At 36.0% G+C, this 61827-nt stretch overlaps 1 protein-coding gene and 1 long non-coding RNA gene across 2 annotated transcripts; both read right to left on the reverse strand.

Moving 5' to 3' along the window:
• Window positions 1-11227: 11227 nt before the first annotated feature.
• LOC131145548 (uncharacterized) lies at window positions 11228-19851 on the reverse strand. The gene is made up of 2 exons (XR_009134162.1): window positions 19552-19851; window positions 11228-12404 (listed from the first exon to the last, which is right to left on the reverse strand). It is a non-coding gene; the product is annotated as an uncharacterized LOC131145548 (long non-coding RNA).
• Window positions 19852-43837: 23986 nt separating this feature from the next.
• On the reverse strand, window positions 43838-45495 carry LOC131145549 (uncharacterized). The gene is made up of 2 exons (XM_058094692.1): window positions 44544-45495; window positions 43838-44351 (listed from the first exon to the last, which is right to left on the reverse strand). The coding sequence occupies exons 1-2, from the start codon at window positions 45244-45246 to the stop codon at window positions 44269-44271; spliced, it is 786 nt and encodes a 261-aa protein (XP_057950675.1). The 5' UTR covers window positions 45247-45495; the 3' UTR covers window positions 43838-44268.
• Window positions 45496-61827: the final 16332 nt, after the last annotated feature.

Below are 61827 nucleotides of genomic sequence, written 5' to 3' on the forward strand. Positions count from 1 at the left end.
AAGAGCACAGCCACTATCCAGTGCAGAAATCAAAAAACATCTGAATACCCTTTAAAGTTGTAGAGGCTAAACAAGCAGCGCTTCAAATTGAGGAACTTAAAGCACCAACAGGTCCTGATGCCATATCCTAAGACTCCTGCTGGGACATTGTTGTACTTAGAACAGGTTTGATTAGGTCAAGAGGAAGGATTAGATGTAACTACATCTACTGGAGTAAGCACTCATTAAAATTTTCCCATGTTGTTTGTGCTAAGTGTCACCATTTATCGGGTGAGGATCACGCACGACTTGTTGAATTCATCTTTTGTTTCATTTTAGCTTTTCGAAGAGTTTGAAGAAAAATATCTATATTGGAGTTGGAGGTCTCCAACTCAAACTTCCGAAAGTGAATGTGAGACATGATCAACCAGTTGTGTAACCTACACCTATGTTTCCCGATGGATCTAAAAAAAAATCCCAACATTTAGCTGATGAGTTTATGTGTATGTTCATATTCAAAATATTGTATTATATCTCAAATAAAAAAAAAACATGCCTTCTCTTTTTGGTGTCATCTGCAAAGGAATCCATTAATTTGAAATTTGAGTACAATAAGTTGGAGTTTTTTTTTTCTGAATTTAATACGCTTATTGTTGAGTTAAATTTCATCTTCTTCCTTCCTCTCTATCTGCATTCGAAGAGTTGAGCCAAGAGCCAAGAGGGAGGGCAACGCGAAGTCAACAAAGAACGGCAGTGGGATTTTTCAGGTGATCATTGTGGTTCAGATTGTACAATCCGAACGTTTTGCCCACAAAGTACAAGCAAACGTTGTGGGAGCATTATATAAGGAACGAAAATGAGGTCTATTTTCCCACATTCAACATTGTTGAAAACCCTAACTTCTTGTAATCTTAAATTTGAGCTGAAATTCTTAATAATTTTGATTAGTTTGAATTAGAAATTGGTATTTTGTATCTTAAACTGACTTGCAGTGAAGTCAATTTAGTAATTTGAAGTATCATTGTGAAACTCATAGATTGAGGTTAGAGTTTTTTTCATGTTTGAATTTTTCACGTATAAATGATGAATGCATATTAAATTTGTCCATGGGCTCCTCCGATGCTAACACTAGTATCAGAGTCATGGTTCAACATTCTCCCCGGGATGCCAGGTACGTGGGGCCACCGATTTGGAACCCGATGTGTGAGGGTGAGATTGTTGGGGTTATTCCACATCAGTTGTGGAAGGGGTTGGTGGTCAGTTATTAAGTGTGAGGAAAAGCCTCACCCCATGAGCTAGCTTTTGGGGTTGAGAAGACCTAAGACCACCTAATAATTTGCTTGTATACATCATGAATGCATATTAAATTTTTTGAATGCATATGAAAATTTTCATTTTATGTAAATTTTATTATCCATTTGTATGCATATTAAATTTAGTTTTAATTTTGAAGTATGAAGGTTTGAATGGGAAGTTTTCATGTGAGTGTTTTTATTAAATTTCATGATTATTTGAATGTTTAATTAGTAACGTGTAAATTGTCGAGTTTAGAGTTGTATTTAATCTCATGTTTATTTGAATCTACAAATGATGAATGTGAAATTGTTATTATCAATTTGCTTTAATTTTTGAAGTCATATGGTTCATGTTGAAAATTTTTTACTGTTAGGGTTTTATTTAATTTTATAATTATATAAATATGTAATGAATTAGTGTGTAAATGTTTTTGGTTAGGGTTTTATTTCATCTTATGTTATTTAAACAAAATACAAAAAATGAAATAAAGAAATAGAGATTTACATATTTATGAGTTTAAGTAAAAGTAATTCGATAATATTCGTTATGCCGCATTTAAAAATTATTTTGAAGTATGAAAAGAGAGTATGATGTTAATTTGTATATTAAATATAAAAAAATATTGATATATTATTTAAATTTATTGCATGACTGAATCTATTTGATATAGTAGAATTAATTATTAAAAGTAAATTTATTTTAGTAAAATCATTAATTTTATTATTCTAATTATTCTAAAAATATTTAAATTCTTACCAACATATTAATTTTCAAAATATTGTTTTCATAGAAATCATCATGAAATTTATTATAATATATCTAATTAGATAAAATTATTGAGAAAATGGAGAAATGTTACTTTAGTCAAACTTTTAAATTTTCATCAAATTGCTTGTAATAAAATTTTTATGTGAAAATGTATTTTGAATTTATGACTGTCAAACAAATTTTCTATTGAACTTTAAAAAAAAAAAAAAATGTATTTACCTTATTTCCAATTTGAATGCTATATGTACTAAAGATGCAACCTCTTCTTATCCACCTCCACCTATCACCAAAACTCTTCCTAACCAATATATTGCCTAAGAAATTCCAACTAACATGACGACATACTCTCAAAACCAACTTAAAAGAGAACATTGTAATCCTTCCTATGCACATTCTCGACCACCTCATTAGCCACGAAAATAGAAGCAAACGTTTTTTATCACCCATAAAAAAGCAAATGTTTAAAATGAGAAATAGTACTTGAAAATCACATTCAACCTATAAATATTGACCTCGCAATGATCCTACACACACCATCACCAAGCTAATTAGGTATAAAATTGTTGACGTAAAATTGGGCTTATCTTAGGCTCCAACCTAACAAAAGTGGAATTAATGTTCTTTCCAATAACCGACAAAAATGAATTTGTGAACAAATTCATAACTTGCCTCTCATGGTCTCATCACATCCCAAAAATTTAAGAGAAAGACAATAAAGTTATCTGCATAAGAAGTTTTGTCCCTCACCATCTCAAATAGAGCTACCCTGAACTTTTCCTCAGAGGTTGTCATGAAATTGCCCTCCAAACCCTTAAATTCAATCAAAGAAGTAAAACAGTCTTCCTCCAAATAATGATTTTTTTAAAAAAAAACATGTACTATCCTTAATGATGAACTTACGATTTCTAATGACCTCACTCATAAACTAGAATCCAATCATGCCTTCTTTTATCTAGCAATTTAGCCAACCCATGAAAAATAGAATTGCAGTCACCTTTCCTAACACACTCATGTATGTCTATATCGTGAATATTGTGATTACCTTCATATGCAAGACGACTGATTATAATGAAGCGAATTTTGAAAGTTAGGGTTATGTGTTTCTTGTAGGTATTTATCATTTCGAGAGTACTGCTCTGAATGGCAAGAAGCTCAAGTAGTGTTTTGGTGACTGTCCTATTGTACATGAAGAGAAATGATCACAAGAGTGGATAGAGTTGGTTATAGTACTCAACCAGTTAGAGCAATTCAAATTGGCAAGAGGGCAAAATTAAACAAATTGTATGATAAGATATACAAATATATGCATATTGATCCAAACTAGTATGCGTTGTGGATTAGTGACAAGGAGACAGGATGTGAAGGGACAATGTTTAAAGGTTACAGTAAGAAAGGTGAGAAGGTCAAGAGAGAAGGAAAGAAGGAGAGAAGGGGATAGGGCTGAGGCTAGAAGAAGCTTCAAGGTGAGGCTTCGTGGGGAGGAACACAAAAAACGAGGGTCGAAAAATCAAAACGAAGGACATTGATGGTGAAAGAAGTGCCAGAAACAAAAGGTATTGTGATTATCGGATATAGGATGCACAGCGGAATAAGTTAAACACAACAAGTAAATAAAACACAACTAGAAAAATAAGAATCAACAAGTATCAAAACGAGGATTTACGTGGTTCGGCAAAGCTTACATCCACGGAAGCAATCGGCACAAAAATTTCACTAAGAAATTAGAAAGTACACAATACACTTCACAATGATCTTTTTCTCTAGTCTCAAAATATGCCCAGAACAACATATTTATCGACCCCTCGAAGGTTTCCCTCTGAATTCACAACCACCCCAACGTCCCAATTCAAAATTCAAATTCTTTCTCGCAACCCAGATGAGCTTGTCAATGAGAACAGGGCACTCGTCAACGAGCCAGAGAAGGACACTCGTCAACTAGTCAGCCCACTCGTCAACGAGTCTTTAAATCTGCTCTCGCTATCTCAGAATTCCTGAATTTTCCTTACTCTCGAAATTTACTCGTCAACGAGTCCCTGCTGTGCAGCACCTTTTAATCCATATGTTTTTCTTCTTCTTTTATTTATGACCCCTAAGTATAAGAGCCGCACATACAAATACAACAATCTCCACCTTGGCAATTATACGCCCCTTAGGAGAACCCGAAAACATGTCTGACTGCTCCACCTTGAACTTGGAACACTCGGTTGGATTTGTCTCCCTTCTATCACTTGGAGACATGGAGTAAGTTCAAGCAAAGCTTGAACTTTTCACTAGTGACTAGTTTCATCAAAATATCCACTGTGTTTTCAAACGTGTGAACCTTCTCTAATACAAGCTCACCCGAAGTAATCAACTCCCAAACCCTGTGGAACCTCACATCAATATGTTTGGTTCTAGCATAGTACACTTGATTCTTCGTTAAGTAAATAGCACTCTAACTATCACAATGCAGCACGACCCCTTCTTGTTGTAAGCCCAGCTCTTTGACCAAACCGGTAAGCCATAAGGCTTTCTTTGTAGCTTTGGCAACTGTCATATATTCAGTTTCAATTGTGGACAACGCAACCAGAGATTGAACCATGGATCTCCAACATATAGGTCCTCCTACAAAGGTAAAAACATAACTCATTGTAAACCTTTTGTCATCCATAGCCCCTACATAATCAGAATCAACGAACCCCATAACTGAAGGACAACCCTGCTGGTTGCCGAACATGATGTCATAATCGATGTACCCCGCAAGTATCTGAATATCCATTTGACGGCTTCTCAATGTTGTCTTCTTAGATTAGAGAGAAACTTACTTACCACGCTCATAGTATGTGCCAAGTCTAGCCTCGTACACACCATGGCATGCATTAAACTCCCCAAAGCGCTAGCATAGGGGACCTTTTGACATCTCCCGGATATCCTCGTCCGTACTTGGGCTATCTGCAGTAGACAACTTAAAATGACTAGCTAAAAGTGTACACACCGATTTTGCATCAGTCATGCTAAACATTTCCAACACCTTCTCCACATAACCGCCCTGAGATAACTATAACTTCCCTGCAGTTTTGTCCCGACGAATCTTCATGCCAAATATTTTCTTGGCTGAACCAAGATTCTTCATGTTAAACTCTTTATGTAATAGTTTCTTTAACTGATTCACCTCAATTAAATCTTTTGCAGCTATCAACATGTCATCGACATATAATAACAAGAAAATAAAAGAACCACCATCAAACTTGTTCACATGCACGCAGCAGTCATACTTACACCTTTTGTAGTCACTCTTGATCATATAGGAATCAAATCTTTTATACCATTTCCTTGGAAACTGTTTCAACTCGTAAAAAGATTTTTTCAACTTGCAAACTAAGTTTTCTTTTCCTGGTTCACTAAATCCCTCCGGTTGTATCGTATAAATCTGTTCCTCCAAGTCACTGTGAAGAAACGTCGTCTTCACATCCATTTTTTCCAAATGAAGATTATAATAAGCTACTAACCCCAACACTATCCTAATAGAAGTGTGTCGGACCACAGGTAAAAAAAATCTCATCATAGTCTATTCCCTTCTTCTATGAGTACCCTTTTGCTACCAATCGTGCCTTGAATTTTTCTCCTTCCTTTTCTAAAATTGTTTCCTTCTTCCTAAATATCTATTTGCAACCTATCGGTCTCTTCCCATCTGGAAGCTCCACCGAATCCCAAGTTTGATTCTTATGTAGTGTTTTCATCTCTTCAATCATTGCACCCATCATTTCTCCCAACCATGCACTGCCTCTTGAAATGTAATTGGATCATTACAACTGGTAAGAAAAGCATAAGAAACTAACTCTTCAAACTCATACCTTGGTGGTGGTTTGATAGTACGTCTAGATCTCCGTATAGGAAGATTGTCGACTTGCTGGTTTCCCGAGCTAGAGCTCCCTGCAACGATAGGACCATGATCATTGTCATTGCCCTGAGCTTCCAAATCCACCTGCACAACATGTTTATCTTTACCCCAGTTTTCTGGTGCTCCTATTTCTGTTCATCACAATTTTGAGTACGCTTCACCATAGTCTTCTCATCAAAAACTACATCCGTAGTAATCACCACCTTGTTTGTCACTGAATCCCACAGCTTGTATCCTTTCACACCCTTCTGATATCCCAAAAAGATGCAACGTCGAGATTTTGGGTCAAGCTTAGACCTCTCCTCACTAGACACGCGAACATAGGCTGGACACCCGAATACCTTCAATTCAGAGTAGTCTACTGCATTTCTTATCCATACCTCTTCTACCACTTTACCCTCTAGCGACGCCCTTGGTGATCGGTTTATCAAAAAACAAGTCATACTAACTGCCTCTCCCCATAAGTTCTTCGGTAGCTCTGCATTAAGTTTGAGACACCGAACTCTTTCAGTAAGAGTCTGATTCATCCTTTCAGTCACACCATTTTGCTGAGATGTCCGGTGAATGGTAAAGTGTCTCTTAATGTCCTAGTGCGCACAAAACTCCATGAACCGAGAATCAGTGTACTCGGTCCCATTGTTCAACCTTAGATATTTGATTCTCCTCCCCGTCTAGTTTTCCACTTCAGTTTTCCACAACTTGAATCTAACAAACGTATCAGACTTGTGCCGCATGAAGTATACCTAGACTTTCCGTAAATAATCATCAACAAAACTCACATAATACACATGTCCACCCCTTGATACTACTCTAACCAGTCCCCAAATATCGGAATGCACATAATCAAGATTACCCTTCATCTTGTGAACAGTTGATTTAAATTTTTCCCTATTTTGTTTTCTAAGAACACAAATCTTGCAAAAATCCAGCTGACATGATTTCATACCTTTCAAGAGTTTCCTCTTGTGTAGTTCCTTCATACCATGTTCCCCCCGATGCCCGAGACGCATATGCCACAAGACAGTTACATCAAATTCAGTATCTACGGTTGCAGCTCCACCTAAAACAGTAGCTCCCTACATTGTATAAATATTCCCATTTAACTTTTTCCCTTTTATCACCGTTAGATTTCCTTTCCATACTTTCATAACCCCACTTTCGGACTTGTAATTAAAACCATTACAATTCAAGGTGTCAAGTGATATCAAACTCTTCCTTAACTCCAGTATATGTCTTACATTGCTGAAGGTTCTCATAGCATCATCAAATATTTTTATCTTAACATTTCCTATGCCAATGATCTTATAAGAAACATCATTACCCATAAGAATTGAACGTGAATTCACTAACCTATAGGTGTTGAACCACTCCTTATTTGGAGTCATATGGTAAGAACATGCCGAGTCAAGTATCCATGAGTCCGTAAGGTTATCCGACCCCGACGAAACCGAAAGAACATCACCATCACTGCACACTGAACCTCCTTAAACCACATCCGCTGATTTCGAAATCCTCTCACACTTTTCAGCATTTCCTTTCTTCTAATCTGGACACTCCAGTTTAACATGCCTTTTTTTACCGCATTTATAACACCGAATATCCTTTTTCTTCTTGGATTAAGTACGAAATTTCTGACTTGACCCACTTTTAAACTTTCCTTTACCACACTCATTGTTACCTTTCACCACAAGTCTTTCTCCTTCATCACATATTTTTAGCCTTTGATGAAAATTCAGTAAGGCACTTGTCACCTCTTCTAAATCAAGAGTCTATTTTCCCCATGTAAGAGTGGTAACCAAATTTTCATAGGTATGAGTCGATGGCAAGGAGTTTAATAATATCAAAGTCTTATCGTCTTCATCAAACTTAACATCAACCCGCATCAAATCACTTATGATTTGATTAAAGGCATTGATATGTTGATCTAAGTTTGAACCTTCAACCATCTTAAGTCGATAAAGACGCTGCTTAAGAAAAAGTTTATTATTGAGTGATTTGAACATGTACCAGCTTTCTAACTTTCATTATATAGCCGTTAGAGAATCTTCCTCCATCACACGATAAAGCACTTTATCAGCCAAACACAAACGTATTGTAGAAGCGGCCTTTGTTTGCAATTCTCCCCAAGTTGCCTCATCCATTCCATCCGGTTGAACGCCAAGTAGAGCCTTAGTCATTCCTTATTGCACAAGTATATCCTTAACTCTCCTCTGCCACAAATCGAAATTTTCGGTTCCATCGAATTTGACAATGTCAAATCTTGCAGAAAATGATCCCGACGCCATGACAACAATCACTCTAATACCAATTTGTTGTGATTATCGGATATAGGATGCAAAGCGGAATAAGTTAAACACAAGTAAATGAAACACAACCAGAAAAATAAGAATCAACGAGAATCAACACGAGGATTTGCGTGGTTCGACAAAACCTACATCCACGAAAGCAATCGGCATAAGAATTTTACTAAGAAATTAGTAAGTACACAAGACACTTCACTATGATCTTTTTCTCTGGTCTCAAAATATGCCCAGAACAACATATTTATCAACCCCTCGAAAGTTTCACTCCGAATTCCCAACCACCCCAACGTTCCAATTCAAAATTCAAATTCTTTCTCACAGCCCAAATGCGCTCATCGACGAGAACAGGGCACTCATCGACAAGCTAGAGAAGGACACTCGTCGACTAGTCAGCCCACTCGTCGATTAGTCTTTAAATCTACTCACGGTATCTCAGAATCTCTTAATTTTCCTTGCTCTTGGGATTTACTCGTCAACGAGTCCCTACTATGCAACACCATTTAATCCATATGTTTTTCTTTGTCCCTTGTTTATGAGCCCGAAATATTAAAGTCACACATACAAATACAACAAGAGGTGACAATGAGATGAGAGTTGAAGCAAGGGAGAAACCTGCGAAGGTGGCCGGCTACGAAAGGAGACAACAAGAGGAGAATCGAAGTAAAGGAGGAAACGGCCAAGGGGGTCGGCGAGGGAAGTAGAAGCAAAAAAGGAGAAGTCAAGGACAACGAGGAGGGGAATTGAGAGAGGTTAAACCTGCTAGAGTAGGTTCACCATGGGAGAGACTGAGGACGAGGTTGAGTGGCAAGAAGAAGGTCATCATGAAGTGTGGACTGCATGCCACCAAATTTGCAAGCCTCAATAGTTTCTTTGACATGGTATTACAATAGCTCCTTAGATGGCAAATTAATTATTTAATTAGGGAACATTCTTATTAGAGGTCACAAGTTCACATTTTGAAAATGGGGAGGGGATTGGGATAGGGAATGGACTACTAATTGAGGAGTTCAGATGATTTTTAGTTCACCGAGCCTCTTAATAAGGGTTGTTTGATAATAATGGTCAACAACATGTTCATTCTTATGATTAAATTTTAACTAAGATGCCCATCAACTTCTCCTCATCGAAATGATTAAAGCTTAGGTACCAAGATTAGAGATTTTGCTCTCTTTTCTTGCAACATGTAAGAAAAGACATCTTCTATACACAAACTCACACGGGCTTAAGTCCATGCTATCATGTCCTAGGTATTGCAAGTTAACTAAATGACATGAGTGAATTTTTGTTTTCCAATAATAATTTATATGGCACACCTTGCAAGACATATTCACTGCTTGTATAGATACTACTTCCATGACTTTGGAATGGACTATGAGTTCTACTAAGGCACCCATAGGTCATGGAGGAACAGAGAGAAATCAGAACAATTGTAGGACAATCCAAGCATAATTGAGGATGATAGAAAGGAAACACACTGCTTGAGAGTAGTGATCAAGGAGAACCTATGGCTACACCCTACAACCCAAGTGCTTGTCCACGAGAATCCATTGAAGATGTCAAAGTAAATAGATTTGACATTTTGGCTAAAACAAAAGTATTTATCAATCCTTGGGCAATTGATAGGAACCCCAAATCATGGGTAGCAGTAGAGGAGTTTTAGGCCAAATAGGAACTTGAACAACCTTGCAAATTTTAGAGGACATAATTTTCAAATGATTTCATTTGGAGCTGGAAGAAAGGGTTGCCCTAGTGCTGCATATTCCATTACCATCATTGAGCTTGTGCTGGTCAATCTCTTACAAGGGTTTGATTGGGAATCGCCTGGAAAATCAAGCGGAGAGAATTTGGATGTGACTGAAGCTACTAGATTAACAAATAAACTAAAATTTCCTCTTATTGTTTCTCCTAAGCGTTGCTATTTAAAGATGTAGACCATGTCCAACTTTTTGTACGTATCATAACTTTATTTTGTTTAGTTTTCACATTTTTAGCAGACAGTAGCTGTTTGAAAGTAAGAAATTTATGTTGGAGGTCTGAAATTGTTGAGTTAGTCCAGCTCATGTGGGGGAGTCCCAAGTTATTCAAATGATAAACACAATAAAATAAAATAAAAATGGAAAGAAGTAGGATGTTTGGAAGTTGATCCTTGCATAGGGCATGAATGTTTGGTTGTCATGCCAAACTTGTTTTCAAGGCTAATTATTAGTCTTGGTAAGTGGAGGCATATTTTTCCAAGACATGCATGGTTGACAACTAGCTTGGTATTTTCTTCCTTGAAGACTCATTGTTTGATTTGTATGATTTAGCTTCCCAAGCATGCAAGTTTCAAAGTCATGTCTTGACTTTGGGTACAATTGTCTAGGTAATTGTAGCATGGTTAATTTTTGGGTGGTTGGACATTATATGCTATGCATGTAGGGTTCATATAAGGAGTGGAGTCTCATTGCCATGTGGGTAGAAAGTGGGTGTAAGTTCAAGCCATACAGAGTGAATTGTAAAAGGGGCTCACCTTGGGTTCATAGTCCTACACAAATTTCTTTTCTTGGGTTAGAAAAGGGTTGTGGGTTTTCAAAATTGTGAGGAACGGAGTGGTACTCTCTTGTTGTATTTTCTCTACATGTTGATAATAATTAAATTTTTGTCAGATTGTCTATGGATGTAGGTCTAGTGCTGAACCCCGTAAATTTCTTGTGTTTCTTTTAGTTCTTGCAATTTTTTTGTATCTTTATCAATTGCAGTGTGGGTGGTCCTTCTCGCCCAACAAAAACTCAAACCGTGAGATGAAATGGGATGTTGGGGATGGGCTATCCCCATTGTGTGGCCCAAGCCTAGTGCTTCCCAACCTTACAGCAATATATGTGTGAAGAAAAAAAAAATTCAGTTGGCATTTGCACAAAGAGCTGGCAATCCTATTCCAGCAGGGTGCTACCAAAGCAGAACCCAACTTTAAGTTGAAAAGTTTGTGTGAATGATCATATTCAAATGATATGATATATCAAATAGTGAAATGCTGAAAAATATCATTAGTACCTGCCATGAAGATAATCTGTTGAAAGTTGTTACATTCTCCGAAATTAAGTCAAGCTTTAGATAAGGTAGACCATTAGAACAGAATCATGAGGCATGGAACAGTTGGGGGAAGCTGGACAGAAGAGGCAGAGGAAATAAAGACGACCTATTTGACTTTCTTCAGACATCTTTATACCTCAGAAACAAATACTAATACGGCTATAGATTTTAGGCATGTGGACAGTGAACAAACTTCCATGGCCATTGTTGAGTGCAGATCTCAAAACCCATCAGAATGCTCCATTAACAGCCGAAGAAATTAAACCAGCAGCCTTTCAAAGTGGGGCACTTCAAAGCACTATGCAGTTCTATCCTTTCTCAGGTGTCATCAAATGAGTAACAATACTTTTTCTACACTTGACTACCATAATAGAAAGGCTACTCCTTTCAAGAATGCCGTCTGCTCTTGTCATAGGGCAGCACAAATTGAAGTAGCAGACAGAACCAGAGAACTTTGCAAGGGTTAGAAGTGCCTTGTGCATCACCAGAACAACGATGAGGGGCTTGCATTTCAGAGTTGGAAAAAGTATCCACTTTGTCACTTGTTTAGGAATCAGCAACATTCATATCATTCTCTCCAATTCTAATTTTATGCACCAGGTTCTGTCCCAGAGGGCAATCCATTTGACAGAATAAGTTTCTTCATTTTTTCACCCCCTATTTCTGTCTCATGGTTTGAAGTTTCCTGTCAGATTGTTCCTGTAAATTTGTCACGTTATCTTGAATGTGCATCAGATATCACCCTGATCCATGCAGTAAGTGCATGAACAATTTTGTTCAGTATTGGAAGATAGGGATAAGTACTGAATTGAGCTAATCCCCAACTACGGAAATAATACTGTAGTTTCTCAGTAATCATTTTTTCCCAAAATTTAATTCTTCTCTCTTTTGTCCTCTTTTTTGCTTTGGAAGGGGGAATTATTGGAGATTAGACCTTACTCTTTTGACAGGAAAAGTAAATCCATCTTGGCAGACAATGGAATTTCATAAGCTTTCTATGTACCCATGACATATGCTTAAACTGCTTCAGACGTGTAAACCACTTCATCAAATTTGTCCATGACCAGATATCAAGCCAGTGCCCAAGCTGAAACAGTTTCAGCAAGATCCTGCCAATAAAATGACATGGAGGAAGTGATTAATTATAATTATGCTTGGCACAACGAAGAAGAAGAAGAAGAAGATATCAAAATGGATACCAGGAATTCTTAGAAGAAAAAAAATTGTCTTTTCTTAATACTCCATATTAATGTTCTTTCAAGCAATTTAAGCCTAGAAGAAATATGAAAATGGATGTTCCAGTCCTATCAGCAACCAAAAGTTCATGGATAAAATGAACCAGATTTCAAGAGTTCAATTTTTAAACAATATTTTGGATATAGAATGAAACAAAACTAGATTCAAGAATTTATAAAATGCAGGTGAATAATAAACTGAAGGTAAAATAAAGAAAGAAAGAAAAAGAAATTCCAACCAAGATTTCATGGGGGTAACACTGATATATCTGTTAAATAGAGAAAGAAAGCCTAGCAGAGTCAGTCAATATTGTCCGTGCTTATTACAGAAAAATGATTAGTTTTTTCAGTTTATTTTTCGTCAGTTGGGTTGGTTGTTTTTTTTTTATTTTTCTGTTAGTTTCTGTTCTAGTTTTCTTCTTCTGTTTTTTCCTTCTTTCTTCTTCTTCCTCTGGTTATATATATCAGAGGTCTCAGTTGTACGTATAACATTGAATAAGAGAGAGAATTATTTTCTTGCTTAAGTTCTGAACTGCTGCTATACTCTGTTTCATGGTATCAGAGCGGAAAGTTGAGAAGTTCCACTGCAATGTCTACTTCATCCATTTCAATGAGCAATACGAATGAAGAAAGTAATCCATACCACTTACAGAGTGGTGATTCACCAGGTACAATGCTGGTTTTGAATGTCCTCACAGGGGAAAATTATCACACATGGAGTAGATCCATGATGATGGCTTTGAAGGCAAAGAACAAGATTGGGTTTGTAAATGGAACAATTGCCAGATCATCCTCAACAGATGCTTCGAATGCTATGTGGGAAAGATGCAATAATATGGTATCTTCTTGGATCATTAATTCAGTATCAAGAGAAATTGGGGCTAGCATTATTTGTTCTCACACTGCCAAGGATATGTGTCAAGATCTCAAGAACAAATTTACACAAGGAAATGAACCAAGGATTTTTCAACTTCAAAAGGATTTATCCATTCTAGTTCAAGAAAACATGTCAGTAAGAGATTACTATACGAAAATTAAATCTTTATGGGATGAATTGGCTGACTATAATTAGATTCCCACTTGTTCTTGTGGTGTTCTAAGAACATGCACTTGTGATGCTATTCGGGAATTCTTGAAATATCAAGATAAGCAACATGTCATTCAGTTCTTGACGGGGTTAAATGAAAGTTTTTCACATATTAGAGGGCAGATTCTGATGATGGATTCTCTACCAAAAATTAACAAATTTTTTTCTTTAATGGTTCAATAAGAGAAACAGCGAGAGATCTGCAAATCTGGTGTAATTGATATAGTTGCCTTTATGAGCAAAATACCATAATCAAATTTTTCAAGCCACAAAACTACTTCTGGAAATCAGCAACAGCAAAGGAAAGCAAAATTATTTTGCACTCATTGTGGATTGAATAATCATACTGTTGATAAATGCTACAAAATACATGGGTATCCTCCAGGTTATAAATTCACCAACTCTCGACAGAAGGGAAAGTCTTCATCAGCTAATCAAGTTACAAGTCATCCTATTGATGCAAACTTTGAACCTTATAACAAATTGCCTTTTTCTCAAGAAGACTGTCAGAAATTGTTAGCTTTAATCCACTCACAATCTAATGAAACCATTAATCATCAAGCAACTAATGTTGTTTCTAACATTCTTCCACAAAATACCCAAGGTATGATACTTTCAAGTTTTCCTTCAAGTTGTTCAATATCCTCATCAACATCCCAGCATCTTTGGATCGTAGACACTGGTGCTACAGATCATATTATTCATTCAACTGATACATAATCTTTAGATACTACTGTCATGCTTCCAAATGGATATACTGTTCCAGTCACTCATATTGGCACAATTCAATTGTTTGAAAGTTTAATTCTCAAAGATGTACTTTGTGTACCATCTTTCTCATATAATTTACTTTCAATTAGTAAACTTACTTCATCTTAAAAATGCAATTTTATTTTCTTACCTAATGTTTGTTTTATTCAGGAATTTACCCCATGGAGGATGATTGGGATTGCTAGAAAATCTGCTGTGTTATATATTTTGCAACAATCGGGTTCATGCTGTTAGTTCTTCGCCAAAATCAACCATTGTACATTCTGTCATAAACTCCAAAATCTGGCATAGCAGATTAGGGCATCCTTCCTTGTCTCGTTTGAATTTTCTTTCAAAAATGTATCAAACATTAGTTTCCTAGATAAACCAGATGATCATTGTACAGTTTGTCCTTTAGCAAACCAGAAAAGGCTTCCTTTAGAAATTCATTCATATAATAAAAGTTTTCCTTTTAATCTTGTTCATGCTAATATTTGGGGGCCATTTTCTATTCCAACTCATAATGGGTCTAGATACTTTCTTACCTTAGTGGATGATCACTCCAAATTTACATGGACCTACTTAATGAAACAGAAATCTGAAGTTACAAATTTTTTTACTGTTTTTTACAATATGGTTGAAACACAATTTGAGACAAAGATTAAATGTATACGATCTGACAATGGTTTAGAGTTTAAAATGATAAATTTTTTTAATTCAAAAGGAATTTTGCATCAAGTTTCATGTGTAGAAACACCTCAACAAAATTCTATAGTTGAAAGAAAACATCAATATTTATTAAATGTAGCAAGAGCTTTAAAATTTCAATCACACATTCCTTTAATTTTTTGGGGAGAATGTATACTTACTGCAACATATATTATCAATAGAATTCCATCATTGATTTTGCAAAACAGGTCCCCACACGAAGTTTTGTATAATTCAACTCCAGCATATAAACATTTAAAAGTCTTTGGTTGTTTATGCTATGCATCAACCCTTGTCCAAAACAGATCAAAATTTTCATCAAGAGCAAGAAAATGTATGTTTATAGGTTATCCATTTGGTATAAAGGGCTACAAGCTTTATGATTTGGAATAGAAAACATTTTTTGTTTCTAGAGATGTCATATTTCATGAATCCATATTTCCTTTTTCATTTGATTTCAATATGATTTCTACACATGAACATTCATTTTAGTCCATCACACCTTCAGAAAGTTCTATTACAGTTTTTCCCAATCCAGTTTCAGATTCTAATGAGAATATAATTTTCTCTGAAACATTGTCATCAGCACTTCCTACTCCAGTTTCTGTTGTTCCATCTAACAATAATTTACCCTTCTATGATGTAAATCAATTTGCACCCTTGAGAAAATCAACTCGACAACACAAACAGCCTGGTTACCTAAAAGCTTATCATTGCAACTTAGCTACTTCTAAGTCTCAATCATCTACCAGGGATCCTCTTACTATCTCAGGTAATAAACATAGCATTTCTGAAGTACTTTCTTACTCCAGATTATCTGAATCACACAAAGCATTCTCCATTGCCATTTCTTCTGATTTTGAACCTGTCTTTTATCATCAAGCTATTCAGCATGCTCCTTGGAGAGCTGCTATGTCTGCAGAATTGTCTGCACTTGAAATGAATAAAACCTGGGTTCTCACAACATTACCACCTAATAAAACTCCCATAGGTTGTAAGTGGGTATATAAAATCAAATACAATTCTGATGGTTCAATAGAAAGACATAAGGCAAGACTTGTTGCTAAAGGTTATACTCAAATGGAAGGCTTGGATTTTTTTGAGACTTTTTCACCTGTTGCAAAGATGGTTACTGTGAGGTGTATTTTATCACTTGCTACAATACATGATTGGCATCTCCATCATTTAGATATTAATAATGCATTTCTATAGGGGGAATTAGATGAGGAAGTTTATATGAAGCCTCCTCCAGGCTATCTTAGTAAGGGGGACAAAAGAGTATGTAAATTGCAAAGATCTTTATATGGTTTGAAGCAAGCTTCAAGACAATGGAATTCAAAATTCACATCCGTGTAGTTTTCAGTGGGTTTTTCTCAGTCCAAAGCTGATTATTCTTTGTTTACTAAGAAGGAAGGAGGTTCTTTTGTTGCCTTGTTATTGTATGTTGATGATATCCTCTTAGCTAGTAGTGATTTAGTTGTTCTTGAGAATGTTAAAAAATCAATAGCTGCTGAGTTTAAGTTGAAGGATTTGGGGCCTGCAAAATTCTTTCTTGGAATGGAGATAGCTCGATCGAAAAAAGTTATATCTTTATCTCAAAGAAAATATTGTTTGGAACTAATTTCAGATGCTGGATTACTTGCTGCTAAACTAGTCTCATTTCCCATGGATCCTCATACAAAATTATCCAAAGATGCTGGTGAACTAGTAGATGATGTTTCAGCTTACAGAAGACTTATTGGAAGATTATTGTATTTGACTCATACCAGACCTAACATTACATTTGTTGTACATCATCTTAGTCAATTTTTAGATATTCCTAGAATGCCTCATTTACAAGCTGCCATGAGAATTTTATGATATCTCAAATCTACTCCTGGACAAGGCTTATTTTTTCCATCTTCATCTAAGGTTCATCTCAAAGCTTTTTCAGATTCAGATTGGGCCAGCTGCCTGGATACTCGTAGATCCATAAGTGGTTCTTGCATTTTCATTGGGGATTCTCTTGTATCATGGAAATCTAAGAAGCAACACACCATATCACGGTCCTCAACAGAAGCTAAATATAGATCCATGGGTGTCACTGTTTGCGAAATTATCTAGCTTAAATCGTTACTTGCTGATCTGCATCAACATCATCCTCAATCAGCTTTTTTATTTTGTGATAACCAAGCTGCTCTTCATATAGCAGCCAATCCGGTTTATCATGAACATACTAAACACATTAAAATCGATTGTCATTTGGTTCGTGATAAATTACAAGAGGGTCTTACCACTTTACATGTATCTTCTGCTCATCAGCTTGCAGATTTAATGACTAAACCTTTAGGTTCTAAAGTTTTTGAAGTTCTTTTATCCAAAATGAATGTGCATAATATCTACACATCATCTTGAGGGGGACTATTACAAAAAAAATGATTAGTTTTTTCAGTTTATTTTTCGTCAGTTGGGTTGGTTGTTTTTTTTTTTCTTTTTCTGTTAGTTTCTGTTCTAATTTTCTTCTTCTGTTTTTTTCCTCCTTTCTTCTTCTTCCTCTGGTTATATATATCAGAGGTCTCAGCTGTACGTATAACATTGAATAAGAGAGAAAGAATTCTTTTCTTGCTTAAGTTCTCAACTGCTGCTATACTCTGTTTCAGTGCTTGTTAAAACAATGACTGTCGGTCATTTACATTGGGTTTGGTAACAATTTGAAAAACAAAAAGAAAGAATAAATTCTGAAATTTGAAAGAAACATCATTGTCCACTGTTCATACATCCAACACACCATGCAAGTGCCTGTCAAATAAATATTCAGACAAGCAATAGGTGAAGAGCTAGCTATTCACAGGATCAAATAAATATTTAACGGCATTGCCTCGAGCAGCTCTAAGTATCACGTATATAAGTTTTGCTACTAATCACTACCATTAATCATCATGTCATGTTATAAAAAGAACGGAAAATAAACTTTCTCAATAAAAAATATTACAATATTTTTCCATGAAAAAATATTTCAAAAGTGGAATATTAACCATGTTATGACAATCATTAGTATCGCAGAGCAACAGGAGTATTGTAATGCAACAGGAAATGAAATCTCAAAAAATTGATATGTATTACCAATTGAAGCATTTTTCTTGTCTGCCTTCTAACAATGATCGTAATTTCCCAAACCAATCCCAACAAACACTACATGCACTCAATTGGGGCCATATGAAAAAGTGAAGACTGACAATATGGGGGTTAGCCTGTTAGCTCAAGTGGTTTACTTCCTTGTGAGACCAAGGTTCAAATCCTCTTAAGGAAGATTTCCCCTGAATTTTAGATTGGGCCACAACTTTCAAGAAAGTCTCCAGTGAAGAAAAATTCTAAAGTAGATAAAGTTTTGTCCTAAGCAAACAAGGAAAAAAAATTACAATACCAATTTTATTCAAATTACTCTGGCAAGTGGAGGATTGGGAATAGCCAAGCATTAAGACGCAAGAGCATTGTTGTAGAGTATAAGCTTGCTAATTCATTTTAATCATCCTTTAATTATTTGATTCGGTTTTAAAGTCCACTATAACAAGAAAAGTAAGTAAGAATTTTATATTTAATTAAAATACTTTACATGAAGAGTTGCTTTATAAACCATTAGCTCAAATTGCCAGAAGAAGAAACAAGAGAGAAATAGAGATGGAATGCAACAAAAAAAAAATCTTAAAACAATCAGGACTCTTCACACTTAAAAAAAGGAAACAAAAATGCAAACTCTTGCCAAAGGGGAGTGGAAGGTTGATTGATAACCTATTTTTGCCCCCAACAAATTGGTGGAGATGACCTATAAGCATATTACAAGTCCAAGATGGTATGGAGCCATTTGACTACAAGACACATCTATTCATAGAACAAATTTAAAGAATAAAATTAATATAGTCATACAAACTTGAAAAGAATTTAATATTTTTAGGGCAAGAAACGAGCATTATTGCTAGAAGAAGAAAGACAAGACGAAGGAGAAAAAGGCCTTAACTTTGGATTTGTGTGAATTTAGACAGAGTGCCATACAAAATTGTATTTAAGTTTTGTCCAAATTCAAGCCCCAAAACCTATGACTTAAAGTAGTACAGGAATTCCCTTTCTATGAACTCTAGCCCCAGGATAGCCGTCAACAATAATGTGAGATAATATACTTAATTCTTCAAAAGTATGGGTCAATGATGATGATTTAGTATATTTGAATTGGCAGACACCCTTTCAATCATTAACCAAGCAAAGAACTTCGCTGCACAGAATGCCTACATGCATTAGAAGCTTTGCAATCTACATATTGTACATGAAATTTCAAAAAAAAAAAAAAAAATGAAAATACCCGTCACTGGATCCAACGGTTTCTGTACAATATTGCCATTTTTCCCCGAGATAACAAATTGACAACCCATGTTTCAGAAAACTAAAACATTACAAATTTCAATGAATAAACCGAGGTTGAGAAAGTTGTCAAAAGTGCTGCACCTGACTAGCCGAAGTGGAACACAGAGCCACTGTGGCTCGGGCTCGCGCCTCTCTCAGACAATTGCTTTTACTACCTCTGACGTAGTTTTCCAAGTTAGGAGGCATTGCAAGGAGCTGCTGCTGCCGCCGTCGCGCTGCGTCTCGCCCGCTGAAGCATGAACTGCTGCATCTTCGGGAAAGCCAAGATCCATATGATATTTGGGTACCATTGTCTTGAAATAAACCCGGCTGCCATGTTCCTAAACTAAAAGGAAAGGAGAGCAGATAAGAAAAAGACCTCTATGGTTTTTAAATAACTCCATCAATGTAGAAGAAATCTTTTATATATATATATATATATTTATATACTGAATCTATTTTGGTCATTTAATTTGTACATTAATTGTCTTCATGCAAAATACATTGACACACTAAATTCTAATTTAAAGATTTAAAAAGTTTGATCTCATAAGAGACCTTAAGGAAAGAATGCACATAAGAATTGCATGTTGAAGAGCTTCAAAAGAGTTCGATTCAAAATATACGAAAGTCAATTCTAGAGTCCAAATTAAATTCAGGGGTATCACCACCATATTAGTAACTACCCCAACTAAACTAGAAAAACTATCTACTCGTACCAAAGGGATCTCTATTAAGACCATCAATTCTAGTCGAGGATTGTCTTACAGCTACTGTCGATATTTATCTTCATCCAACCTGTATTAGGAGAATTCCATTTAAAGACCTCTAGGTTTGACAAAAAGATTATAGATATCTTAAATTTTTAAAATTTTTACCGAGGTCTTACAAAAAATAAATAAATAAAATTATTATTTATTAATTTACTTTTTGAAACACTACTATGTTAATTTATTATTGATTCCAAAGAAGGATAATTGTCTTAATAATTGAATATCAAATAAGATTAATAAAATTTTTGAAATTTCAAGGAAGCTTTGTGTTCTCTTATCAAATCTCAGAGAAGCTCGTGAAATTATTTAAATCTTAATGGAGTCCCACATCTTTTAGCCAATCGTGAGGAAAGATTAGTGTCTTTTGCCAATAAATAGTTAAACTGCCACTAGATTTTGTCATCATATTGCATGTACTTTCTTTTGTGCACGGTGCATAAAAATAATTCACCTCTAATTTTTAAGGCGTGTTTGGTACCATTTCTATTTCTAGTTTTTGTTGCTTAAAAATGAAAATACTTGACATGCCAATGTGTTTGTTTGTATTGCTAGTTTTCTACTTTTGTTATGAGTTTTTGCAAAAATTAAAAATTAGCTACTGCACTTTAACATCAAGAATTGAGTTTTATGAATTAAATCAATTTTAAGTTCTAACTAAAATACAATGACCATGTGAATTTAAAACATAAGTCAAATAAATATAACCTTAGAGTTTCTAAAAAAAATTGAAAAAAAAATAAAAATGCTCAAATTATTATTATTTTTTATAATCTCTTGGCTTACTAAAAATTGAATTTAACCATATAACAACAAAAAAAATTTATTCTATTTTTTGTAATATTTTAAAATTTATACTAATTTATATTTCATTATTTTAATCATATTTTTAACTATTATTAAGCCAAATTGGACTGGCTAGCCTAAGCTAGCATTAGCTCAGGGTGATTTAGATTCTACTATTAGCATTAAAAATTCCTTACATTTGTTTATAAAATGATTTGATTAAAGTGTAATCCTAAAAAATTAAAATTCTTTTGTGCTAGCATATCCAAAGAGGTGCAGAATGAGATTATGCAAATTTTACAATTCTCAAAGGGTAGCTATCAGTGAGATACCTAAGTTTACCTTCGGTAACTAAAAGAATTTCAAGTGTTTTGTCTTATGCAGAAAGATTACAACTAATCAAGTTTATATTTTAAAGTGTATATGGCTATTGAGCATTTGTGTATTGTTAGGACCAGAGGTGCCTATTGGTGTGCTTGATACACATGGGTGAACACCAATTTGATCCAAAAGCTCAAGCTAATTGTGTCTTGGGTCCATCCATGTATATAAGCACCCATTATCTACTTTAATTTTCCAATGTGGGATAAGCTCACAAGTGGAATTCTCAATAATCTCCCCCTCACTTGTGAGTTCCTGCTCCCTCTTGAACGGAAATCGTCTCTCTTTTGGGACAATTCTCCAACAGTTGCTCAAGTGGGTCTTACCACTGGCGTCTTACGTGCCTCAGATTGCATTCCACGTGTCTCCAAACTAATCCTACCTCCCACGTCTTGACCCTATTCGGATCCATCCGCAGCCTAGATGATCCTTATTGGCCTCAGCCACACACTTGGTCCTCCAAATGTTAGCACGTCAGGAGAATTAGCTTCCCGTCTCGACTTTTACGATGTCGCTCACCCAGAGTTACAAACCGTCGGCTCCGATACCACTTGTTAGGACTGGAGGAACCCATGGGTGAGCTTGATACATATGAAAAAATTAAAGTGGATAATGGGTGCTTATATACATGGATGGACCCAAGACCCAATTAGCTTGAGCTTTTGGGTCAAATTGGTGTTCACTCATGTGTATCAAACCCACCTATGGGCTCCTCCGGTCCTAACATGTATTCCCTTCATTAGGTTGTTATTACTACATTAGAACGAAAGTTTAAGAGCTATCTTTGGAGAAGAAACATAGTTTCAAAGTCAAATGGAAAAAGGTGGGTAAACCTTTTGATGAAGTTGGTCTAGGAATTAAACCACTCATTGAAAGGAGGGTTGTATCAAAAATGAAAGTATTATGATATTTATGTAGCTCCAAAATCTTTTTGTAAGTGATCTTGATACATACATACAAGCTCAAAAGCAAAAGTTTATGGGGGTGCGTAGGGTATAGTTGGTAGCTCTTACTCTTAGAAACAAATTTTGAAAGTCAAACCCTAATTTATCCTCATAACAAAGTGTATACAACTACTAATAGTAAATCTATGTCCTAATTTTTTGATAACTGGTACACTCTTATTCCACTTGTTCATCATTACAGTGATCATTTGACAACTTGAGCTTCTTTTTATTTTCATGTAAATTCTATAATAAAATATCGTATATGGAAATAAACTAGAAGGCTATTAGATAATGTGACAAATTTCAAATTAAAAAAAAATCAACTTCCCTCCTAATTAACATGGGAGTTGAAGACAAAATATTCTAGAAATGAACTTCAAATAGGAAATTATCATTTGCATCTGCCTGGGAAATTAAAAGAAAAAAAGGTGTTAAGATCGGAGGAGCCCATGGGTGGGCTTGATACACATAGGTGACCACTAACTTAATTTAAAAGTTTAAACCTATTAGGTCTTGGGCCTAACCATATATATAAGCACCCATCATCCACTCGAATTTTTCAATGTGGGACAAGCTCACAAGTGGAATTCTCAACAATCTCCCCCTCACTCGTGAGTTCCAACCGCTCCCCCTTGAACAGAAACCATCTCCCTTATGGGAAAGTCCAACTTCCCAACAGTTGCTCAAGTAGGTCTTACTGATTACGCGCCTAAATTGCGTAATTAGGTGTTTAAATTCATGCATTAAGGATTATATTTTTAATTAAATATCTAATTATGCTCAATATTTTAACATTGCATTCTATTTATAATATTTGAGTTTTATTGAATAATTTATAATTTTTTAGTATTTTATTATTGCAGGGCAACTATTGGATGTTAAAGCGGACATTACTTTGTAATTTGGGCATAATTCTCCCATCCAAGCTCCGATCGAGGTGACTCAAAGTGCTGTCGAAAGCCGAGAAAGTGCTGTACAACTTTCATGTTTTGAGCTTTGAGATTTACAGGCTTTAGGAAGGTCAAAATCCTTGTGCGCGGGGTAGGGATCTTCAAAGTGGGACTTTAAATATTTTTTTTTCCTTCTTCTCTTTCACCCGGCCTCACTCTCCTTTTTCTCTTGAACTCTTTGCCTCACTTCTCTCCTGTCTCTTCTCTTCCATTCACTCTGTAACTCTCCTGCCGCACTCTTCTCTCTTAGCTCTCCCTCTCCCTTCTCTCGGCCCTCTCTCTGTTTTCATACCTCTCTTCCCCTCTCTCCCTCTTCTCTTCCTCTCTTCTTTTTCTTGTTTGCTCTCTTAGCTTTCTCTTTTTCTTTTTGGGGAACCTGAAGCCCTGCCTTGTTGAAGTCTCCTACTGCTGCAACTACTCCTTACTCCTGCCATAGCCACAACTGCTGCAAATGCTGCAACCGAAGCCCCTGCTGCTGCTGCCTCAACTCCAATACGGGCCAGCATCTTTTTACTCTCTCTCTCTCTCTCTCTCTCTCTCTCTCTCTTTGTTCTTGTTTTTAAATATTTGAATGAATATTGTTAATTTGCAGTAAAATTTTTATTAAAGTTTTGATCTTTTGAATCTTTGCTGGGTTATTATCATTTAAGTCAATTTATTTTATTTCTTTTCTTATTTAATATTATCATTAGAATTAATGTTTGCTTGGGTTATTTTTTTATATTAAAGTTCGGGTTGATCTTAAAAAAAAAAAGAAAAAAGAAAAAATATATTTTTAGGATTTAAATTTTGTTGGATTCTATTTATTTTAAATTCATTTTAATTAAAGTCTGAGTTGTTATTGCGTTTTAGTTTTTATTGCATTTTTAATTGGAATTTGGATTCACAATTTGAATCTTGATTTGACAACTATGTTTGTCATGTAAAGCGGAAACTATCTCCCCTTGTCGAAGCAAGCCAATTCTCCAACAATTGCTCAAGTGGGTCTTATCCCAGCGCCTTACATGCCTCGAATTGCATTCTATGCCCTTCCAAATCAATTCTACTTCCCATGTCTTGACTCTATTTAGATCCATCTTCCGGGCTTAGATAATCATTATTGGCCTCGGTCACGGTTATACACTTGGTTTTCCAACTATTAGCAATAGAATTAGCTTCACACCCTAACTTTATGATGTCACTTGGATAGAGTTACGAACCATCAACTTTGATATCACTTGTTAGCACCGAGGAAGTCCACAGTTAGGCTTGATATACATGAGTGAGCATCAAATTAACCCAAACTCTTAGGCCTATTGAATCTTGGGCCCAATTATGTATATAAGCACCCATCTTCCACTCTACTTTCAATGCTGGTAAAACTCGAAAGCTAAATTGTTAACGCTTGCTTCTTGATAATTTTCTATTCATGTTTCTCCTGTTCCCAAACAAATGAAAAAGAAAAATATTTTAACAAAGGGCAACTTAGCAAAAGGTCTTTACTCGATTTCATTGTTCATCTTGCTGGCATTCTATGAGATGCCAAATTTGAAGGCGTCTGCCATTTCATAAATGGGCAAAGACGTGCGTGTTTGCGCTTGTGCATGTGTTTGTGTGTGGGCATGCATGAGTGCGTGAGTGCGTAGATTCATGAGCATGTGACAAGTGTTCTTTCTGTATTATGAATGAAATCTTCAACTCTTGTTGTCCTTGTCGATAATGCGAAGAGGTTGTTTATTAAAGCTTTAGAGCACAACTATGGCAAGCCTCCTCATGAGGATGACCTCAGAGCATGCAATAAGCTTTGTCATCCATTATAAGACTTTGGCTCTGCTGTTGTGAGTGAGAACCGCTGGGCTATAATGGATCGAACACAGGGGAGAGAAGGAGAGAATGCAGAACAGAGGAAAGAATTATAATGGAAAGAATTCTCATGTATTTCTTCTGTATTGGATCAGTATATATATAGAGTACAAATGGAATTAAAATAGTTGGATGTTAACTACAGGAATAATATACGGTTATTCCTAACAATTTCCCTATAATAGAATGGAGAAAATAAAACAAAATATAAAAAAAGAATTTCAGCAGTTATGGTTATGAACGGCTGTCTACAGCCAGTTTAACTTTCTTCATTCTTCAACAGCCCCCCACAAGATGGAGAGTAGATGTCTTCTACTCCCATCTTGGATAAGCATGAATAAAAAGCTTGTGAGCCTAAGCTCTTTATGAGAATATCTGCCATTTGCAACCTGCTTTCCACATGCTTTGTTGAAATGCAACCCTCTTGAATCATGTCTCTAATTAAATGACAATCTATTTCTATATGCTTTGTCCTCTCATGGAATATGGGATTGGTGGCAATGTGTATAGCTAATTTGTTGTCACAGTACAAGGAAGCAGCCTGTGAATGAGCAATTTGTAAATCGTTAAGTAAACACCTCAGTCAAGTCAATTCACAGCTCACATTTGCCATTGTCCGGTACTCTGCCTCTGCAGAAGACCTAGAGACCACACTTTGTGTCTTTGATTTCCAAGACACCAAGGATTTCCCAAGGAACATGCAATAGCCTGTCACAGACCTTCTAGTGTTTGGACAAGCCCCCCAATTTGAATCACTAAAACCTCTAAGATGGATTTATGAGTTCACTGGATAGAACAAACCTTGCCCTGGTGACCTTTTGATGAACCACAGTACCTTGTGGGCTACCTGCAGGTGTGGCACTCTTGGATTCTTCATGAATTGGCTTAGCATTTGGACTGAGTAAGCTAATTCAGACCTGGTTATGGTCAGATACAATAATCTACCGATCAATATTCTATAAAGAGCAGGCTCAGGAAGCAATTCTCCTTCTTCTTTGGACATTCTCACATTTTGACCCAAGGGAATCTTTGCTGAAGTGGAGCCAATGGTACCCGAGTCTCTTAAAATGTCCAAGGCATATTTGCATTGACATAAATGAATCCCCTTTGCTGTCCTTGCCACTTCAATACCCAGAAAATACTTCAGCTTACCAAGGTCTTTGATTTTGAATTGGTTATCAAGAGATCTCTTCAATTGATCAATTTCATCCATATTATTTCCAGCAACTATTACATCATCCACACATACTAGAATAGCTGTGAAAGAGCCCTCAGTTACCTTTGTGAACAAGCTATAATCTGCCTTGGACTGAATATATCCTTGGTGAATGATGAAATTTAAGAGTTTTGAGTACCATTGACGTGAGGCCTGTTTGAGACGATACAAACTTTTGTTTAATTTGCATACTTTTCTCCCACTTTCATTAGGATACCCCGGGGGCAACTCCATGTACACCTCCTCCTCTAAATCCCCATGCAAGAAGGCATTATTGACATCAAATTGCTGTAAGAACCACCCTTTTACTGCTGCAATGGCTAACAAGGTTCTCACAGTAACCATTTTTGCCACGGGAGAAAAGGTTTCATGATAGTCCAAGCCCTCCTGCTGTGTGTACCCTTTAGCAACAAGCCTGGCCTTGTATCTTTCTATGCTACCATCAGCAAGAAATTTGATTTTGTAAGCCCATTTACAGCCTATTGGTTCTTTGTCAGGAGGTAAATCCATAATAATCCAAGTGTCATTGAGTTCAAGGGTAGCAATTTCAGCCTTCATGGCCTCGACCCACTTGGGTGATGTACTTGCTTCTAGGTAAGTTGTAGGTTCAGTGTGTGAGGTTATGGAGGTCACGAAAGTCTTGTGAGGTGTAGACAACTTATCATAAGATATGGTGGCACTTAGAGGAGAAGGCTTACCTAATAAGATATGGTCTTTCTGCTTGTCCAAGTCCTGAGATGGGAGAAGGAAGGTTCACTGCTGACATATGAAATCCTGTAAATGAGTAGGAGCTCTTCTTATTCTGGTTGATTTTCTGGGTAAGTGTGTGGGTGTTGTCATGAGCTTCTATTTCTGGTTTGGAGTTATTTTGGGAACTGATTTGTTCATTGCTTTGTGAATCAAATAATGCAGTAGGCATTGGCTCTACTTCTGAATTGGTATTGGGGCTGACAGTGTCTATGGAGTGATTATGAACAGGTAGAGTAGGAATGGAAATGACAGGGTTTTGAGTAAAACTTAATTCATTTGGATTAGGTAGTGAATTAGTGTTGCTGAAACTAGTATCAGGATGGCTGATTTTGTTTGTTTTGAATGGAAAAACAGTTTCATAAAACACAACATTTCGAGAGATGAAAATCTTTTCAGTTTCTAGATCCAGAAGTTTATATCCTTTGACACCAAAGGGATAGCCAATAAATACTGACTTTCTGGCCCTTGGATCAAATTTTTGTCTTCCATTAACCAAAGTGGTAGCAAAGGCCAAGCACCCAAAAACCTTTAGATGGTCATAGCTAGGTTTCCTTTTGAACAAAACCTCAAAAGGGCTTTTATGATTTAATAATGGAGATGGAGTTCTGTTAATGAGTTATACAGCCGTAAGAATGCAGTGGTTCCAATACTTCAATGAAATGCTACTTTGAAATTTTAGTGCTCTTGCAACATTTAAAATATGTTGATGTTTTCTTTCAATAGTAGCATTTTGTTGAGGTGTCTCCACACATTTCCTTTGGTGCAAAATTCCATGTTTTAGATAAAATTCTTTCATGTCAAACTCACCTCCATTATCACTTCGAATGGTTTTTACTTTTGTTTCAAATTGAGTTTCTATCATCACACAAAAGTTTTGTAAATTGGTGCTTGCTTCTGATTTCAACTTCAACATATAAGCCCAAGTACACCTACTGAAATCATCCACAATAGTCAAAAAATAACTGCAGCCATCATGACTAATCTCATTACATGGACCCCATATATCACAATGTATTAGCTCAAAGCATTTCTTAGATTGATGTTGACTAGTTTGGAAATGGTAGCTTGTGTTGTTTAGCTAAAGGACAAATGAGACATGGGTGATCATCAGAGGGTTTTGGTATGCTGACTTTGGTATCTGTGTCAAATTGAGAGTAAAAGGAATGGCCTAATCTATAGTGCCAGAGGTCAAAGGATTCACTGTTGTTGCTGACAGAAGTTGAAAGGCTAGTTTTGAGGTTATATTTGGATAGAGCATCAGATAAAGCTGAAGGAGAGACTTCCTTTTGCAGCATATGATAGAGTCCTTGCTTCACTTCACCCATGCCAGTCATTGTCCAAGTCAAAAGGTCCTGAATATAACAACAATCAAAAAAGAAAACAAGGCAACAATTTAGTTCTTGAGTCATTTTCTTTGCTAAAATCAGATTAAAAGAGAAATTGGAAACACAAAGAGCATCATGCAATATAAGATTCTTGGTGACTTTGGCTGTTCCTACATGAGTAACAAGCACTATCTAACCATTTGGTAGAGCTACAGAGGAGGAAATGGTACTCTGGATGGAATGAAATAAGGACTTGGAGCAGATCATATGGTCTGTTGCTCCAATGTCAATAATACAAGGGATTTCTGAGACATTGCTAGATTTGGAAGTAAAAGCAGAAAGACACAGAGATATACCAGAAATTTTGTGGTTATTTGCATCTGAGGATGAAGGTGTGACCATGGCATGAACATGATTGGCCGAGGGAATGAAGGCTTGGTTACCTAAGATAGGTTTGAGGAGGGCCAGAAGTTGAGTATACTGCTCTAGTGTCAATGACATTTTAGGTTTGTCTTTCAGAACCCCCTGCTCAAGACCAACAGTTGCATTTACATTTGACAGATTTATAACAGGTTTGTTCTTCTCTTCTCCTTTGTATCCTGCTAGCTATCCATGCAATCTGTAGCATTTATCTGCTGTGTGACCTGGCATTTGGCAATGAGTACATGTGGGCTTGTTTGGATTTGCTTTGAAGCATCTCTCCAGAGAGTGTCCTGGTATTTTGCAGAAGGTACAATAATACCTATCCCTTCTTTGTTGCCTTGCAGATTGTTTGCTAAAATTCCCTTTGCTCACCAAAGCCATAGAGTCACTGCCTAGGTTGTTTGTAGAAATTTCTCTTCGCTTTTCCTCTTGCTGGATAATGGAGTGAACCTCATTCAAGCTGGGAAAAGGTTTGATCAGCAGTATCTGTGCTTTAATAGCTTTGTACGTATCATTGAGCTCCATCAAGAATTTCATTACACAATCTCTTTGCTGGTTCTGAACTACAACTCTTAACCCTCCACAGGTACAGTTAGGAATTGATTCATAATTGAGTAATTCGTCAAGCAAGGTTTTAAGTTTAGAAAAGTAAATGCTTACTGAGTCTTGATTTTGTTTAACCTCGAAATTCTGGGAGCATTTTGCTGAGCAAAACGTTGCTCCAGCTCCAACCAAAGTTGATGCACAGTCTCTGCATATGTAGTGCTGGATTTGATATCAACCATCATTATGTTCTGCATCCATGTTATCACGATATCATTGCACCTCAGCCAATGTTCCATTAGAGGATCATTGGGGTCAGAAGGTTCACAAATGGTACCATCAATGAATCCGAGCTTGTTCTTAATCCACAAAGCCGTCTTCATGGATCTAGCCCAAGAATAGTAGTTGCTGCAGTCCAAGGTGTGTGTGATGAGCATGGCACCTGAACCATCGCTGCTGCCAATATAATAAGGACTGGTGGGTTGCGTTGGGTCGTGAGGAACAGCTCCTGGAGAATTGTTGTTTGGTTGCACAGGAATGGTGTTTGGTGGTGGATTTGGAGGAGTGGTTTGGCTGGTATTGAAGGATTCCTCCATCGTGGCTCTGATACCATATAAGACTTTGGCTCTGCTGCTATGGGTGAGAACCGCTGGGCTGTAATGGATCAAACACAGGGGAGAGAAGGAGAGAATGCAGAATAGAGGAAAGAATTATAATGGAAAGAATTCTCATGTATTTCTTCTGTATTGGATCAGTATATATATAGAGTACAAATGGAATCAAAATAGTTGGATGTTAACTACAGGAATAATATACGGTTATTCCTAACAATTTCCCTGTAACAGAATGGAGAAAATAAAACAAAATATAAAAAAAGAATTTCAGCAGTTATGGTTATGAACGGCTGTCTGCAGCCAGTTTAACTTTCTTCATTCTTCAACATCCACACGCAAGATTCTCGTGTATTTTTCTCTGTCGTATTGGCATGATATAGACTTCTATGATCACTTTAACCTTCCACAATGATGAAAATGGCTCACTCTCATGTTCACATGATTTTCATCAGCATGGAGAATGAATGGATGATGGGTACGAAAAGGGCAGGTGCCATTGTTTTCAGTTGAGGTTTTTTGGCCAATAAGTTGCAAGTTCTGGTGCATTTATATCTGTTGCAGCAAATATTATAAATTGAATGTTTGCAATCGCATAATCTGGCTTGCCAACTAGGGGCTCGTAATTGGCGGTTCAGAGCTGATTGGGAAGAGCCTGATTTGCACCTGACAAACCAAGTCTGGCTCATTATTATTCAGCCTGCCAATTTGCTTGTTTATTACCTGGGGCTTTGTAGGGAAATTATATCAGAAATTAGCATCCTTCCATCCACTGATGGTGAAAAAGGATCTGTAACCAAACCTTGGCTGTTGAGTTGAGGGCTTGATTTGAGTTGCAGTGTGAATAGGCACATTCTTATTTATGCCATATCGCAATTCAAGCATGGGACATGCATTCCACTGTTGTTCACCTAATGAAACTAAAATTGTTTGTACTTTTGCATGACCTTCTGAAAATCGGTCTTTGTGTTCAAGGTTAAAGAAAAATTATCTGCATCATATGCTAACAGAAAATATACTGCTACAGGGCATGAATTGTTTATCTCCATTTCAGAATATTAGTGTTACAGCTACTCCCTCTTTGACCATGTTTTCACTTTTTTGCACTTTTCTTTAATTCGTTTTCTTTTTTTTTTCGTATCATGGGTCGTTATGGCGGAGCACTGGGAGAGCATGGGGTTTCAGAAGAAGAAGTTGTTGGGCTTTTGTAGAGCCTAGTTGTGTTAAATTTAGATGATAACCCAACCTTTATTTAATGAGAGATTTCTACAGCCTAAGACCCTATGCGCAACATATAAAAGGATTGCTTTTTGGTGATTAGGGTTTGTGATCAAACTTCGCGAGAGAGCGAGAGAGAGAGTATTATATCGCTACACTCCCTGATAATAGTGAAATCCTCACAACTCCGTGGACGTAGGCAAAATTGCCAAACCACATAAATACTGTCTTGTGCGTGTGATTCATTTTTCTTTGGCGTGTATTCTTTCTCTATCTTGTTTCTCACAGGTTTTGGAATTTATTTTTAATTCCCAACAGAAGTCCACCTCCATTTTATTCTAGACTCTCACAAAAAAACAGAGTTAAAAATTTTAATGTAGGATAACTGCTACTAAGGTTCGCCAAAATGGGGTAATTATTTATCTTTTCTGTTTACGTAGAAAATAGAAGAGTTTAAATTAGCAAACTCTTATATCTTGTGAATTAACTTTTAACTGAACACTAGCCGCTGAGAATAAGACACTATTGATTAATGCCATTAGTACCAATGTGATCTTGTTATGGAGCTTATCTACTTTCTCAAAGTTATTGTTCAAACAGTGAGTTTGTGATATAAGCATATTTCAATATAATGCAGTGGATGACATGCTTCTTTATCAATCTTCTTTTTTAATGGGTTTTGATTTCATTAGTTTTGTACTAAATCTTGTTTTATGGTTTGAGTTTTTATGAATTATCAGATACCTGTGTTTATCTCACCAATCCTGTTTCTATGAAAAATGGACTTTAAAGTTTGAATTAAGTAAAATAATTAGAAAAACAGGGGATCTGGTTTCATTCCATCCCCCCCCCCCCCCCTTCCTTAGTTTATTTTACATTTTTTTTAAAGAGCCAGGATAGTGTTTTGCGACGAGACATGCCATACTGCTTCTGATGATATATTCCATGGGTGACAGGTAGTGCTGCAAGACAGTAACATTGTGAATTTCTGATGATTCAAGGTCAACTGCCGAGTGCTGACTTTTTGTTGGATGAGGTTCCAACCTGATCTGTATCATGTCTCTTGCCATCATAATTCTCAACGACTTTTTTAGTGTCTGGTTAAAAGATTTAAGAATCTGTAGTGTCATTGGTTTGGCTTCAACCAGAGACTTCTTTTAACCTCCAAAGGGTCCTTTTATGTGGTGCTCCATATTTCAAGTAATAAAATAATCTAGAAACTTAATTATTCATTATTGTAGGCTTTTCTATACATGATAGATGAACTAGAAGTTTAAATTTCTTTGAAATTGCTTCCAAACATAGCCTAAGTATACCACACTATATCATTTTTCCTGAGATAACTTTTATTCCAAATTGATTCATCTCTTTGTTGAAAGCTTTTATTATCATTTTCCCTTGCAGAGTTGTAGCTAAACCTTAATCTTCGAGTTTTTTCCCGTTATATTATTAAAATAAAATAAAATATTAATTAATACTCTATTTGGGAAAAAATTTCCCAAACTAATGCTCACGTAATCTCGCAGCTTGGTGCTGCGAGATTTAAAGGTCCATTGCTTCTAGTGGTGACGCGTGGCACGGTGGCTTGCCTCTTATCCAATTAAATCTCGCAAGTTCGTCCTACCAAATTTACCAGCCATCCCATTTCCCTTCTCTCGAATTCAAACACAAAGCTTTGAGGACGTGCCCAAGTTTCCTATTTCTTTTTTTCTTTTTTTTTGAGAGGTGTACAATTAAGTTTACTATTATACCTTCAAAGTATTTTTTTGAATGCGTAATTTACAGTTTATTGAATGATGAATTAGGTATTGTAAAATGAAGATAGTCTGTCAGCATTGATTAAATGATTATTTGTAAATTTGGAGGGTTTTTTTTTTTTTTTTTGAAATATGTTGAAAGAAAAATGACGGTGAAAATCATCTTCTTTTCCCTTAATTAATTATATGAATGAGAAATTCATATATAAAAAATATAAAATATAAAAGCATTGTCTTATAGATTGAGAATAGATTTATCATTTTTGATATTTTATTAATGAAAAAAATATGGAATGTAGGATTATTAAGGTTACGTTTTGATTTTCAAAGTAGTTATTCATAGGAATAAAATAGTTATAATAGAAGAACTTAGCAGTTTGTATTAAAAAAAATGTTATTATCATACATCAAATAAAAATCTTAAAATTTTTTATAATTCATAATAAGGAATTGATATGAAATAGTTATTTTCAATTTTATCATGGGCATGAAAATAACTACTTCTTTCTTACTTAATGTTAGAGACTCAAGGTATGATTTAAAAAAAAAAAAAAAGCAGCTCGGTGCAAAAAGCTTTCGCGTATGTGGGGTCTAGGGAAGGAGTGGACCACAATTGGCCTATAGTACTTAGCCTTACCTTACATTTTTGCAAGAGATTGTTTCTATGCCTCGAACCTGTGACCTCCACAGGTATGGTTTCAAAATATAGGTCTTAAATTCAAATTATTATTAATTAAATTATAACAAATTCAGACACTTCTAGATGTTATGATATCATTCAAACTTAAAATAACAAAAATTTTCTATCCATTGTCATTTTGGGTTAAGGCTTCCGCACTTTGCATGTTACAACATTTTGCAGTATTTAATTCTTTGGAGCAAAGGTCTAATCTTTCATTATTTAGTTAAATAAAAGTTATTTTATTCATCTCAATTTAATTTGATTTTTATATTCACTTGAGTTAAATTTGAAATTCATTAATTTGCACGGTAGTTGGTAAGTCAAATATCCTGCGAAACAAATTTTTTTATTGGACCAAAATAAAAACTAGTCACACAAAAACAAACAAACAACTAAGCAGACATATAAAATATATAAATAAATAAACTCAAAGACCAAGTTCTGGAGTATGAAGTGTGCACAAAACACATGACTATACAAATGAAATAAAAATAATCAAATGTTATACAAGTGAAATGAAAATAATTAATGATATATACAAATGAAAAAAATAATAATCAATACTATACAAATGAAATAAAAAATAATAAATGATATACATACAAATGAAATGAAAATAATGCTAAACTACTCGGTGCCGCAGCGAGGTCGTCTCCGGGGTTGTGGTGGCTGCCGTCTGTGTCTGCCCTCTCCCAGTTGGTAATCTGCATCAGGTGTCCTGTCCCTTTGTCCTGGATGTGGATCATCTCCACCAAGAGGTACTGCGTAATCTTCATCCATGCGAAGTGCACGCGATAAGAACTGATATGATGTCTCTGGACGAGAACAAGGCGGCATAGCCGGTGCATCGACCTCCTCCCCATCGAAAAGGTCGTCCAATAAAATTGACATTGATGGGGTGGCAACAGAGTCAGATGGGGCGTCAGCCGGTCTACTGGATGATCCCGCAATATCCGCTACAGTGGAAGACGCATATAGTGCTGACGGACCGAACACGTACTCCGCCTGTACAACCAGTGGCGAGGAGATGGGACTCATTGGATTACTAGAGGAGGCATGTCATCCTCCTCGTACTAGAGCAGGTCATCCTCCTCGTGCTAGTACATTAAGTCGAGCAGCTGGGATCCGTCGACCGTCCTCGTGGACAAGGTCCAATGCAGCACTCATCAATCGGTGGATAGTTAATAATGAGTTTGGTAAGATAACAATAACCTTAAAATGATAAGATCTAAATTTGGCTTTACAGGGGTTTGTTTGGGATTGAGGAAAGGTATAACTATGATATTTAATTTTCATAAGTATAAGTTAAGAAATAAAAGCAATATTGAATAAGGAAAAATATATAAAATTGGACTAAATAAAAACTAGATCTATACTTAGGTTTGCATGAGCATTAATTTTTTCTTTTCCCTTTTTGAAAAAAAATTTCTCCATTTAACATTATAGGTCGTGCCTCTCACTATTCAATAATAACTAAGAAAATTTTGTTTTACTATTATCATGACTCACTACTTTCAAACTTTTATCGTGTCATCTCCTAAGAGGACGATTTTACTTTTACAACTATGTCATTTTTTTTTTCTAAATTTTTAGGCCATCCATGATTTCTTTTTGTCCTCATTTACAATTGTCAATCTTCACAAATTATAAAAATTTCTCTTTAGCTAGTCAATTTATGTTGTTTCTAAAGGGTTGCCATCTATTAACTAACCATGTGATATTGACATTGAACACAATTGATATCATATCATTATTGCCACGTGGTCTTCTATACATAATATCATTAATTTATTATTTTACTTTAGTATGGCAAATTAAAATTAATGTTTCAATTTCATAAGATTGTACACCTAGTAATTATTAGAAAATATTTTCTTAGTATTATGATTTCTTCACACACTATGATATACATTTAATTAAAGTACTAATCTACATGGTTTCCAATGGTCCAAAAAAAGTAACATTGATTATTTAAATAAAAATAATTTCCAAATCAAGTGATAAAAAAATAAAATGTATATGAGCAGTAAATTTCACAGGCACAGAACATGAAAAAAAATATAGAAAAACGCAAATAAATTAAAACTAACCTTCATCCAAATGCAGCTATGAATCCAAAAAATCCAAACCAAGTTATGAAACAAATTGAACTCAATGCAACAAATTCAAACTCAGTAAGTAAAACCAATGAAACTCAATGATTCGCGCTTTTGCTTTACGGTAAAGAAAAAATATCTATCCTATTTTCTCCTTTAAATAACTTTCCTTGCCTTCGAACGGTCACCCGCAATCTCCCGAACGGTCACCTGCAATCTCTTGCCGTCCTCTCCCTTTGCAAATGGTCATCTGAAGGCTCGTGAGTGAAATGAACGGGGCAAGGGCAGATGAAGCAAATCTCGCAGGATGGACCTACGAGATTTTCCACGTGTCATATGCCGTGCCATTTCCGAGAAAAATCTCACAAGACTATCCTACGAGATTTCTGTCACGCGTCACTAGCATGTTGGTTGTTTTTTTAAATCTCATAGGACGAAGTTGCGAGATTTTCTGCACCAGGGTTCACAGGTTTCTAGCACGTGTTAAATCTTGTAGCTTGGTGCTGCGAGATTACGTGAGCATTAGATTAGAAAGTTTTTTCCCAAATAAAGTATTATTTAATATTTTCTTTTAATTTAATAATAAAACGGGAAAAAACTCCTTAATCTTCACCAGCACAAGCTCCTTCAGCTAGCAGCACCGATGCAAGCTCCTATTGTTCCCTTCTGTGGAAAGAATAAGGTTTCTCGGCGAAGTGGTTTGAATTTGGTTTGAAACTGGTGAGAATTCTTGTATCATTCTTCGGACTGCAAACCCAATGCTGGATGATTCAGAAATGTAATAAACATAGCTGAGGTGAGAATCATTGGCTAGGACACCGGGGAATTGGGAGTTTGAGTTCAAAGAATCTGTGGCCTTGAAGCATGTGTAAAGCACTTTCTTTAAGGTGATATATGCCCCCACTTGAACAAGTATGCTACAGAGTTTATCACAAATCATCTCTAGAATAGAATAAAGTTGCCCAAAATTTGCAAATAGCAAATTGAAGATTTCTCTTCAGAACTTCTCTAAGAATAAGTGTGTATAACTGAGAAGGCAAAATAGAGAAGAAAATGAATTTGTATGTCTAGACAATATGTTATTTTCTATCATTATTTGCTTGCAGTCATATCATTTCAATTTTATTGTAACTATCCAAAAATTACAAAAATCAAAATTTAGTCCACAATATCTTACTTATACATGTGCGTGTCTTTTTATATGTTACCATATAAATCCCTTCGAAGATTTTGCTGAAGCACACAACTAAAGAAGCACATGACCTCACTTATATTAGAACAAGCACACAGCCTCGGTTGTATTACAATCTAGACTTTCAACACCATTATCTGAACTGCTGGTGGATTCAACGGGTCATTGAGTTGAGTTCACTAATCAACAATGTTTTTCCTTTATTTTCTTTTTGTTAGTTGTCTGGCTTCATGAAGCAAAATATCCAAGTTGGTATTGTTGAATAGCTGGAGCTAGAGACGCGGTGCCGTGTGTGAGCTGGTGTCGCATGCAAGCTGGTGCAAGCCACGTTGAGCTGTGTCCGCGGCTATTGATTGTCGATTTGTTGTAATTCCTCAATCACCATTTATTGTATTTCCTCCAGCCATCTATAAATAGAGAAGAGAGGTGTGTAGAACAGTGTGTGAGGAAGAGTGAAGAGAGAAGAGAGAGAGAGCTGCCTCTAAGAGATTGTATTCTTTCCTGGTTTAATAGTGACTTGTGGTGTGCTCTGTGGGCGTAGGTCAATCTAGACCGAACCACGTAATTTCTGGTGTCTCTCAATTTTCTAGTGTTTTTTTATTGCCCACAGGGTCCTAACAAGTGGTATCAGAACCTAGCTTGGGGCAAAAACGTCAGATTGGAGAAATTCATTGAAAATCGAGCCCTGTCTATTGTCTTAAAATTAAATTTTGAGGCCACCATCACGTTCATCTCGTCGAGACGAAGCCAACGGTGCAAACCAGAGCTCAAAAGGAGCCCAAACAGCACCACACGCGCCAACGCGTGCCTCACTGGAGTCGTTCGTGTCTTCATGCACCAGTGATCTACTGGCCACGCCCCCGCACGCGCTCCACGCATCTTCCTCACACGGCTACTTCGACCCGACCCAGTAACCCGCTCCAGATCTACACCCAAATCTATATCCGGTTGATCCAAACCAAACCATCCGTCCACATCAGCGGGCCCTGTGCTTTTTCGGCGCCTCGTCAGCCCCTGCGTCACCCCACCATGTCAGCTGCCACGTCAGCACTGGGACCCATAGAATTTTCCAACAGGTGGGCCCACAGTGCCACTTTAGCAAACGGTGCCAATGACGCCATCAAGAATATTTCGTCAGTCAGAGGAATATTTTGTTATAGTTGACCAAATTTAACCAAGTTTGACCAGATCTTTGATCGGGCTTTTCGGAGCCATTTGGGATCCTTTTTTTGAACAACTTAAACCATTTCTAAGGTTTTCGGACGTTCCAAATCTAACTGTACTATCCATTTAAGCTAATTCCATCTCTAGATCAGCAAATCGAGATGTTGAACAAAAAGAGCTCAAAGATCGAGATGTTTAACGGCAACAATTTCGGGTTCTAGAAGATGTAGATTGAAGATTACTTGTTTGGGAAGGAGTTGTACTTACCATTGAAGGGAAAGTCAGGATCTATGAACGAGGATGAGTGGGAGTTGCTTGACTAGAAAGCTCTCAGAGCTTTCAGAATGACGTTATCAAAGTCTAAGACATTTAATATCAAGCACATATCATCCACCAAGTCTTTGATGGATGCGCTTTCTAACATGTACGAGCAGTCGTCAGCCGTTGATAAGGTACATCTTATGAAAAGGTTATTTACTATGACTATATCTGTAGGTGAAAGTTTTAGCAGACATTTGAATAGTTTCAACAAGTTGTCGGATTAACTCACTTTAGTCGGGATTACATTTGATAATGAGATTCATGCACTACTGATTCTTAGTCAGTTGCCTGAAAGTTGGAATGGTATTGTTACTGCAATTAGTACCTCCGCAGGAAAATCAAAGCTTGTATGCGATGAGGTCGTCAGCATGATTTTGCCGAAATAAATCAGAATGTAATCAAACCATGGTTCCACTTCGAGTTCAGCCTTGAACATGGAAAGTCAAGGCAGAGGAAACAGGCATGGACGATCAAACAACCGCAGCAGATCTAGGCCCAGGCGGTCTAAATCTAGAATTCCAGAGGTTCTCAGGACATAGGTTCCTAGGGCACAAAAAATATTGAGTGCTGGAACTGTGGAAAAACTAGTCATTATAAGAACCAGTGCAAAGGTTTGAAGAAAGAATATGAGACAAAGGCGAAGACAGAAGTAAATGTTGCTTTAGAAAATGATGGTATGTTGATCTGCTCTTTGGAGAGCAAAAAGGAGTCTTGGGTATTAGACTCTGAAGCTTCATTCCATGCCACTTGCAGTAGAGATTGCCTAGAGGAGTATACACCAGGTGATTTTGGTAAAGTATACCTTGACAATGATCAACCTTACAACATTGCCGACAAGGGGACAGTGAAGATCAAGATGAACGGGTCAGTATGGAAGCTGAGAGATGTCAGATATATTCCAGACTTGAGGAAGAATTTGATCTCAGTTGGTTAACTGATAGGTGAAGGATATAACACAACTTTCATTGGTGATGAATGGAAGATTTCGAAGGGTGCACTGACGACGATTGCACGAGGAAAGAAAAGTGGTATTCTTTATGTAACTCCTAATGCATGCATGTCTATTATAGTTGCTATAGGAAATGATGATAGCAACATTTGGCATCAACGACTCAGACACTTGAGTGAGAAGAGACTCAAGGTGATGCACTCAAAGGGAAAGTTGAGTGATTTACAGTCAGTGAAAATTGACACATGTGAGAATTGCATATTTGGGAAACAGAAGAGGGTCAGTTTTCAAACGAACACCAGTACCTCAAAGAAGGAGTGACTTGAGCTAGCCCATTCAAATGTATGGGGACCAACGGCCATTTCATCCACAAGCGGGAAGCATTACTTCATGACATTTATTGACGATCATTCTCGGAAGGTATGAGTTTACTTCTTGAAATATAAATCTGATGTTTTTTATGCTTTTATAATTTGGAAAGCAATGGTAGAAAATGAAGCTGGTTTGAAAATCAAGAAGTTGAGAACCGATAATGGTGGTGAGTATGATGACATCGAGTTCAAGAAATTCTGCTATAAGCATGGTATCAGGATGGAAAGAACTATGCTAGGTACGCCTCAACACAATGGCGTAGCTGAGCGGATGAATAGAACATTGATAGAAAAAGCCAGAAACATGCATATGTAGTCAGGCTTACCAAAGATGTTTTGGGCAGAAGCAATCAACACAACAACTTACTTAATTAACAAGAGTCCATCAGTACCATTGGACTGTAGTCTACCAGAAGAAGTATGAAGCGTTAACGAGGTAAGACTTTCACATTTAAGAGTTTTTGGTTATGTTGCATATGTACATATCAATGATCATGTTAGGAATAAGCTTGATCTGAAATCCCGGAAATGCACCTTCGTCGGTTATGGTGGAGATGAATATGGGTATCGTATTTGGGATGATGAAAACAAAAAGGTGATCAGAAGCAAAGATGTGATTTTTGATATAAAGATAATGTACAAAGATAAACACACGACAGAACCTACAGAGTTTGAAACAACTTATGTAGATGTGGATGATGTCCTATAAGGTGTAAGGACACGTCAGCGGAACACCGAGAATCCTCAGTAGAACACCAAGAATCCTCAGGTGGAGGAACCTGTAGAGCAGATTGTTGAACCACCATCTCCTACTCCAGCTCCAAAGTTTAGGAGATCTTCTCGGCAGCATGTACCAAATAGGAGGTATGTGAATCATTTACTTCTTCCAGATGGAGGAGAACCTAAATGCTATGTTGAAATATGTCAGGTAGGAGATTCGAGCAAGTGTAATCTTGCAATGAAAGATGAAATGAAGTCTCTTACCTCTAACAAAATATGAGAACTAGGTAAGTTGCCCAAAGGTAAGAAGGCTTTTCACAACAAATGGGTGTACAGGATTAAAGAAGAGCATGATGGATCCAATAGGTATAAAGCCCGGTTAATAGTCAAAGGTTTCGAACAGAAGGAAGGAATTGACTACATTGATATTTTTGCACCAGTTGTGAAGCTGACAACTATTAGATCTATCTTGAGTATTGTTGCCTCTGAGGGCTTACATCTTGAGCAGTTGAACGTGAAGACGACATTTCTTCATGGTGATCTTGATAAGGAAATTTATATGCAACAGTTAGAAGGTTTCCCAGTTAAAGGTAAAGAGAATCTTGTATGCAAATTGAAGAAGAGTTTGTATAGTCTCAAAAAAGCTCCTAGGCAGTGGTACAAGAAATTTGATAGTTGTACACAAAGAAATAATTTTTAGAAGTGCAATGTCAACCACTGCTGCTACTCCAAGAGGTATTGTACTAGCTACATTATCCTATTGTTATATGTTGATGATATGCTAGTCGTAGGATCAGATATAGAAGAAATCAAAAAATTGAAACAGCAATTGTCAAAAGAATTTGATATGAAAGACTTGGGTCCTGCAAAGCAGATTCTTGGGATGCGGATCTCTAGAGATAAGCAACAAGGTATGTTGCGGTTATCTCAGTCAGAGTACATTAGCCGTGTTTTACAGAAGTTTAACATGAGCAGCGTCAAGGCAGTAAATACACCACTGGCAGGTCACTTCCATTTCTCTAAGGATCAGTCTCTCTAGATAGATGAAGAAAAAGATTTTATGGCTAAGGTACCATATGCCTCAGCCGTTGGAAGTCTCATGTATGCTATGGTTGGTACCAGACCAGATATTGGCCAAGCAGTGGGAGCTGTCAGTAGGTATATGTCAAATCCAAGAAAGACTCACTGGGAAGCAGTGAAGTGGATTTTGAGATATCTACGTGGCACTATTGATAAGTGCCTATTTTTCAGCAAAAGCGATTTGAAAATTCAAGGGTATGTAGATGCTGATTTTGCAGGTGAAATTAATCATCGCAGAAGCACCACCAAGTATATATTTACTGTTGGCACAACAGCTATTAGTTGGATGTCACAGATATAGAAGATTGTTGTTCTATCCACTACAGAAGCTAAGCAAGTAGCAGTGACAGAAGCCAGTAAAGAGATGATTTGGTTTTAGGGTTTGTTAAGAGAGCTTGGATTAAAGTAGGGGAGGAATGTTTTGTACAATGACAGTCAGAGTGCGATACATCTGGTAAAGAACTCAGCATTTCATTCCAGAACTAAACATATTGGATTGCATTATCACTTCGTCAGACCTCTAATAGAGGACGGCGTGTTGACACTGGAAAATATCCAGGGTAGCAAGAATTCGGCAGATATGTTAACAAAGGTGGTGACTACAAAGAAGTTGAAATTGTATTCAACTTCAGTTGGTCTTCATGCCTAAAGACATATTTGAGCACATCATTTATCACTGGTTGAGGAGGCATCTCCATCTCCAAGTGGGAGATTGTTGAGTAGCTGGAGCCAGAGACACGGTGCCATGTGTGAGTTGGTGCCGCGTACAAGTTGGAGCAAGTCGCGTTAAGCTATGTCCGCGGCTATTGATTGTCGATTTGTTGTAATTCCTCAATCACCATTTATTGTATTTCCTCTAGCCATCTATAAATAGAGAAGAGAGGTGTGTAGAACAGTGTGTGAGGAAGAGTGAAGAGAAAAGAGAGAGAGAGAGCTGCCTCTGAGAGATTGTATTTTTTCCCGGTTTAATAGTGAATTGTGTTGTACTCCATGGACGTAGGTCAATCTAGACCGAACCACGTAATTTCTGATGTCTCTCAATTTTCTGGTGTTTGTTTATTGCTCACAGGGTCCTAACAGGTATTCTTTATTCTACCCTCATATTTTAGTTAAAAAATAATAATGCCAAGGCTACTATTTGGTAGTCTCTCATCATATACAACTATGTTTATCCATCATTTCTTTATTTATGCTATTGCCGTTGCTGCTGTTAGAATTTCACCAGTTGGTCCACAATAAGTTTGCTTGTCACTTGTGTTTACTTCAGAAATGGCCCACATTTGTTGCTATTACTATTCTCTAGACTCAAATTCAAACAGACTGAAGTAATGTTTTGTAGAAGACGTCTAAATATCCAGTGGAAGTGACAGCATCCCTTTCCTGTTTTTCTTTTTATTCAAGCCAGTTGTTCATCATTACTTGACAGCTGAAATTTTAGTTATTGCTATCTTATATAAGTGGATAATTTTAATTCTTCTATTAGTTTGTTGTCATTATTATCAGTGACTCAAAATCCATTGTACAACTCCCTTTTCTGTTGGGTGTTAATAATTCCATCATAAAAGTTGGATTAATACCTTTATACCGGACATCTTTTGGCCTTTTTAGTGGGATGTTTGGGTGTATCAACTTTATAATGCATGTTTTCTCTTGTACTCTTCCTCCCCTTAATCTGTTTCTATCAACGGTCTACAAGTGGCTATTTTTATCTAATCGTCATTAGGGTTACCATTTTCAACAGTTAACCCTTGAAAGAAATCGTATTTTACATTTACAACTGTAAGACTAATGTCAAGCTATGTAGCAAACACATGGAGGAATATCATTCTGCAACAAAAAATCAGGGGAAATCAGAAGTTTTTTAATAACATTCTCTATAATATCTTCTAGTTGTATACCAAATTATAGAAGCACTTTGGATCTCTTTCTGGTCATCCATTTTAAGAGGACCCTTGATAGTCAGGCCAATATTAATGGGGTTTTTAGTTTTGGTTGAGAGGAATAACGATACAAGATCACTAATTCTTATCTAGTTTGTCTTGAAAATGATTCACAGGCATCAATGATTGAGGCTAAAGCTTGAGCTTTCTGAAGAACATCGAGTTCAAAGTTACAGATATATGAATTGAATGTAAATACCTTATATATATGTGTGGTATGCATGTAGGTATTCTATGTGCAGTGAACATACACAATTGTCTTAGTTCATGATTGCATCACCAATGCCCCAATTTTCCTACTCCATCACATGCATTTGCATTGTTTTCCCAGATATAGTCATTCGGTGGCCTATGAAAATAAATTTTAACTCCTGTATATTTTATTATAAAAGAGAAAAAAAAAAACATGAATATTGAAAGGAGATTGTTCGCTTATCAAGATCAGATCAATAGAGAGGGGGAAAGGGAGAGAGGGGGGGAGAGAATCAGAGACAATAGTTAAGAGAGATGTCCTTAGCCAGGGAATTATTGGGCGTGTATGTGAACGTGACCCAGTCTGTCCTGTCCACTTACGCCCACTTGTTCAAACCAGCTGTTATCTTACTTCCAATCCCTCTCTTGGGTCCTACCTTCTCGTGTGATGGCCGTCAAATCCTCTTCTTTCCCTCGTTCTTTCTCTCCAATCTCCATTTGCAGCATTTTATAGACCAATACCCCCCCCCCCCCTCCCCCCCTCTTCCCTTGTAGCTCCTTTTATGATATAACAATTCAGCTAATGCAGTATCTCATTCAACCTTCCAGGCATACAGAAACAAGCAGAACTCTGATGACCCGCCTGCACAAAGCCCCTCCACTGACCCAGAAATCTCTGGTGACAGTGGTGTGGATGTGAGGGATGATAATGGTGATGATGACAATGTTGATACTGTTGATGGAGACGTGTGTGACAAAGTTGGCTTAAAAATGAACAATGCATTCCTTAATCCAGGACTAAAGAGCCAGTCATGGACATCCCAATACACTTCAACTCTTACCTTATTGACATGAATGGATTCATTACCTCTAAATTTCCATTGAAGGTGCTTCACATGAATGACCAGAACCCCATCTATCCTTATCTCCATCTCTGGTTCCACCCCCCTGAAAGAACTGCCATTACTTATGCTTCCACCCCCACTATTGCTGTTTCTGCACTTGCACTCAACTGAAATTTCATGGAATCTCCCCTTCTCATGGAACTTGGCTTTTGTGATGAATTTCTTCTTACCAAATACATGTTCCTTCTTTGAGACCAAAATGGGATCAATAAGTGCTGGCCTACGCCCAGTTTTCCTGTAGGCTTCTTTCTTTAGATCGCCAAGGAGGAGCACCACCTCCTCGTCACAAACAACTGCAACATAGTACTCCGAGTTCGGCTCTGTTTCACCATTGAATTTTGCAGCTTTGAGGTCCCAGAAGACATCAACAGCTCTGCCATCCACTTCAAAGCGCTTGGAACCTTGTTTCCTCCAAAAGTACCATGGCTTCAGCTCAACCTTGCAGGTATACTGCTTCTCTCCTTCCTCTCCTACTGATACAGAGAGACCACGGAGTAGCAAGTTCTTGCACCATGTGATTGTGATCAAACGGGACTGGTCAGTGAGTTTTGTTCGATAAACAGACATGCAAACACTCTGTCCAGACCTGCCTACGGCACCCAAATCATCAGTAGGCTTGTCGCCGGAAGAAAAGAAGCAAGCAGGAATCCCTATTGGGTCTTGCATCGTACCGACTATCGACAGGCGCTGGCTTTCTAAGGTAGGTATCAGTTATGAGGTGGGCAAATTAATTCAGGGCAAGAAAAAAGGAGCAAGCAGGATGAGGACGGAGGGTGAATGAGCTGGATTGAGAATATTTACATGTAGAGAGTGAGAGAGATCTTATTCACAACAGTGTAGGCGACAGATGATGCCAGAGGTGTTCTTGGCAGCATTTATGGAATAAGAAGTGTTTCTTAACTGGCAAAGAGATGGCAGATAAGTTAAGAGGGAGTGGAGAACAACCCTTTTTATATTGTACATTATCTGTGACCCTGTTCAAGCCCGCTCACCTGGATTGATTTTATTAATAACATTTTCTTAATAGTTTTTTGTTCACTTTATGGGTATGTTATTTATAATTAATTTTTATTTTAATTTTTCTGGTTTATTGAATCCAATGTGGTTTTGCTTCTCTTTTACTTTTAAATATTTATTTCCTTGCATGGTAAAAAGCAGAGAGGCCCTTCTTCACCAGATTTGGTGTATGGATTTCTACGTGAGTCCTTGGAAGCTTGACAGCACGTGATGTGGGTGGGTGAAGGGCGGTCAAAATAAAAATTAAAAAAGAAGAGTTGATTTTCCAATGTGGGAATTTTTTTATCATTATTATTATTATTATTATTATTATTATTATTGTTGTTATTGTTTTAAGGATGCTGTATAAAATAATGCATGTGAAGATTTTTAACCTTTTACCCTTTTCCAAAGATGTTGCAGTGAAGGAGAGTGAGAGAGGAATCTGAGGAGGGTTATGTTGTGTTGCAGAAAAAGTGTGGGGGATCTGCTGTTGCAGCTGCAGATCTGGTCCATTTCCAAGGCTTCCCCTCCACTCAGATCCTGAGACAAGAAGCAAGAACACGATTCATAAATGAATTTAATGAATAATCACCCTTAATCTAGTGGTCTTATGGCTTTAAAAACAGGATGGGAAAGAACATAACTAGTGGTTTTAGGACTGGAAACTTGCAAGCGATTAAAATGACATGGTCGGAGTGAAGGTTAAATGGTGGGGTTCAAAAACAAAGAAAGGTCATGGAATTCAGAGAACATAACCCATGGCTGCATCGTCCCGATGGTAACTAGTGACCACATTGATAAGGATAAAAGTGGTCAATCCCCTCATCGACGACAAACCCCACCTCCCTTTCTCTTTCAAGTTTAGAGAGAGTGAGAGAGAGCTACCTGGGTTTCTTTTGATTTAAGTTGCTATATTTTTTTTAGAATAAAGTAAACTCCTTTGAGATTTAAAAAATTCTATAAATTTTTCTTGAGATTTGAAATTTTGAGGCGCAAACCTTCTCTAACTTCCTGAATTTTCAAAAAAGGTCTGAAAAATCATATGAATAGAGTTAAGTATCTGAAAAATCAAATGTTAAGGAGATTTGTAAAAGTTTTGGAATCTCAAACAAGGTTTGCACTTTTTTTTTGGGGATCAAATCGCACGTTTATGAGATTTTTGAATTCTTAGGAGAGGTTCGTATCTTCTTGTCAAATCTCATATGCCATATGTCTAATTTTTTCTTTCAATTTATTTTGAAGGAGAAGGAAGAAGAAAGAAAATGAGGTTCATTAATTATTTGCATATCTTAGGCATTGCAGGACTTGCATTTTTTGAAAACAGGATAACCTACCATCCAAATCAAATCAAACATGTTCAGTGCCTATGCCTAAGCCTGCCTTCCAATCCCCAAGTTTTTGAAAACAAAATCCTTTTTCTTGATTCGCAGGGAACCATGTTTCGTGCTTTCATGTGAATGGCAGTACATGGGCTCTTCTCAAGCATCAATAATTGAAGTCGTGTACTTTATATAGAACAAGCAGCATGGACTGTTACAAAGCTTAGGTAGTCTTGTCCTAAGAAGGCTGATGAAGGGGATAGCCATTTGTACCACAAGTTCAGAAGAGGTTTGGACACCCTGCCAAAAGGAAGATGAATAATTTCATTTCTATGTACCAATATTAATGTGCAAGAGCTTGAAGTTTTGAACATCTCAACTAGTTTTTTATCTTCTAATTTTATAATTTGAATAATACTGGTAAAAGTAAGACATGACAAACAACAATGATTGTAGCAAGGGAGAGAGGTCGCCCTCACGGGCATGGCGCGGTGGAAAGACATCACACGTAAAAAGGAGCATCGGATGTTCAATTTCAGGTAGATACACTCACGGAACTAGCGGTACCTGCGGATGGTGAGAATTTACTCTGTGAGCCAGCGGGACCGTGAATGGTAAGAGTTCGCTCTGTGAGCCAGCGGGGACCGTGAATGGTGAGAGTTTTCCGTAAGCCAGCGAGGACCGTGAATGGTAATGAAGATGTGTTCCGGTGGTTGGGTTGGCCGAACGTCCAACTGATGCACGGAAGTCGTGTCAGCATTCCAGATTTTACTTGATCAGCGAGACTTAGGGAGAGAGGCCGTCAAAAGTGAGGGTTTATCAATAAATAAATAGACGTACCGCCCTTCTTTAAAAAAAAAAAAAAAAAAAAAGTAGCAAGGGGGAGAGGTCTAGCTCATAACTATGGACATTATTTTTAGATATATTGGTTGAGACTATGTAACATACGCTTTACTTTATTATTAAAATGTTATTATAAATATTATAATTTAAAACATAATAGAAATAAATTACAAACATTTTATCTCAAGATTACTTGGTCGATTTCTTTTGACTAATTAATTTCTAAATATATTATTAAAAAAATATTCTTACCATATTATCAATTAATAGTATCAACTTTAGAAATAAAACAAAAATTAAATTGGCTAATTTAAAATATTTTTTAAATAAAACATGCAATTAATTTATGAGTCAACTCATGCATTTCATGAATGCACCTCATTCATTAAAAAGGTTCTATAAATACATATCTTAAATTATATGTGTTATGATAATAAGTATGTTATTTATTTATTTAATTTATCAAAAATTAATTGATTCTTACAATTTTATTTTATTTTTAATTTAAAATTACCAAAATTAGCATGGCTTTTGGAGGCCAAAGAGACTTCTTCTTCTTCTTTATATATATATATATATATATATATATACCAATGCAATGTACAAGATATTGAAATGTTTAATTTGTTTTGTACAATATATAATTAATTTTTTAAGTACGATGCAATATATAAATATAAATTTATTGGCAAAATATTATTTTAAAAATTATAAATTAAAATATATAAAAAAAAAACTAATTATAAGTGTAATATTTTTTGCTCTCTCTGAAATAAATCTTAGGTTGCATGGGATGGGGAATGAAGAATAAAAAATTAAATTGACTAATTTAGGATAGTCTCTAGCCAAAATATTTAATTAATATATATATGTTACCTTACAAATTTAATGAATATATTTCCTAAAAGATCCCACAAACACATCTCTTAAGTTTTTTGGGCTATTATAATTATATTACTTATGTGTAGAAAAAAAATTAATTAATTCCTATAATATTATTTTTCAAAATTATTAGAATTTAGCACTTGGGTTTGGAGCCCAATGAGGATATCTTGTTTTGCTTCATGTATATAATTGCAGAGACCATGTATAATGCACAAGATATTATTAAATTTAGATAAAAAATAAATTTATTAATTCTAATTAAGAATTTACTTGTCTTTTTAATATAAAAATATTTTTTTCATTTCTAATTACTAAATTTAGACATTTGCATCAATTGAATAATCAAATATTTGACTGTTTTGTCATTTGGGTCAAGTAATAAAATCGGTTCAATCTTTTCCTAATTTAAAAGAGACCGTCCCTAAAAATCAATTAAAAATATAATTAAACTATTACATTTATTTCTCCAAATACTCCTCACCTAGCATAATCCTTAGTTTTCATTTGCTTAGTTCAAACACTTTTTTCTTTTGTTACTTCTATCTTTATTAATATAGCAAGTAATTCAAAAAAGGGAAAAAAATCCACGCATGAGATGAATTCAAATCATGTCCTCTTTCTTATATGTCGGCGAATCCGAGAGCCTATTTTAAGGGCCTTACACCATGTATTTGGTAAGTTAGACACCCCGACAAACTTTATTAAATCCCGGAAAATATAGAGAGGGGAGAGAGAAATGCATTAATTGTATCATTTCTTTACCCATTAGCCACCCATATGCACTTTAAATAATTGGCTTAAGGTATATCCATATAATTATATGGATCATGAATAGTTTACCTATTTAGACTCAAAAATTAAATGGGTGAAAACCAAATGTGCCCGCTTAACCCGTCTATGCATTTAAAATTTCAAACTATGGTTAACTTATAATAGTAGTTAATTTAATGCTCCTTGTTTGAAACTACATTATGATTATTTAATTAATATTATAACTTGAATATTTATGTACATATACAATTACATAATTATGGATAATTTAGTTTGAATATTTTTTACATAATTATTTATGTAATTGATTTGGTTTAGTTATCCAATGAATTAATATGCATACACATATACATAAAATGTAATTATGTACACATGCAATATGATGTTGGTTGCATCACTCAATTGAAACTAAATTACGTAATTAAGTAATTAATGTTATAATTCAAATTATTTACGTAACTAAAACTATACTTTGAAAATCTATGTATGTAATTACGTAGTTATGGATAGTTAATTTTGAATATGCATGTTATTACATCATTATATATGAAGATAATTGGTTCGACTCGTTATCCAAACCAATTAATTATGTTATGTGCACAATTATATAATTTGTTAACGTATGTTTATTATTATGATACGTAATTTTGGTACTTATTCCACTCACAAATTAAAACGAAACTGTGTAGTAATTATGTAATTAATTACATAGTTAATAGATATATATATATATATATATATTATATTATTATTATGATACATAATTTTGGTACTTATTCCACTCACAAATTAAAACTAAACCGCGTGTAGTAATTATGTAATTAATTACGTAGTTAATAGTGTATATATATATATATATATATATATATATATATATATATGAAAAACTATAATTTGAAAATCTATCTATGTAATTATATTATTCTAGACAATTAATTTTGAATATGTATGTCATTACATAATTATATACTAGTATAGACCACGTGCTATGCACAAGGGTATAATTTTAAAATATAAGTCTTAAATTCAAATCATTACTAATTAAATTATAAAAAACCTCATGCTATGAACAGTTATGGTTTTATATATAATTAAAATTAGTAAATAGAGTTTCAATTTCATGTGTTAAGTCAAAAATAATTTTAAAACATTGCTAAGAAATTAATAAAATTTTGACAACATTTCTTATATATTTGAAATGTCACACATTTTAACCAGCAAAAGTTCAAATAAGTTTGATTTTAAATGAACATATATTCAAATTTAAATACTCAATTTGAACTCTCAAAGATAACTACCAAGCAATCAAATCTACTAAAATTTATGCCTACATCGATGCTAGTTGTTTACAATTTTTATTTTTTTAAGATTAGAATGTTATCATGTATTTGACATTCATGCTCTAATTCAAAATTTCGAAAGACCTTCATGAATTACTCTAATAGTTAAGTTTTAATTATACAACTTTCCTTTATATTTCAAACATTCTACACTTTTTTTACTTGAAAAAAATTCATAAACAGTTCTATATAATTCTTATTGATACCATAATATTCACATGATTATAAAATTTACAAAATTTATTCCATCTCATTAGACTTGTTTAAAAACTAACAATCCAAGTCCATGGTCGTGCTTCATTGTAATTCCGCCCATTTTGCCCTCCTCGAAAAAAATCTCATTTTTGTTTGATTATTCCTTGGAATACACCACCTCCTAACCAAGTAATACTGCTATTAAATATTAATAAAGGATTTATGTATTGAAACATAAGCATTTATTATATCTTATGCAAATGGATGTATAAAATCACCACAAAAATTATGAATTTCATATTAATTTTATTAGAGTATGTAGCTCATATTGAGTGGAATACATGTTCAGGGAAAAGCATGGTGAAGTAAGAATAAGGTAACTGAGCTGTAGGAAGAAACTGTCGACCGTTTGGTTGATGGCTTGCTCTCAGGAGATAACTGTTGATGGTTTCCCTGAAACAGTTGACGGTTTCAATCTGATTCCTTCAGTCTCTGTATTAAACTGTCGACGGTTTGTTGAAATCGTTGACGGTATTGTTCGGCGCTATTTACGGGATTTGAATCGAGAAGATCCGTAAATTGAGGATTTCGGATGAGTTTACTTTGGAGATTACTACAGGAGTACTTTAGATAATTTCTAAGTCTTCTGTACGCATAGGGTTAGCGTGTAAACATTATTTTGTAATCCTTGATTGATATCAATAGCAAAAATTAGCCACTTGCTCCCATGGACGTAGGCACATTGCTGAACCACGCAAATTCTTGTGTCATGTGTTTTTATTGCTTTCCTTTATTCTCTTTGTGATTGATTGGTTTCGTATTGTTCATCGTTGATTGCTGCATTGCACGTTCTAATTCAATTTGTGTTTCTGCTACGCATTGGTGTACTCTTTGCACAACAAATTGGTATCAGAGCTATAGGTTGCAATGGCTGGGATCTCTTCAAGGAAGTTCGATGTTGTTAAGTTCAATAGAACGGGAAATTTCAGACTTTGGTAAATGAAGGTTAAGGACTTGTTAGTGCAGCAAGGTATGGTGAGGCACCGTACGAAAAACAATCGGAAGGCATAGACAACATAAGTTGGAAGGAGCTGGAAGTGAAGACTGTGGCTACTATCAGGCTTTGTCTCTCCAATGACGTGATGTATTATGTCATGCCTAGATGAGGAATCATTAGTGGTAGTTTTGCTAAAACTGGAGAGCCGATATATATCCAAGTTATTGACGAACAACCTGTATCTTAAGCACAAACTATATGGGCTTAAGATGGCAAAGGGTTCAGATCTCAATCAACACATCAACATATTCAATTAGATCATCAGCGATATGAAGCAGGTTGATGTGAAATTCGAGGACGAAGACAAGGCATTGATGCTGCTGAATTCTCTACCTACGTCTCCAACGTATGAGAATCTGGTTACGACTCTAACATGGGGGAAAGAAACTCTAGAGTTGGAGGATATCTAAAATTAGGATGTATTCCAAGAGGGGGGTGAATTGGGTTATTTAAAATTTATTCACAAAATTCCTAATTACTTTAACCCTTGATTATTTTAAACTTCAACAATTTACACAAATAATATATCTATGCAGCGACCGTACTATACCAATCGGGAGTCCTAGGTATGAATATGAATGTGTATATGAAATTCAAACTTAAAATACAAAATCAAACTTCAAGAGATTCAGTTAATCAATTTGGTAGAGTTTGATTTTCAGCAATTCTCAATGATGTATTCAAGAAAAACAAATTCAGTGATTCAACTTACACTTCAATAGTTTGAACAATATCAAGATCAAATTTTCAGCAATGGATAACATTTTCCTTTAAAAACAATTCTGTAAAACCACTTGTTTTATTTCAGTACTTAAGCTTTAATCTGAAAATCAATTTATAACTAGTTTACCTTAGATTATTTACTCACAATTTCAGAGTTGTAAGCTTGTCTGAATTTTCAAGTCAACAACTTAATCATGCAACTGATATATATTTAATCATAACTAAAACTATGTTCAGCAAGTTCACAATATTCAGCAAGATTCTTATTTTCAGCAAGTTCGCAAATATTCAACACATACTCAAGAAAATTAAAACATACACGCGGGTTATATATTACAGAAATTTAAAAGAGAAAGGGAAGAAGAGCTGAACACTGGATTTTTACAAGGTTCGGCCGCAGCCTACATCCTTGCCACAAGCAACCCGCTATGAGGATTTCCTTTCCAACTTCGTTACCAGGTGAAGTAAAACCTCTCTCCATTTAAGGTGGAGATCGTTTCTCTAACGAGAACAACCCTTTCGCTAGGCAACGATTCAAAATACCTTAATCGTAAAAAAAAAAAAACAATGCTAACAAAGCAAAAAAACTTGTACAAAGAAATAATCCTCAATCGAGCAGATTAGTACACGTTAGGTTTGGTCGCCTGAACTCGTTCGATCGACTGAACTTTATGTTCGGTCACCTAAACTCATTCGGTTTACTAAACTCTCAGTTTGGTTGCCCGAACCAACACTGTTTGGAATTTAACAATGGTCGACTAAAACATAGGTTTGGTTGCCCGAACTCTCTGATGCTAGACCAATTTGTTCAAAATCCTGCATTCGGTCAACTAAGCATAAGCCTCAGGTGCCCAAACACCGTGAAATTCAATGTTCTTTATTCTTTTGATTCCAAATCTTATTTATATTCTTTTGAAATGATATTTGGACTTCGTAAAATTTTCCAAGTCATTAAACCAGATCTCTAAGTCTAATAAATAATCTTAAGAGCTTCATAAACAAACACTAATTTGAGAAGTACTTACATTAGACTTATTTTACAATACACATGAAATGCTATTTAAGTCCTCATGTCTTCAAGCTTGATCTTCATCCAAGCTTTTCTTTAGCAGTCATTCTTCATTTACTTGTGTTCCTTATGGCTTTGCATTTAAACATCAGTCATTGTGCTTATAAGCTATAATACCTGTAAAGTACACTTGATAGCACAATTAGTTGCCTTATTATATTATTATCAAAATGAGATTAAGCTTTGTTAGGCCAACAATCTCCCCCTTTTTTATGTTGACAAATAAGGAGTAAAATGAGATAGTCTTGATAAGGCTTGCCCTCACAATAAGCATAAATATAAAATAAACAATGTAAAATTATTCATTTAAGCTTAATTGTGATTTAAATTCTCCCCTTTGACAAAAAAAATTTCCCCCCTTTCGACTTAGAATTCAAAAGGTATTTTATAATAAATTTTTGCATTACGCTAAAAAATATTATTTTTCCATTTAGAACATTTTTTTTTTCTTAGTATTCTTCCCATTTAGAAAATTTAATTTTGCTTAGTATTCTCTCCTTTGAAAAATACAAAATACAAAAATATTACAACCATATTCATTTTGCTTATTCTCCCCCTTTGGACTTTAGCAAAAAGAATTTTAACAAAGATTAAGCAGTATATCACAACCAGTCAAATGAACAACAAAAGCAAACATCTATTTGCCAACAACCAGCATGTAGTTCATTAAAAAAAAAACCATCAACAGAAAGTCAGAATCATCATTCAGTAGATAACATGCATACTTAGACATCATATTATACATCAATAGGTTGTTTTCTGCCGAATCATAATACAAAACAAGTATCATCAAAGTAAAATCAAATACAAAGATTTTTAAAAATCTCTCTCTCAATACTTGAATAGAAACGCTCATCTAATCCTCATAGAGAGGATCACCACCAGAAGAGCTCTCATCCTCTTCGTCCTCTTCTTCACTCGAGCTTTCCTCCATGGGTGCATTCCCTTTAGATGAGGAAGCACTTCCCATGTGGCTTTCAATCGTGGCGAGGCATTGATTGATTATACGGAAGTTTGAGTGATAATCCCACTGCATAGTATCAAATCTGAAGTCCATATGCTAGCAAAAATCACAAAGAGTTCCTAGGAGAGTGACATAATCAGAAGAAGCAATAGCTGGACCAGCCTGAGCATGTGGCTGCTCATGGTGTGGATCATCCTGTCATACATACTCACTGTCTTCCTCCATGTAAACATTCACATTATCTCTCAAAGGGTGACGGTGTAAGAACTTGACCCAAGATAGGTGAATTAAATAAATAAGAAAAAAGAAGGAAAATTAAAAAGGTAAAAATCAGTAGGACTCATCAACAAGGCTTCTTTTCTTGTCGATGAAGTCTCTTGTACAGCTCGGCAACTAGAGTCAGTAGCCCGTCTATAATGACCTGATATTTATTCAACATTTTTTTTTTATCATCTGTCTGAAATACTGAAAATAACATCCCAGGCTCAAAGAGCACCGAGGAAAATTTATCTGTCATATATATCTAAGCAGCGGTACACAAAACTAGGAACTGCTATACACAATACAATACCAGAAAACTATAGAACTCTGAAATATATTTACAGAGCAAAATACCCAATAACGTCACTATAATCTGAAAACTATCCCAAAACACTGTTATCTTAAAAATACCTACCCTTCCCACAAGGGCAACTCAAGTCAACCTCTATCCGCGAGCCTGATTTACTCGCCTAACTAGATCTTTTGAAAAATGATAAGTCACTAGGATGATACGACGCTCAGTATGTGGAAATATGCTATTACTAGTGCATGGCAGCTGAGTTAAGTATTTAAAATACTGAAATAATACCGTAATATGAGAAAACTGATAAAGTGTATAGAATATATCTATATATCATATAATCTTTAAAATATGACTGTGTATGTGAGTTTGCTATCTAAAGGTACTGCTAGTATAATAATATAAATTGCTGCTCTGTGATATATCAGTAAATAGGAACTTCTGTTATACCTTGAGATTTGTATATCATGATATATCCCCTTATGATAGGGTTGTGCGGCCCGTAGGCTGGACTTACACTGGTTGTGTGACGACCTGCTTAATTTTCACATTTTTTTATATATAATAAAATCAATATCACAAATCCCAGCTCAGCATATCATAATCCACCGGGGCCCGTGGGTACCAAGGATACATCAAAACACATAACGGAAGCCTAAGCAGCAGGAAACATACAATCACAATGTTATAAATACGAAAACATTCATCACATTACCATAAATACCAGAGTCGCTATATCCACTGTATTTCAGTATACACATCCTAAAAATAAAATCTAAGGACATTTCCCACAAAATCCAACTGTTCCTACTAAAACTTACACTTCAAAGAGGGCAGATAAACAACACTAGATCAGCGGAGCTTTTCCCGCTCTTCTATCAATGGCTCTTGAAAAGTTTATAGAATTTTGAGGTGAGACACCTCTCAGTAAGGGAAATAAACTAAGACCAGTGTATGGCAACATAAGTATTCCGTGTTATACATATACCATATAGAACATATTCAGTAACTATTTTGTCAATTCTGGGAAAACAGATATATCATCAAAACATGACAGAACATAATACATTTTAATAAACATATTTCATTTCATATAATAATAATAATACAAAAACATTCCTAGTAGGTTAGCTGGCTGTTGTCATGTATTACCCCCACATGACTGGATTGTGTGACCCAAAGACGGGACCTAACAATGGTTGGCCAACCAGTGCCAAGTCAAAAGTACAGTTTGTAAGTCTGATGGGTCTGCTTGACTTGGTTCGTACACCAGGGGCGCTCACACACTTCTTATAAACCACATTAACCATCCAATCTCACACCACTTCGTACAGTGGCGTTAACACAAATATCATGATCATGATGACTATGGACACATAGTAACGGTACCGTGCAAGTGCTAGCCTAGACCAAGCCAACCAGGTTTTGATATCATATAACATATACTGAAATTGTGATACATGGATATTTCATATCATTAATTATCAAATCAATCATATCATTTTGTGTATATATGTATATCATGAAAATCATCGGCCCGTACGCCGGTATTTCACATTTTACCATAGCTCGGCCGGTACACCGGCAAATCATATCATAGTACAACCCATACGCTGGAAAATCACATCGATAGCTCGGCACGTATGCCAGAAAATCATATCATTGCACAGCCCGTACGCTGGCAAATCACATCCATAGCTCGGCCCGTACGCCGGCAAATCTTATACATAACTCAACCCATACGCTGGCAAATCATACACATAGCACAGCATGTACGCCGGTAAAACATATAAAAATCTCGGCCTATACGCTGATTTTCCATTATAAAAATCCGTATCATTAACACATTCCCAGAAAACAGTATTTCATAACATTTCTACTCATGCCACACTTACTGGTTTTTCATATATTCAACATACCATCATTTTCAACATTGTTTTCTCAAATATAAATCATATATATAGACATATTTACTTCCCTGAAATCAAATGCTATATATATACATACATTTTCTTAAAATAACTAGCTTAGTTTATCCCCTTACTTGATTCTTGAAAAGCCCCTAAGAAAATCTATCCCGCACCTGTGGGGTTCCCAACTCAACACCCTAGAAATGAAAACTCTCAGTAGTAAACTTCAGTATTTTCACGTGTATATCATTTCCTATAACTACCGTAAGACCAAATTTGGCTTAAAAAGTCTTACCTCAACTCAAGGATAATTTTCAATGAAGTTCCACCGACGATCCGCTTCGACAAATTTGGAGAGAACTTCCCCAGGAGCGTCGTGGTGGCTTCAGATCCTCGAACCGGCGGAAATCCGGCCCGAAATTGAAGGGAGAAGAGGAGGGAGTCGAAGGGGGAGAGAGAATGTGAGAGGTTGTTTAATTTTGAAGTAAAAATCTGAGTTTTTGATATTTATAGGATTGGATTCGTTGACGAGCGACGTCATCTCGTTGACGAGTCCTTTAATAATTTCGTCGATGAAAGCCACACCTCGTCGATGAAATTCAGACTGCTCAAAACCTTTCTCAGTATTTCCTCGTTGACGAATCTTGCCTTCGTCGACGAGGTCCTCTTACACCCTCGTTAACGAATCTCCTATGTTCGTCGACGAAGTCGACTGCCTCCTTCTTCTTCCGGTTTCCATTTCCCTTTCTTTTATTATTTAAATACCATTATTCTTCGGGTCGTTATAGGTTGGCCTACTAGGCAAGTTAATCTATATCTGTACATCCGCCAATCTATAATGATCTATGAAGATCCTAGCCCACTACGATCTCTCCGGGCTGTATCAAACCTCTGTCATCGTCTCACCGGCTACCTCAATCCAGCGTGCTGGGGAGACTACAATCTCTCCTAACATGGTTACTTGGAATCCACATGCTATCTGAGTCACGTGGTTGCACGTGTCTGAAACTAACAACGGTATCGTACTCTACTGTATATCTTTGTCTATAATATCCATAGGGGTCTATAATTGTGTAATACTGTATACATATATAAATATATAATAATCTTATTGCTTTTAACATGATTTCAAAAACAACCATAACACTATATTTCTTAGCTATATTATCTGAGATATCTGATTGAAATATATATATTATCTATCTGTATCATCTATGCTTTCTGTCTGTACTATCTGTAATATCTGTATATAATATCTATATATAATATCTGTATACTTTGTACATAATATATGTATGCTCAGTATATAATATTTGTGTGCTCTGTATATAATGTCTGTATATTCTGTATACCTACTATAGCATCTTGATGTATCAATGTATAATTTATCTGAATAAACTATCTGAGTGTTATGGTCTAGAAATCATGTTTTTCTCTGAAAATACTATAAGTCTCATTCATTTCTAATATTCTGAATATATGTATATTTGTAATACTGTAAAATTTATATATGTTGTACTGTAATAAACTCATGCGACACATTTGAATAACGTAGTCTCATGCTCAATTTCTATAATTCTGCTATTAAAATAATATTCATAATTCTCTGGAAAATAATCTGATATACATGTTTGTAGATACACTTTCATAATCTTCTGTATACATATTAAAAATTGCTAACATAGCATATTTCCCTTACCTTAACTTTGAAAAGCCACTACTAAATTCTGGTCCTATACCTGCAAGGTTCCTAATTCAACATCTAGAAAACAATATTCCCCATAACAAAATATCAGTATTTTCTTACCTACAACATTTCTTATAACTACAAGGAATGCATAATCTGAATAAAATATCTTACCCTAGATTTGGGATAAATTTCAAACCAACTTTCCCCACGATCTGCTCCGGGGGACTTGTAGAGAACTTCGTCAGGAGCGTCGTGGTAGCCTCAGATCTTTAATTCGGTGAGAAATGGGGCCAGGATCGAAGAGAGAAGGGGAGGGGGTCTTAGGAGAGAGAGAGAGAGAGAGAGAGAGAGAGAGAGAGAGAGAGAGAGAGAGAGAGAGAGAGAGAGAGAGAGAAAGAGAGAGAGAGAGAAGGTTTTTGCGCTGAAGATTTGATTAAAAATCCGAGTTTCAACTATTTATAGGGCTGGATTCGTCGACGAGACACGTCACCTCGTCGACGAGTCCTGTAGAAAGTTCATCGACTAACGTGCACCCTCGTCGATGAGTTTTAGTCTACTTTAAACCCTCTCTCAGTATCTCCTCATCGACAATATGGATCTTTGTTGATGAGATCCTGAATAGCCGTCGTCGACGAAACCCCTATGTTCGTCAACGAGTCCTGCAGAAATTCATGGTTATTACACTATCAACGAGGAGATGCCGAGAGATTTTGGGAAATCCTGAAATCTCAGGCTCATCGACGAGTCCACCTTGACGTCAACGAACTTCCTTCTGCGGCTCATCGACAAGGACGCTGTCTCGTCGACGAGTCTGGCCGAGTCAACTTGGTTATAAATATCTTATTTCACTTGCTTAATGGTTAAGAAATCAAAATACTCTCTCTCTCTCTCTCTAGGATTTCAGGCCGTCTATTTTCGAAATCAACGATCTGACGTTGCCACATGGATTAAGAGGAGAATCTCTACATTTATAGCGGATCAGAATTTTGTTTCAAAGATTTTTGGGTTTTGACCCAAAATCGAGGTAAGGCTCTGAATCCATTTTCGTTTTGGTAGATCAGTAAAGAATAGTATTGTAAGGAAGTATCGTTCTTCATTGTTTAGGTTTTTAGAACTCAGTTCATAGTTTAGAGCCGTAGAGTTTGGGTTTTGGTATTCGGGGAAAGGTAAGGGGATTATGTTTATATCAGTTATTTTTTAAATCAAAATCGATAAACATGTAGTTTACAATTGTATGTATGATTTGGCTACTTATTTGGGAAAATCTATTGGGCGAAAATACGGGATTTTTAGGTTACTGTTTTGGGAAAATTTGGGGGTTTCAGGTAACATCTCTATTTCTGTTGGAAAATCGTATGTTGTATAAAACTATGATATTAAGATGACCGTACCTATTTTTGTATTAAACTGTATTCTCAAACTGAAAATGATATGATTTTTTGTATACCAAATAAGTGTGGAATGAATTGTTCTATATAAAATGTTCCAGGTGTGTGAAAACAGCTGTGATGGCTAAATACCGTAAGCTGAGAGGTATAGGAACATGAGTTCCAAAATTGTTCCAGGTTTTGTGAAATTGCCACGTCTTGGCTAATTACAGTGGGCAAACACCATGTCTCGGCTAAATATCGTGGACGAGAGTGTCTGACTCTATATTCGAGGGTGTGAAATATCGATTGTTTGTTCCGGTTGGTCATCGATGGATTTGAGTGGACACCATATTAGCAATGATATCTCTGTGGAGCTTAGGCTAATGCCAAGTTATCGGGTGCTCCGTGTATTATGGCCGGTTTCGACCAAAGAGTGTGCCGACACTGACCGTATATTTTGTATCGTGTTATACTTTATGTCGAAATAACACTTGTATGCCACACACTGATATAACATGTTTTCTTCCTTACTGATAGGTGTCTAACCCTGAATATACAAATATTCTTCAAGTCCTTCGAGCAGTCGTCACTAGCATCCTAGCGTAACGGGAGTGTGGTTGTCGGTTAGCTACGTATAGTACTTGTGTAAGTACGGATTTTGTAACCAGGTTGTCATTGTTGGGTTATGTAGACACCCGAGGTATGTACTATATTTTTGGAGCATAGACTCTAGTTATGTATAGACTCTGGTGTGGTATGATGTATGTATAGAAAGAACATTTTCGTTGTGTCTGTGACATGTATGTATGTGTATGTGAATATTTATAGGGTATACATGTACCCCACGAGGTCAGACCCTCATTCAGTCTAGCATCATGTATGTTTTTAATTGATACAGAGACAAATTAGGTTACTAAATTCATACCTGGAGCCCATTCGCAGGTTCGAGACGTGACAGACGGTATTTAGAGATCCAACCAAGTGCTCTATCTAGTTCATATCCCATTAGTTTGACGGTGGTTGATGAGAATCCATCAAAGGTTTTTCTTTTGATGAATAAAGTGGAAGGATGCGTCAAACCAAGACAATCAAAGATTAGGTTAAGAGCCCCTCCATAAGAAAGAATGACTCTACGAGTCTTTTCTTTAGCTATCATCCACTTTATAATGAGATAGGGAAGATTGAAACATTTTTTAGTATACATGCACTACATCACAAAACAATCCAAATATGACACGTGATCCCTAGATCCGCTCCTGAGAAGGATGTTGTAAGCGATGATCAGGTGTATAATTTTGGCTTCCATAGTGAGAATTTTATATGAAGGAGAATGACCTTAATTATAGTTAGGCTTAGCAGAAACAAAGGGCAAAAATTCTTGGAGGTGGGAGGTAAAGTCGTGCTCCATTATCCAAGTGGGTCTTACTCTAGGACAATCAAAAGCACCACTACGAAGATGGAACCCCACAACAATGTTGTTGAGGGTGAGTGTGAAGGATTTGGACATTACTTGGGTGGTATATTAGTCACCCTCTCATCCTAGATTTGCA

Source organism: Malania oleifera, chromosome 13 (assembly GCF_029873635.1).
Source record: "Malania oleifera isolate guangnan ecotype guangnan chromosome 13, ASM2987363v1, whole genome shotgun sequence".
In the NCBI taxonomy this organism is placed as follows: domain Eukaryota; kingdom Viridiplantae; phylum Streptophyta; class Magnoliopsida; order Santalales; family Ximeniaceae; genus Malania; species Malania oleifera.

Bases quoted from the DNA above. Each gene is read 5' to 3' on its own strand.
- LOC131145549 (XM_058094692.1), bottom strand. From the start codon at position 45,246: ATGCAAGACCCAATAGGGATTCCTGCTTGCTTCTTTTCTTCCGGCGAC. The intron at 44,352-44,543 runs GTAATGAATCCA...CACTGTCACCAG, and splicing joins CCTTCAATGGAAATTTAGAG to AGATTTCTGGGTCAGTGGAG.